The sequence below is a fragment of the Macaca thibetana genome, chromosome 14 (assembly GCF_024542745.1).
Source record: "Macaca thibetana thibetana isolate TM-01 chromosome 14, ASM2454274v1, whole genome shotgun sequence".
In the NCBI taxonomy this organism is placed as follows: Eukaryota; Metazoa; Chordata; class Mammalia; order Primates; family Cercopithecidae; genus Macaca; species Macaca thibetana.
Window position 1 is genome coordinate 61,163,748 of NC_065591.1, and position 65,858 is coordinate 61,229,605.

The following is a 65,858-nucleotide window of genomic DNA, read 5'->3' on the forward strand; positions in this document are numbered from 1 at the left end:
CCACAGTTCAGCCTTTTGGACAAGTTTTACATAGTAACCAGAAGAGAAGAGAGGAAGGCCTGGCCCTGCTCTGGGATGGAATAGATACTTTGAAAAAGACAACAAGGGGAAGTTGGAAAGTTCTTTGAAAGTTAATAGTTAAACTGCTGTCAGTGTAATAATGTGGTGTTTCTTCATGGCTCTCCAGATAAATTTCTTTTCTTTCTTTTTTTTTTTCTTTAGACGGAGTCTTGCTCTGTCACCCAGGCTGTAGGTGCAGGGGCGTGATCTCCAGTCACTGCAAGCTCTGCCTCCCGGGTTCATGCCATTCTCCTGCCTCAGCCTTCCGAGTAGCTGGGACCACAGGTGCCCGCCACCACGCCCGGCTAATTTGTGTGTGTGTGTGTTTTATAAGTAGAGACGGGTTTTCACCGTGTTAGCCAGGATGGTCTCGATCTCCTGATGTCGTGATCCGCCCACCTCGGCCTCCCAAAGTGCGCGTGAGCCACCGCGCCCGGCCCTCTCCAGATACATTTCTAGCATCCTGTCCTCTCTGGGTCTGGGAGTCTTAATAATATGACATCTCTTCTATCTGTAGCTCCTTTTCTGTTCATAGGTCCTGTAAGATTTTTAAGTCCAGACCAGAAATCTACTGCGATTCTCTAAAAATCATTAACTTTATTCTTCCTTCTCTTTGGGCCATATCTGTCACCCAGAAGCAGAACTCAGCTGCGAGATCAGGAGCAAGAGGAGCACTTTGGAAGAATTTCGATAAAGGGCACCTTTTCTAATTTTTAATGCTTGGTTGGGTTAATCTGAAACTATGTCAGAAGTGGCATGATAACAAGATCCTGAGACTCAAGAGAAAAGGGAAATAGAGTGGGGATGCCTCTGTTTCCCTTCACAGGCTCCTCCTGTGAACAGCACAGCTACACAGCAGGCTGACTCATTCAGAGGGCGGGACTCAACCAGGCCCTACGTGGAGAAACGCCATTGGCCTGTAGTTTATCTTTCACTTTCCTGCCCCGATGTGAGCAAGAATTTCCTGCACTTCCTCTAGGAAAATTCCTTTGCGCAGATCAGGCCCCTGGATTGGTGAGTGAATCCTAACCGTGTCTTTCCTGGCCTGCCTTCACTCTTCTCCCCAGACTCACTACTTCTGCACTGGTGTCTGAAGGTGTATTGAGTGACTTTGTGGAGGGCAGAAGTAGGAAGTCTTTGGGACAAAACTGAATTTACCTTGGTGAGTTTAACTTATCTGAAAAGCTGTTCGGGATGGGGAAAAGACACCGTTCACAGACGTCCTGCTGCCAGAGCTGACTGAGGGGAATAGAGCTGCCTGGTGGGCAGGCAGATTTGAAAGAAGGGAGAGCTTTAAAATGAAGCGCTTTGTTTCCTGGAAGGCTGGTTATTTTTCCACGCTGACTCTCTCGCCATCCCCTCTCTATTCTATAATTTTTTATTGAACTTTGCTGTAGAGAGCCAGAATTCTCTTTCAGTGCCTTCTCCCAACAAGGGCAAAGACAGGGGCCTTGGAACCCTAATGATTTAATGCCTATCAGTGTGCTAATGTAGTGTTTCTGCATAACTCTACAGGTCAGCTCTCATCACCTGGGCCTGTCTCTGTGGCATCACCTTGGTGGTGTGACAGCGGTCCAGCTCTGTAGCCCTGTCATTGTCACTGGTAAACGGAGTTATTTCCCTAGTTCATATTGGTTACAAAGATAATGGCAAAAAAAGGCAAGCAGGTTTTATTTCTTGCTGGGAGTGGAGAATAAGAGAACTCCTTCTCTAAAGCCCCCTCCCCCGAAACAGTGGGAAGCATGGGCTTTGAAAGAACTCTGCATGGGAAGAGAAAGGAGTGTTAGCCTGCAGGGTGAAGCTCCAGTTGTGCCACCTCTGTTTATAAACACATGTCTTCATACAACACATGCCACAAAGTGGTGGAGATTTTCTTGTTTGCTGTCGGGGTGGGATAACACTCTAGTGATATGTTAATGATCCAAAGGCAATGAGGGATTGTCTGTTCCAGTTTACGCAGGTTTGGGGGTCTAATTTCCCCCTTGGATCTGGTCGGGGTGAAGATCTGGACCATGCTGGGCAGTCTGGCTTCTTTAAGCAGCTTTGTCTATAAATAAAAGGAATAAAGAAAACCATTAAGAAAAATAACTTTCCCAGTTATTTCATCAGGGCTTCCCTGGTGACAGCATCTGTTTACCCTTACTAGGCACCAAGTCCAGACTCAGGGAACAACTGGATTTCCTTAAAAATCATTAACCTTGCTCCTCCCTCTCCTTGGGCCGTATGTGCCCTGCAAAAGCAGAGCTTAGGTGAGATACAAAGAGCAGCAGAAGCATGTGAAGGAATACCCAGAGATGGCACCGTTTCTAACTTTTAATAAACAAAATGAGTACTTGTGTAAACCAAAAATAAAATTCTGTGGCCCCTAGCCACCTGAATGGACTTTCTCAGCCAGGCTGCTCTTAAAATGTAACCTGAAAGACTGATTCAGGCCATGACAGGAAACGGAAGTGGGACCTGACTCATTATTCCTCTCCAGCATGAACTTCAACATAGACCCTAAGTCTGGTAAGAAACATTTCAGTCTATTCTCTCTGAAGCCTGATACCCTAAGGCTGCATCTGCACAGTAAGAACTTTGGTCTCCACAGTTGCTTATCAGAACTCAGACATTTCCTTTCTATTGATCCCAGGTCTTTAGATAAAGACAGTTGTCAACCAGAGTCTTTCTTAAATGTATTTGATTGAAGTATCTTGTCTCCTTAAAATATATGAAACCAAGCTACACCCCAACCAGCTTGGACACATGTTCTTAGGATCTCCTGAGGGCTGTGTCATGGGGCATCGTCACTCATATTTGGCACAGAATAAATCTCTTCAAAATATTTTACAGAGTTTGACCCTTTTCATCGACACTTGGTTGATGTTAATGATATCAGATGTCAGAAGTGGTGTGATAACAGGATCCTGAGACACATGAGAGAGGGAGTCTCTCTCATGGGGACCCTCTGTATTCAACTCCAAATGTCCTTCCCATGAAAGATATAGCTGCACTTAAGCTAATTCAAGCTTATATGGAAGACTCCAGGCAAAACTGTTTCCTCCTCCCAACTTCCCTTCATCTGACCAAATCTTACTGCCTTAAGGTTGATTTTGGAGAGCTCACCTCTGCTTCATGTTTCTTGTCCCTGCTTCTGGTGATAAATCAGTGTTTGGCACCCATCTTCTGAACTCATACAGAATACCTTTCTGGTGGCATTGTAAACCAAAGAAACTAATGGAAGGGGGCCTCACTCAATTTGGATGTTTATTTTGCCAGGGTTGAGGACATGCCTAGGAAAAAGGAGCATAAAATCACAGGAACATCTGTGATTCATGCTTTTTCCAAAGGGGGTTTGAGGACTTCAGTATTTAAAGGGGAAAGAGAAAAGAAAAAAATGGAGGAGAGTCGATAAAAGAAGCAAAAGGTTACATTCTTTTGAGGCTTTAGCTAGCGTTAGCTGAAGCCATAATTTACATGTTAAAGGAGGGCTTGGAGGAGTAATCAATTATGCACTGTCTCCCACTCAGTGAATCTGCATTTTTACAAAAGATAAACAGGGAGTAGCAGAAACAGTCAAACATGCATTTGTCTCAGGTGAGCTGAGGGATGATTTATCCTCTGTCTTTGTCCCATACTAGTGAAGATAAGCTTGCTAATTGACATTGTCAGGGTGAAATTCAACAGATCTCCGTTTCAGAGTAAAGACCTTGGGGCCCACAAGAAATTTCCTTGTGAGCAAATTGTGAGGGAAGCCACCTGGGAGGTATGTGGCTTTGCAGCTATGGTATCTTTGCAGCTATCTAGGAACAAAATATTATAGAAGGTGGCCCAATTCCCAAGCTTTAGTATTCCCTTTGGCATAGTGAGTTTGGGGCCCCAGATTGTTATTTTCGTTTCAAACCATATATTTCAAGATTTTAGAACTGATTCGATAATCTTCGGCTTCTATTTTTTTATTTTGCTGGTATGGTGGGGAGTATACCATTAAATGGTTTTGCTACTGTGAAATACATTTGGTCTTCATCACTAAACCTAGCATACATCTCCTACAATTCTTGAATCTGCAAAGTGGTAAGTGTCTTTTTGTATGATAATTAATCAATTAATGGCTGGCAGCCCCTCGGTAGCTTCAGGAGTGGGGGTCCTCACCAGAAAGACTAAGGCAGAAAATGAGGGTTGGGACTTTCAGCTCAACCCACCAACCTCTGGGGAGAAGAGAGGGGCTAAAGGTTAAGTTGTACTGATAGCCAGTGATTTAATCTATTATACCAATGTAATGATGCCTCCATGAAAACCTAAAAGGACAGGGTTCAATAAGGTTCCAAATAGCTGAACACTTGGAGGTTTCTGGAGCGTAGTGTGCCTGCTGAGGGCAGGGAAGCTCCATGCCCCTTCTCTCATGTGTCAGCCTATGCCTCTATCTGTATACTTTGTGATGTCCTTCATAATAAACCAGTACATATAAAGGGGAGAACCCTGACTTATAGCCAGTCAGGCAGAAGCACAGGTAAAACAAGCTGAGTCTTGGAGTTGGCATTAGAAGTTGGGGAGCAGTCTGTGGGCCCAAGCCTTCAGCCTGTGGAATCTGATGCTCTCTCCAGGTATAGTGTCAGAATTGAATTAGAAGACACCCCATTGGAGTTTGCTGCTGAAAGAAGGCCTCCTTCTAGTTTTGGGAAAAACTCTCGCAAATTTGATCACAGACGTCTTCTGTGTTGATTGTTTACTGAGAGTATAGGCTATGCTGAGTTTCTTTGTTTCCTACACAGTACTATGGACACAGCTCTGACTGGAGGAACACCAGGTTTTTGGTCTTGGCGCCGATAGGATTAATGACACGGACACACGTGGAGTGATTTTAAGGAGCGAAAAGTTTAATAGGCAAGAAGGAAGGAAGGAAGAAGAAAACAGCTCCCCCAAATAGAGACAGGGGAAGGGGGGATTTGGCAAAGAGAAAAACCTCTCGTGTCGTGGAAAAGTGGCTGCTTATACTAGGAGGCTGGAGGAGGTGGTGTCTGATTTGCATAGAACTCAGGGGATTGGTTTGACCAGGCATGTCATTCGTGTGACTCAGGAAAAAACTGGCCCTCTCAGCCTAGCCTTTCAATATGCAAATGCAGGGCACCACAATGTTTTACACATGGTGGGGATACGTGGTGGCATCTATATTGCCAGGCACTTACTGGGGCAAGGAAGAAGATGGTGGGAATCACCAGGTTTGGATGGACCCAGTTTCTAATGGCCAGCATTTGCATATTACAGCTTGCTGGCCCAGCTCTAAGAGCTGGGGCTTTTCTGCTAGACAAATGTTTCTGGAGCTGCTTTAAAACAAACGAAAACTTCCCAAGGACCCGCTTTTACTCTCTATCTGCCTAAAATAATTTCTTAATAACTCCTATAACAGTATTAGATGATATTGATTAGCAAATGAATCTCAGTACAATTTCATTTTTCCCACCTATGTATGAAAGGTGATGCCTTCCCATATAACATCAGTAATTTGCAGCTATATTATGCTTAGAGAAACAGTTTTACCCTGGTCACAGGAGAAGAAAATTCTGTCTATATGCATATTGCTTGGATTTTACAAAAATTTGTTATTGTCTTGTAATGTCTTTGTTGCTTGTGTTTAGCTGTCACCTCTAGGACATGTTGAATTTACATTTTCATGATCTCAGATGTCAGAAGGTCCATGTGTAAGGTGCAATAACCTGACATGTATGGCAGGTTGCTGACCTGAGAGATACCAGGCAGATAATTGTGTTCCCATCTCAACCTCCCTGACTGCTGTGCAGCCCTTGGCTCACTGCTTAGGTAGTGGCGGGGTTAGCCCCATGTGTAAAAATTCTGGTCCCTCTGCATATTCCTCTTACTATGTCTGTTATGGCAGCAGTTACTTTGACATGGGCTCCTTGTAATATCACATTAAACATAAATTTCACAGCCTCATGGCAGAAGGCAGTCTCCGTTCCTCTCTCCCGTAGGCTCTTGATGCATCTCAGTGCTGATGCAATTTTTCATGGAATAAAAGATAAATGGAGTCCTCACTCTCATGTTTGGATCACAACTTGAGTCATAAACAAGGCTAGACATCATATGATTTAAACCTCTGATCTTGCTATTTATCAGAGCCTGATACAGGCCAATGTCCCTGAAGCATAACAGTATATGCCATTGGCCCATTTTCAGTATCTATACCACTGGATGGATTGTGCCTCCATCCCACCTTCATTCAGCCTTGTTCTTTATGGCCTTCACAGATGATGGGAGGAGTGTACAGTTTTTGTAGGTCTGAATTTATCTCCATATAGCCTTTATAACATTTCTCTCTTTTTCAGAGCAAGGGAAAGACTCATCAGCTGTCTCATAGTGGAGATCTTTGTTTTACCATGAACCCTTGACAGCCAGCAACACATCAGTATCCATTAAGGTCTTCTCTTACCTTGTTTTTAGCTTTACAGCTCCATTTACCTGGAACTCCTGACAGCCCTTGATCCTAGATTGAGGCCACAGGGTCATTACTGAACCCAGGTCTGTCAGTCAACATCTCTGAGCCACCACTCTGTGATATTTCCCTGACTGAACAACAGCAGCAGTTTCCAATCTGATTTGCAGTTCCCCTTGTGGGAGATAATAGCCCTAAACTAGCCAGGTTCGTGTAGTTCAGCCAGGGTATGCAGGACAGAAGAACCATGTGGCACAGCCTCCTCAGATGAGTTCTCAGTGAGAGTCCCTAGGGTAGTACAGGAGGTATTATCTCTATCATGTGAGTTTTTTAAGAAATGAAACTGGCTGGATGTGTGTGAAACTGCTGTAGGTTAGATAAGCTTAGTACCCCAAAGGACTGATTATCTTGTGAAAGCTCAGGAGAACAGTTCTCAGGGACTTAAAAAAGGGACATACCTGGTTCTGTGGTGGAAAATGAGGTCTGTTCCTACCAACTGGAATTTAAGATCTATATACAGCCTTCCTAGTCCAAATCTGCTTTATATATCAGAATATAATTACTATCAATATACTATTGTACTATACTATTACTATATATTTCTATTACAGAATATATTGCTGTCAATAACAGCCTCATGTAGGCTAGCAAGACAGCTGACATTTCACTCTATTGTAACCCAATAAATTTCCCAGAAGAAAACAATACCAAAAGGATAAGCTAGTATCATCTTTATAGGAGAAAAGAGCTCAAGCCTGATATTAACCCTTTGTTCCCACATGTGTAGTCTAGTTCCCAACACTGTTCCTTTTATCTCGATTTATCTCTCACTCTCATTTGCTCTCCATTTCCTCCATCACCTTGTCCTGCAAGCTGTCATCAGCTCTCTCCTATATCCTAACTAATCTTCCCCCTTGCACACTAGATCTGTCTAACCTTTTGCAACCCATGCTCAAAGTTAATGATGTCCCCACTTCTGCTGATTGAGACTGATAACTTTAATGGACAGTTGACACTGATAATTTTTCCTCGCTCTTTTTTTTTCTTTTGAGACGGAGTTTCGCTCTTGTTTCCCAGGCCGGAGTGCAATGGCGCGATCTTGGCTCACCACAACCTCCACCTCCAGGGTTCAAGTGATTCTCCTGCCTCAGCCTCCCGAGTAGCTGGGATTATAGGCATGCGCCACCAGGCCTGGCTAATTTTGTGTTTTTAGTAGAGGCGTGGTTTCTCTGTGTTGGTCAGACTGGTCTTGAACTCCCGATCTCAGGTGATCTGCCCACCTCGGCCTCCCAAAGTGGTGGGATTACAGGTGTGAGCCACCGCGCCCAGCCTAATTTTTCCTCGCTCTTAAGAAAGAGTTCCCAAATGTTATGTCATTTGGGATGTGTCACATTTTCTGATCCCTGTAATACTAAAAGTCTAACAGGTCTGTGCACAATACGCACCATAATAGGTCTGTGCACAAGAGGAAAATGGCAACTTAAAACCCTTAGATGTTGCATTTTCCATGAACAAGTTATTCATATATGTAATTTCTTCTACTAATACATTTGCCCTGCTCTCATCCTACGTTTTCTCATATCACGCTTCAGTTAAACCTTTATGTTTTCAATTAGTAATTCTTGGATAACCCTTGCTTCGCTTCATTATTTGACTTATCAAGAGCACTTACCTCTCTCTAGTAGTATTCATCACATCTGCTATTTTGTATATATATGGCTGATCATTTAGTTTACTATAAAGTTTTAGGTGAATGCCAAGTTTAGAGTAGATTAAACACCACATTAATCTTTGTCTTGATTGAGGTCCAGTTGCTAGCATATAATCAATCTTCAACAATAATTTGTCAAATTTTGGCAGGCCAAGTTTCACTAACGCAGGCCTCCATAACAACTGTTTCAGCACTAACTGAGTGTTAAGTTACTTTTTTTTTTTTCTTCAGACAGAGCCTTGCTCTGTTGCCTAGGCTGGAGTGTAGTGGTATGATCTCAGCTCATTGCAACCCCCACATTCCAGGTTGAAGCAATTCTCCTGCCTCAGCCACCCAAGTAGCTGGGATTACAGGCACCCACCACCAAGCCCAGCTAATTTTTGTATTTTTAGTAGAGACAGAATTTCACCATGTTGGCCAAGCTGGTCTTGAACTCCCTGCCTCAGGTGATCTGCCTGCCTTGGTCTCTCAAAGTGCTAGGATTACAAGCGTGAGCCACCACACCTGGCTGGTTAAGTTAAATATTAAAAGCTGAGGCTGGGCGCAGTGTCTCACGCCTGTAATCCCAGCACTTCAGGTGGCCGAGGCAGGCGGATCACAAGGTCAGGATTTCGAGACCAGCCTGGCCAATATGGTGAAACCCCGTTTCTACCAAAAATACAAAAATTAGCCGGGTGTGGTGGTGCGTGCCTGTGGTCCCAGCTGCTCGGGAGGCTGAGGCAGAGGAGTCGCTTGAACCTGGGAGGTGGATGTTGCAGTGAGCCGAGATTGAGCCATTGCATTCCAGCCTGGGCAAAAGAGCAAGACTCCGTCTCAAAAAAAATAAATAAATAAAAGCTGATAGAGCCAGTGCCCTTATACAAAGGCTGGAATATAACAGAAGCCCACCGAGAGTTTTGCCCAGACCTTTCCTGGGCCTTGAAGCATGACAAGATAACGAAGGAATCGACTAGGACCTGTTTAGGATTTAAAAAGTTGTATGGGGGTCTGAAGGAACTCCCCAAACCTTAATGATTTAGCAGGAGACACAAGATAAGGATAATCACCCCAGCAGCTGGACCCATCTAGATTAAGTAAATTTACTGAGGCTCCAGAGGAAGGTCTTTAAAACTCAGACCTTAGTTACAGATTAGAAGAAGTAGTTATATCACTTATGTTTTTAGATGAATGCACAACTATACCTAGACATATAGCTTAGAAGGTATATAAGCTCTGGAAAACTTTGTAATTTTGAGTCGGTCTGGCAATATTTTCTAGGCCTTCTCTGTGTGTGCAGTTACAGAAATAAAAACTCCCTTCTTTCCCAGTAAATCTGCATCTTGTTATTGGGCCGCGAGAATAAGCAGCCGACCCTTCGTTTGGTCCAGGAACAAAATCATGTCATCTAATATTTTAAGACTTCTCTCTCAAGACTGATATCCATTTCCTCTGTGTTTCTAGTTTTCAAGTCTCTGACATGTGTGATCCACTATTTATCATTACTTTCTACACTATGTCCATACCTTTAGGCTCCCATAAATGTCCTTGGCAAACTTTCAGGACGAGACTCCCCAGAACCTTCCAGCTGTTGTGGATTCCTCTACTTCCACACCCCAATTGCTCTGAGTATTAATTGAATATGTGCCATTATCTCCATTTGTCATCAGTTAACCAAAAGAGTAGCAAAGAGGCCACTGAAAGAGGACCCTGAATACGGGGTCATCTCAGGTCACCATATTGAAGATAAATAATTTTTGTAAATCACTTATTATGTCAATTTATAAATTTGATGAAACAGTCATTCACTCTGCTGATAATAAGAGCAATTATTGCAAATGTACAGTGAGTGGTGAGATTTGTTATACTGCATATAAGGTAGTCAGAGCAGGTATTTTTGATAATACAACATGTAAGGAGAGAATTTAATAAAATCATACTAACATCAGAGAAACATTTCATGCTGAGAGAAAAGCAAATGTGAAAGCCCTGAGGCATAAATGATTTGGTGATTGTAATATTGAGGATGTGTTTTGGCTTGGGAAAGAAAAGCCCTGAGAGATGATGGGTCACACAAAGATCTTGGTAGAAAAGACCTCAGTCTGTTTTCTGTTCATTGAAAATAAAGAAAAATGATAACCAATGCACAGATAAGAACAGAATTTGTCATATGACACGAACTGGGAGTAAAGTATTTAAGGTGATTACGAAAAGCCCTTATTACCAGGTAACCAAACATGTTTTCTTATTTCTCCCCTTTTTTTTTTGTCCTTAACTATTTTCATCTTGCCCATTTTCTAATTGTGTACAATCAATATCCTTTCTATTTCTACCTTTCTTACTTAGTCCCATTTTAACCTTCCCAATCATGCAGGGGTCTGTGAACAAGACGAACCTCAGCAGCCAGGACAGGCAGGAGCAGTGGAGAAGCTGCTATGGCTTCTGGAATCCTGCTTAATGTAAAGGAGGAGGTGACCTGTCCCATCTGCCTGGAACTCCTGACAGAACCCCTGAGTCTGCACTGCGGCCACAGCTTCTGCCAAGCGTGCATCACTGCAAACCACAAGAAGTCCATGCTATACAAAGAAGGAGAGAGAAGCTGCCCTGTGTGCCGGATCAGTTACCAGCCTGAGAACATACAGCCTAATCGGCATGTAGCCAACATAGTGGAGAAGCTCAGGGAGGTCAAGTTGAGCCCAGAAGAGGGGCAGAAGGTTGATCACTGTGCACGCCATGGAGAGAAACTCCTACTCTTCTGTCAGGAGGACAGCAAGGTCATTTGCTGGCTTTGTGAGCGGTCTCAGGAGCACCGTGGTCACCACACTTTCCTCATGGAGGAGGTTGCCCAGGAGTACCATGTAAGAGACTGGGATGGAAGGAAGAGAGGGCAGAAAATGGGACCTGATGGAAAATTTTCACTTTGCCTTTGACATTAATTGCCTTGTCATCATAGACCTGAGGCCTGGGATTATTTTTTTCATGCTATGCTTAACTTCTGAGGCTTGAAGGACGGTTTTTTGCATTTCACCCAGTTACTGGAGAATAATCCTAGAGTATATATTCCTGGCCAGGAGTAAATATTTTGTACCTTGGGTTAGATGGGTAGAGATTTGGTGTCCAAGAAAAGCTCTGATTACCCCTTTCAGCAGGAGAGTAACTGGAGTGGGTTGAGATGTAAGTTCTTTCCTTGCTGCAGGATCAGATTTTTCTTCTAGGACAAAAAGAATCAGTCTACTCATGGTGAGGAGATGGGGAGGTCTATTACCTGAGATGTAGGGAGCATATTCGCCAATGTAAGTTTTCTTCCAAGTCATGGATTCTCATTGCCATTCTCACAGTTTCTGCAAATTTGCTTCTTCTGAGCTCAACCTGATTTCACGTTTATACTCTACCTAGGTGCTGAGAAAGCTCATAGCTTGACTATGGTGTGATTCCTTTCTCACAGGTGAAGCTCCAGACAGCTCTGGAGATGCTGAGGCAGAAGCAGCAGGAAGCTGAAAAGTTGGAAGCTGACATCAGAGAAGAGAAAGCTTCCTGGAAGGCAAGAGGATGTGGTTCCCAAAGGAGTTAGCTAGAAATCTGGGCAGGACCATGGGAAGGAGCTTTTTTCCTCTTTATTCCCTGACACTTGATAAGTCCAGATGTCATTTGATTAGTCCTCTTCATTCTTTCCCTGATGGGGTGTGGTGGCTGGGGAGTAAATATGCCATAATGAACACAGACATCTTTAGGGAGCTGTTTACATGAAGGATCTCTCTGGTAAGGATGGCTAGTGAATCCTGCATTCTATTTTTGTGCTACTTTCTGAGTCCATGACTCTACTTTGGGAAGACATTTGGCAGTGGCTCGTGATTCTGTCCTCAATGTCCAACTTTTGGCAGGGAGTTTGAGCTTGGGCTGATAAAAGTAATATAGGCAGGCATGAGTGTCCTGGACAGCTGCGTGAAAGGCAAGCTACATCCAGGTAACCCATTTTGACTCAGAATGAACCTCAACATACCCATTCAAGGTCATTGTTTTAAAATGTCATGAAGGAAAAGAAATAGGAAAATCAGCTTTCCTAAGACCTACTCTCCTGCTACTGTGTCCCCCCTTGTGAAAACTCCCCAAAAGAAACAGTTCTTTTTCTGACTAACAGCCTCTGCCTGGTAGACTGAGTGCCCCTTTCTCTTCTCATCTCTGAAGATTCAAATAGACTACGACAAAACCAACGTCTCAGCAGATTTTGAGCAACTGAGAGAGATCCTGGACTGGGAGGAGAGCAATGAGCTGCAGAACCTGGAGAAGGAGGAAGAAGACATTCTGAAAAGCCTTACGAAGTCTGAAACGGAGATGGTGCAGCAGACCCAGTACATGAGAGAGCTCATCTCAGATCTGGAGCATCGGTTGCAGGGGTCAATGATGGATCTACTGCAGGTAAAAAGGGGAAAGAAGCCTGAGCATTGAGATTAAAGAAAAGTGAAGGCTATTTCCTTTTCTGTGTTGCTGTGCTCTTTCTAATACTAACAGTGTTCCCTGCAGGACCGCTTTTCTGAATCAGTTGCTGAAGTTATAGGAATAATTGAATGTAGAAGTAACAAGAGATAATCCCATTTTTATTAATTTATCCCAGAGCAGTACACAAATTTGACATAGTAGAGATGATCAATTAGCTCTAGTTATGTTTGATGGGTTCCTATTCTCTGTAATCCAGTGTTGAGCCCTTATCAGTGCAGTTTTCATTGCTTAGCTTAGCCACTGGCAAACAAATACACGTCAAAATACAAGATGCTTTTTATTGTTTCCCTTCATGAAATTAATTGAGACTTTTTCCTCTTTATTTTCCGGAGAAAAAAAATAAATAACTGCTATCACTTCTTCTTTATATGCTGAATAGAATTCACTAGTAAAGGTCGGGCACGGTAGATCACGACGTCAGGAGATCGAGACCATCCTGGCTAACACGGTGAAACCCCGTCTCTACTAAAAATACAAAAAATTAGCCAGGTGTGGTGGCAAGTGCCTGTAGTCCCAGCTACTTGGGAGGCTGAGGCAGGAGAATGGCGTGAAGCCGGGAGACGGAGTTTGCAGTGAGCCAAGATGGCGCCACTGCACTCCAGCCTGGGTGACAGTGCAAGATTCCATCTCAAAAAAAAAAAAAAAAAACAACGAAAACTGCTCTCATCCCCATTTTCATGATGTTAACTATAATTGTTAACTATAATTGCCACATTGTGCAATAGAGCTCTTAAAGATAGTCTTCTTTTCATTCTGAAGTTGGTATCCTTTTACCGACATCGGCCTGAACTCTCCCTACACCCCAGCTCCTGGAAACCCATCTTCCACTCTCTACTTTTATGAGCTCAACTATTTTTTACATCTACATACTAAGTGATATTATACAGTATTTGTCTTTCTGTTCCTGACTTATTTTACTTAAAGTCCTCCATGGTGTGAGATAGTCTTCTGCATATGGCTATCCAGTTGTTCCAATACAGTGTATCGAAGAGACTGTCCTTCCCTCAATGAATGCTGTTACCACTGTCAAAAACTAACTGATCATAAAGGTATGAATTTTTTTCTGGGTTACTATACTGTTCCATTGGTCTATGTGTCTGTTTCTAATGCTAGCACTATACTGTTTAGATTACTATAGCTTTATAATATATTTTGAAGTCAGGTATGATGCTTCCAGCATTATTCTTTTTGTTCAGGATTTCTTTGGTGATTTAGGGTCTTTTCTGGTCTCATACAAACTTGAGGGGTTTTTTTTTTTGTATCTATTTTTGTAAGAAATGTCAGAATTTCAGTAAGGATTGCATGGAATCTGTAGATTACTTTGGGTAACATGTACATTTAAGGATATTACAACTAGACTACCACCATATTACAACTCATCATTACAGCAGCCTTAGAGCAGGCTTATAAGAGGTCCTAAAGGGAGTGCTAAACATGGAATAGAAAGAACAACTGATACAAAAAAAAAACACACACACTAACGCACATACCCTACAGACAATATAAAACAAGTACACAATCAAGTCTACCTAACAGCCAACGAACAGCATAATGTCACATATCAATACTAACCCAGAATGTAAATGAACTCAATCCCCTACTTAAAAGACATAAAGTGGCAAAAGGAATAAAAAGATAAGACTCAACCCAGTCTGCTGTCTTCAAGAGACCCATCTCACATGTAATGACACCCACAGGCTCAAAGCAAGGGAGTGGAGAAAGACCTAATGGAAATGGAAAACAAAACGGAGCAGGAGTAGCTATTCTTATATCAGATAAAACATACTTTTTAAACAATGACAACTAAGGACAAAAAAGAGCAAACATGATAAAGGGTATCATTCAACAGGAAGACTTAACCATCTTAAATATATATGCACCATAGGTGGGAACACTCAGATTCACAAAACAAGCTTTTCTTCACCTGAGAAAAGACTTAGACGACCTCACAATAATACTGGGAGACATCAACATTTCACTGAAAGCATTAGACAGATCATCAAGGCAGAAAACTAACAAAGAAACTCTGGACTTAAACATGACCCCTGACCAACTGGATCTAATACACATCTACAGAATACTTCATGAAACAACCACAGAAAACACATTTTTCTCATCTGGACCAGAACATATTCTATCATCAGTCACATGTTGGGTCATAAAGCAAGTCTCAATATATTAAACAAACAAACAAACAAACAAACACTGGCCAGGCACGGCGGCTCACGCCTGTAATCCCAGCACTTTGGGAGGCCGAGGCGGGCGGATCACGAGGTCAAGAGATCGAGACCATTCTGGCCAACATGGTGAAACCCCGTCTCTACTAAAAATACAAAAATTAGCCAGGCATGGTAGCGGGCGCCTGTAGTCCCAGCTACTCAGGAGGCTGAGGCAGGAGAATGGCGTGAACCCGGGAGGCGGAGGTTGCAGTGAGCCAAGATTGCGCCACTGCACTCCAGCCTGGGCGACAGAGCGAGACTCCGTCTCAAAAAAAAAAAAAAAAAAAAGAAATCAATATCAAGGAGACCTCTCAAAACTACACAAATACATGCAAATTAAACAACTTGCTCCTTAACAACTCCTGAGTGAATACTGACATTAAGGCAGGAATCAAAAAATTATTTGAAAACTATAAAAATAAGAACAAAACTTACAAAAATCTCTGGCATGCAGCTAAAACAATTAAGAGGAAAGCACCTTCATTAAAGAGTTAGAAAGATTTCAAATTAACAATCTAACTTTCCATCTAGAAGAATGAGAAAGAAAAGAATGAACCATTCCTCCAAGGTAGCGGAAGAAAATAAATAAGTAAAACTGGAGAAGAACTGAATAAAACTGAGGCACAAAAACCCATGCAAAAGATTACTGAAGCTAACAGTTTGTTCTTCAAAAGAATAAACAAAACTGGGTTTTCAAATTTGTTGTTTCCTTATGTTTATGTCTATACATTTGCAGAAGGACATAATTTAGTTTCTGTGCACTGGCTTTGTTTGTTTTCCGAGATTCTAGGCATACTGTCTGCTATGGTTCAAGGGCAAGCTTGCTGCTTCAGCGTTCAGGCAGGGTGGCCCAGAGTCAGGAGGTGGCCAGGCCTGGCAGCTGACTCTACGGAGTTGGACCTATAGCCTGGGTCCATGACAGTGAGCCTAGAGCCTGTATCTCTGGGGGCTATCCTGAATCCTCAATTCACAGGTCTTGATCTGATACTGCAGCGGGCCTTGAGCTAAAGTTAGCAGAATCTGGCCAGTTCATGGCCTCTGATCTGGCACTAGGGTCCACTGGGAGTGGACCTGGATCCTAAGTATACTGGAGCCCAGTCTAGACTTTAGGTCCTCTGGAGCCTGGGTCAACAGTGACCCTCCTGGTGCTGGAGCCAGTGTTTAGTCTGGGTTTGCTAAGGCAAGTCCGGAGCCCAAGATCACAGGCACTGACCTGGTGCCTGGAGCCTCTGTCCCTTGGTGCTAGAATAGAAGCTGATTGTGCAGGTGCTATCCTAGAGCTTAGGTCCACAAGTGCAGACCTGGGTCCTGAGGCCTCAGGGGCTGGCCTGGAACAAGGATACACAGTAGCAGAGCTGGAGCTGGATGCAGTCCAGCAATGTGTTCTATTTGGACAGGCTTTACGTTCGGTGTGCTGGAGCAGGCCTGGATTCTGAGTCTGCTGGCTCATGGACTCACAGGATCAAGCCTGGAGGGTAAGGCCATGGGGGACTGGCCTGGCACTGAACAGGCCTGGAGCCTGTGTTCTCAAATACCTACCTGGTGTTTGTGGCCAAGGGTGCTGAGCTGGCACTGTAGTGGGACTGAAGCCTGGAGCCATAGGGGATGCTGTGGTGTTGGGTGGGCCTGTGTCATATGTCTGCAGGAGCTAAGCTGAAGGATGTGTCTGCAGGTACCCATGATGACTAATACTGTGGAAGTCAGTGTGATGCTGTGGCAGACTTAAAGCCTGGGGCCATGGAGACCAGTTGGATACTGGAGGCAGTTTGGAGCCTGGGGCCACTGGGGAAAGCCTGAACCTAGGCCGTGCTACAAGGCTGATTCTGTGGGGGCTGACCTGGCACCAGGGCCAGTATGCACCCTGGGGTAAACCTGGCTCTGGGGCAGGATTATAGACCGAGTCCATTGGGCAGGACTTGAGCCTGAGGCTGCGGGATACTGTGTGGCATAGGGTTGGGCTTGGAGATTTGGTCCGTGGGTACTGGCCTATAGCCTGTATATGCAGGGACTGAACTGAAGGCTAGGTTCAGAATTGTCAGCCTGATAACTAGGGATACAGGGCTAGATCTGGTGCTGGTATGGGCCAGAAGCCTGTGGCCATCAGGGCCTGAGGTCAGCCTGGCTGTGGGGCCAATCTGGAGCCTGAGGCTATTGGACTGTCCTAAAACTGAGATTGGTCCTACCACTGAGGGCAACCTGGCATTTAGATGGCCCATAGACTGAGTCCACTGCACAGATCTGGAGCCTAGGGCTGTGAGATACAGCCTGGAGGCTTATCCGTAGGTACCAGTCTGGAGTCTGATGCCTTCAGACCTGCCAGACAGGGTTTTACTAGATTGAACCCAGTGTTAGGGCCTGAGGTAAATTTTGGTGCTGATTTTCCCCTCTTTCTCCTTGTGGGGGTTACCTCTTACATGCTGTGCTGCCTAGAGTTGTAAGAGGGGTGAAATGGAAAATGTAAAACTGTCCTTCCTACATTCTTCCATGAGTGTTTTTCTTATTTCTGTGCTATACCCAGATGCTGTAAGCTCCTACTCTATTTCTTAGTTCTGGTGAGGTGTTTTAGTTCTTGGATGGTGGTTTAAATTGTTTTTGCGAGGAGACAACTGCTAGAGACTCCTATGATACTATTTTGCTGACACCCATCTGCAATTCCTTTCATTTCTATCTACAGCACACACACTTATGTCTCCTCTTTTATTCCTGATTTTGGTGATTTTGTTTTCTCTCCCTTTTTTGTCCTTTCAGTTATAATTGGGTTAATTTTATTAACTTTTACGAGATTAAAAAGGCTTTTTGCTACATTGATTTTTATCTTTTTTTAAGCTTTCTGTATCGTTTCTGCTCTGATCTTTATTATTTCATCTTTTTCATTGAGTTTTTTGTTGTTGTTCCTTTCCTAATGTCCTAAGGTGAAATCTTAGATACTGTGAAATCTTTTTTTTCTGATATAGTGTTTATTCAGTGAATTGCTTTAACTGTATCTCATACATTTTAATTTTTGAGTTTTCATTCAGCTCAATGTATTTTCTAATTTTCTTTGTGATTTTTTGGTTTTCTCTTGGGTTATTCAGAAAAGTAGTGTTTAATTTTAAAGCATTTAAGAATTTTTTAAATGTTTCTTCTGCTGTGGATTTCAAATCCCATTCCTTGGTAATCAGATAACTTGTATCATTTGTTAATGTATTAAAACTTAATGGTATGGAACATTACATGAGCAGGAAAATGTTTTATATGCATTTGAAAAGAATATGTATTTTGCACTCATTTGGTGAAATAATCTAAAGATGTCCATTAAGTCAAGCTAACTGATAGTGTTGTCTTCTATATCCTTTATGGTTTTTATACTAGCTTTTCAATTAATTACTGAAAGTAAATTATTGAAATCTTCACCAGTTGTTACTGAGTTGTCTGTTTCCCATTTTTTAATTCTTTATATATTGTTTTTAGTATTTTGAAGCTCTGTTGTTAAGTGAAGATACACTAATATTGTTATTTCCTCTTGACATATTGAAACTTTCTTTCATTATGAAATATTCCTGTTATTCTCACTTAGCAGTTCTTGCCTTAAAGTATCTTTGGTCTAATATTAATATATCTACTTGAGTTGTCTTATGGTTAAAGCTTTCATAGTATATATATTTTATTTCTACTTTGGGTTTATTTATGCCTTTGAATCTAATATGTGCTCTTCTATAGGTAGTGATAACTGAATCTTCTTCTTTGCCCAGTCTGTCTGACAGTCTCTGACTTTCCATTTGGGTTTTCATTATAACATTTAATGCAATTATTGATACAGTTTTACTTAAATTTACTATTTTGCTATTTGTTTTCTGTATTTCTGCTGTCTTTTTTGATGTTGTTATCTTCTGCATCCTTAACTGGCTTCGTTTGTGTTAAATAAATATTCTCCAATGTCTATTTTTAGTTTTTCTCTTTTTCAGCTGTATGACATTAGTATTCTTCCTAGTGGTTGCTTTAATGATTACAATATGCATCTTGTCCTATCACAGCCAGCTTCTGATTAATGGTAACTTAATTCCGGTAAAATACAGAAACTTTCTTTCAGTATTGCTTCATTTTCTTCATCTTTGGTTATCATTTTGTCATATATCTCACATGCATATATGTTATAACCTATTAATATAGTATTGAGTTACTTTGTAATAAACTTAATGTCTTTTGAAGTTATTAAGAAAATACTTTGGGAAATAAACTATAGATTCTTTTATCTTAACTCACATTTTATAGTATTACCATTTTGTTTAGGTTGAGTAAATCTTTGGAGGAAATTAATTTCAACTGAAGAAAATTTAAAAAATATTTTTGGGAAGAAATATTTATGGGAAGAAATATTTTGCAGGAGCTCACACCTGTAATCCCAGCAATTTGGGAGGCTGGGGCAGGTGGATCATCTGAGGTCAGGAGTTCAAGATCAGCTGGCCAACATGCAGAAACTCCATCTCTACTAAAAATGCAAAAATTAGCTGGGCATAGTGGCACGTGCCTGTAATCCCACCTACTAAAAAACTGAGGCAGGAGAATCACTTGAACCTGGGAGGCAGAGGTTACAGTGAGTTGAGATGGTGCCACTGCACTCCAGCCTGAACAGAGCCAGACTCCGTCTCAAAAAAAAAAAAAAGAAAAAAAAGGAAAAAACATTTTTTCTTCCATCTTCCAGCAACAAATTCTCTCAGTCTTCATCTGAGAATATTTTTTCTTCATATTTGAAGAAAATTTTTGCTTTATATGGAGTTTGGAGTTGACAGCTTCTTTTAGTGCTTTCAATAAGTCAATCTAGTCTTTTCTGTCATCTATTATTATTTAGATGAGAAGTCAGCTATTAACCATATTGAAAGCATTCCTTATATAATGATTAATTTTTCTCTTGCTCCTTTAATTTTTTCTTTGCTTTGATTGTAGCCTTTGGAAATTTTTCTATGATATATGGATCTCATTAGTTATTTAACTTGGGGTTCATTGAACACAGATGAATATATTAACATAGATGAAATATTAAATTTTATAGAATTTAAACTATTTTTCCCCAATTATTCTTTTCTACTTGAAAATGTAGCAACATACATGTAATAGGTCTTAAAACAGGTTTTAGAAATCTTTTCCTCTCTTCTTTCCTTCTGGAAGACCTATTACATGTACATTGCTACATTGCTACATTGTGACATCTGACATGTCTTTGAGGCTATTTTTATTTTTTAAGTCTTTTTTCTCTCTGTTTTTTAAATGAGAAAATTTTTATTGATGCAGCTTTTCAGGTTCAACGATCTTTTTGTGTGCTGTGGAGCACTTTTAGCAAATATTTCATTATTGTTATTTTACTTAAAATTTACAGAATTTTTATTTCCTTATCATTTCTCTCTCTCAAGCGTATCTATTTTTTTGAGTCATTGTTTTTATACTTCAATCCTTTAAGCATAGTTCTCCTTAGTTTTTTAACCTATTTGCAATAGTTGCTTTGAAGTCTTTATCTTCTAGTTCCAACATCTGGGGTCACTTGAGGATATTTTCAATTTATTGTTTTGGGGGTTTTTTGTGTGTGTGTGTGTTTTTTTTTTTTTTTTTTTAAATCCCCCGAGCTGTGGTATTCTATCTTGTTCCTTTGTATGTGTATACATTTCTTTTGTAAATATAAAAAATATATATATATATTTTAGACAGAGTCTCACTCTGTCGCCCATGCTCGTATGTAGTAGTGCGATCTTGACTCACTATAGCCTTGACCTCCTGAACTCAAGCAATCCCCTCACCTCAGTCCCCAGAGTAGCTGCGACCACAGCTCCACACTACCATGCTCACCTAATTTTTGTATTTTTTGTAGAGATGGGATTTCACCATGTTGCCCAGGTTGGTTTCAATCCACTTGCCTCAGCCTCCCAAAGTCCTGGGATTACAGGAATAAGCCACTGCAGCTGGTCAAAATGTACATATTTGTTACTTTGTAGTTTTTGAGATTTCCCATCCTCTAGTCTCTACCCAGCAATAATTTTTTCTGTATCTTCATTTAGTTACTTCCTTATGGTTGCTACTGTCTCTGCTGTGTTTAAAGAAAACTCAAATATAATTTTTAAGTTTGGCATCCTAGCTCGAATAGAAGTTATGTTCAATCCCCTCAAGGCAATAAGGCTTCTGTCCTCTCCTGATGAATCTGTGCTTGGGTTAGTGAGATTGTCCAAATTAATTCAAAGTTAAGGCTGTTTTGAAATCTGCTACAATTTACTCACTGATATGTTGTTTCACTTATCCTTTCCATATGTGTGTGTCTTTAGCATGGCCAGGGTTGCATATAACTTACTTCTAGTTAAGTTAATATATGTAATTCCTGTTGTTTCCAGCCACAATGCAGTAGTGCTTTTAAGATGGGCATCTGGGCTGGGCGCAGTGGCTCGTGCCTGTAATCTTAGCACTTTGGGAGGCGGAGTCGGGCCGATCACGTCAGGAGATCGAGATCATCCTGGCTAACACGGTGAAACTTTGTCTCTACTTAAAAAAAAAAAAAAAATTAGCTGGGCGTGGTGGCGGGAGCCTGTAGTCCCAGCTACTGGGGAGGCTGAGACAGGAGAATGGCGCGAACCTAGGAGGCAGAGTTTGCAGTGAGCCGAGATCGCGCCACTACACTCCAGCCTGGGCGACAGAGTGAGACTCCGTCTCAAAAAAAAAAAAGAAAAAAAAAAAAAGATGGGCACCTAATCCAACACAGACAAATGCCACGCAAGCCTAAAAGTTTTTTATGTTAAAACTTAGAAGTTCTCCTTTCTGCTGGGGTTTGTATCAGGAGAGTTACATTTCCTTCATGTACAGAGAATAAACTCAATGTAGAGGAATAAGTAGAATTTGGAGAAGGACACTGATCACATTTTTGGTTTTTGTTTTCAGATGGAGTCTCACTCTGTCGCCCAGGCTGGAGTGCAGTGGCATGATCTTGGATAACTGCAACCTCCGCCTCCTGGGTTCAAACAATTCTTGTGCTGCAGCCTCCCGAGTAGCTGGGATTATATAGGCATGCATATTTTTTGAAGAGACAGGATTTCACCAGATTGGCCAGGCTGGTCTCGATCTCCTGACCTCAACTAATCTGCTCGCCTTAGCCTCCCAAAGTTCTGGGATCACAGGTGGGAGTCACTGTGCTCGGCCCATAGACCAGATCTTGATGACAAGGTTTGAGTTTCAAAATTCAGCTATGACTGAAGTTGTAATTGCCCTTTCCAAAATCCTTTTCACCATTTAATCCAGTTTTATTTGGTTTATGTTACATACAACATAAAAGTACCAATACAAAAAAGCAAAACTATTTGATTGTATGTGTAGATCCAGCTATTGGCTTTGTTCTTGAAAAAAAAACCTATGTGGAAAAGTTATGTCTGGCATAAAGGAGACCAAAGACATTTCATTCGTCCATATCTGCTAAAACAAAACAATATTTGTGATAAAGAGCAGTAGATGACCTAAAACCATTAAGAATGTAGACTAGCCAGGTGCAGTGGCTCACACCTGTAATCCCAGCACTTTGGGAGGCTGAGGCAGGCGGATTGCCTGAGGTTGGGAGTTCGGCACCAGCCCGACCAACATGGAGAAACCCGTCTCTACTAAAAATACAAAAATTAGCCGGGCCTGGTGGCACACACCTGTAATCCCAGCTACTCAGGAGGCTGAGGCAGGAGAATCGCTTGAACCGAGGAGGTAGAGGTTGCGGTGAGCCGAGATTGCACCATTGCACTCCAGCCTGGGAAACAAGAGTGAAACCCTGTCTCAAAAAAAAAAAAAAAAAAAAAAAAAAAAAAAAAAAAAAAAAAAAAAAAAAAAGAAAAGAAAAGAAAAAATAGAACGTACGCCAAACTGACCTGGTAGAGACTAGAGTTCAGAGTAAATGTAGTTTTTGGGACAATGACTGAGTAGATATTAGTAATATTATGGACAATGTGGTATAAGAGAGAAGACAGTATGGTTCGTGTTATATAATAAAAATTCTTAGTTGTTGATCCTTCACTACTGAATACATTAAACTGCATTTAAGTGACAAACCTGGGTAAAAGTAGAGAAATCAATTGCATATATGTGTGTCAAACTTAAGGAAGTAAATGAAGTCAGTTACAGTTCATGTCTAAAATGAAGAGAGCAACCTTAAAAAGTACGTAGGCCGGGTATCACGGCTCATGCCTGTAATCTCAGCACTTTGGGAGGCCGAGGCAGGTGGATCACTTGAGGTCAGGAGTTCAAGACCAGCCTGACCAACATGGTGAAACCCCGTTTCTACTAAAAACACAAAAAATATCCAGGCATTGTGGTGGGCGCCAGTAATCACAGTTACTCGGGAGGCTGAGGCAGGAGAATGGCTTGAACCCAGGAGGCGGAAGTTGCAGTGAGCTGAGATCACGCCACTGCTCTCCAGCATGGGCAACAAAGTGAGACTCCTTCGGCCGGGCGCGGTGGCTCAAGCCTGTAATCCCAGCACTTTGGGAGGCCGAGACGGGCGGATCACGAGGTCAGGAGATCGAGACCATCCTGACTAACACGGTGAAACCCCGTCTCTACTAAAAAATACAAAAAACTAGCTGGGCGAGGTGGTGGGCGCCTGTAGTCCCAGCTACTCGGGAGGCTGAGGCAGGAGAATGGCGTAAACCCGGGAGGCGGAGCTTGCAGTGAGCCGAGATCCGGCCACTGCACTCCAGCCTGGGCGACAGAGCAAGACTCCGTCTCAAAAAAAAAAAAAAAAAAAAAAAAAAAGAACAAGAAGGAAGAAGGAAGGAAAGAAAAGAAAAGAGAAGAGAAGAAAAGATCTACACTTGTTTCGTACACTTGTTTGCTTATAACCTCAGCAAAAGCCACATAAACATCTTGAGCACTATTATTCATTCATCTTTGATTCTTCAAAACGTGACATAATGCCTGCAGAATAAGTTTATATATAAGCTTTGTTGTTTATTTTTGTGATTTTGTTTTTGTTTAGAAATGGGGTCTTACTTTGCAACCCAGACTGGAGTGCAGTAGTGTGATCCTAGCTCAATGCAGCCTCAATCAAACTTCTGGGCTAAAGAAATTCTCCCACCTGGGCTTCCCAAGTAGTTGGGACTACAGGTTCATGCCACTATGCTTGGCTAATTTTTTTTTTTTTATTTTTTGTAGAGATGGGGTCATGCCATGTTGCATAGGCTGTATATCTGTTTAAGAAATCAAAGAAGCACTAATTATTTAAATCATTTCATGGAGAGCCATATACGTTTGGAGAAAAAACCAATTGGCAGTCACTTCTTTCCCTTCTAAACATGTCCCATCTGCAGAAACCAGAAGCCCCTTCCACAAGGATGAAAGCTATTTCTGCTTTTAAGGGAACTTGAAAACCTCACATGAATCTTCTGGGATGATTGCCCTGAGTCTTATCTGTGCTTTTTTGTCTTTCACACTGTCACCATCTCCATTCTCAGCACATTAGGGACTGGGGGAAATATGATGAAGCTTTCTAAGTGAGGAGAGACTATTTATTTCTTAATTGATGTTTTCTCTCTTCTTCCCAGGGTGTGGATGGCATCATTAAAAGGTATGTGTGGGAGGACAGAGATGGTCCTTTTGTGCAGTGAGGAGAGATTTATAGCCATTAGAATTGTCCTGGGTTTAATTAGAATAAAACATCTCCCAGGGCAGAAAAATTTTGATATTGTTGTATCATAAATTTCTGGTCACAAATCAGCATTTGAATGTTCTGTAACTATTAAGAATAGCCCAGATTTGGCCAGGTGTGGTGACTCAAGCCTATAATCCCAGCACTTTGGGACGCCGAGGCAGGCAGATCAGGAGTTTGAGACCAGCCTGGCCAACATGGCAAAACCCTGTCTGTATCAAAAAAAAAAAAAAAAAATACAAAAATTAGGGGGATGTGATGGCACACGTCTGTAATCCCAGCTATTTGGGAGGCTGAGGCATGAGAATTGCTTGAATCTGGGAGGCAGAGGTTGCAGTGAGCCAAGACCGTGCCACTGCACTCCAGTCTGGGTGACAAAGTGAGAGTCTGTCTTAGAAAAATCAATAAAATTAAAGAAAATTAAAGAAAAAAAAAAGGAATAGACCAGATTCTATGGCAGAAAATTTGAGTGGTGGAGACTCAGTGTGGGTCAGTAGTGGTTTCAGGGATAAGGTGTTGCAGTATCAGACCCCTGTGCCATCACTATTTTACTACCTACATCTAGTTCTGTTTCTGTATTTAATAGGTACTTGACTTATTTTGGAAGGGCCATATCTTCTTTTTCTGCCATATACCCCTAATTGTACATTGGGACAATTCCCACGTTTATATTTTCCTCCTGGAAAAAGACCAGTTCCTTCTTCATTTATATTTAGATTTCCAAAATCAGATGTTTATTTGTGGAATAATATTTCAAAATAATATTCTGGATAATATGTGGTCATGGTACAAAGAATTGATCCATCTCAGTTGCACTCTTTAGAAGAGCATAAAAAGCTGCTATTCTTGTGTCTAAAATCGCATACCTCGGGGGTATCAAGTTCTTTCTAACCACATGAAATTCAGGCTAGTACGTTTGGTGCACATAATATCTCATTTGCCAAGTGTTTGTAATGTTTCCCAGAAATCTGAAACCCTAGCTGTTATCTGAGTACCTCCCTGCTGAGAATAGCTTTGAAAGTCTTAGGCCTCTCCAAACAGGACTCCTCTCTTGATATGTCTCAGACACCCAGGAGCCAGGTTCGCCAGGTTCTGCAACCTCCCTTTCTAACCATCTCCCTGGGAACTCACATACATAGCGATGATGTTTCCACACATTAAATGTTAGGGTTTCTTCTGTAAGGCACCAAAGTTTTGTTTTGTTTTAAAATCCTCCTTTTTTTTTTTTTTTTATGTTATATGAGTTTAAAAATGTAGACAGGGAGAGGTTAATTATTTCATTTTAGAAGGAAGACACTGTGCTTCTGAGAGGTTAAACTCTTCCCACGTTCTCACAGAAAGTAAGTGGGAAGGTAAACAGGAGAATATTTTGTTTGCCATCAGGGTCAAGAGTGTGCACTCTCCCTTCTCAGGATCCCCAAGAAGAGAGTTCACTGCATCAATGGGCTGAAATGATAGGGAATCAGGGGTGTTCCAGGGACACAAGGTCAGAGGTTTGGAAGCATTTTTTTTTCTTTTTTAACTCTTAGGATTGAGAACATGACCTTGAAGAAGCCAAAAACTTTTCACAAAAATCAAAGGAGAGTGTTTCGAGCTCCTGATCTGAAAGGAATGCTAGACATGTTTAGAGGTGAGGAGAGCTGGATCAACAACAGGGTTGTGGAATTCATGTGGTGTCAGGGTGCTAAATGGGGAAGAGGGTGCAGTTTCCAAATACGGATAGAGGGTATAGGGGAGGATGGATATTGTCTGCTGCTGATGGGATTATATTTAATGGGAAATGGCTAGGTGGCTGCTTCATCCCATCATTCAGCAATTTACTGCCCTAATATAGGGCATACTTTTCCAAATCTGGAGACAAAGTGAATTTCAGTGCTGACTCCTTTGCTTGTATTCAATATTATGTATTTTTATAATTTCAGAGCTAACAGATGCCCGACGCTACTGGGGTAAGGAGAAATCACATTATCATCAGCCACCCTGTGGCTTATCATTATTATTATCTTTATCTTTTAGAATTTTATATTCTCTGTTAGGTCTCGTGTTTTAAGATTTATGATTCTCCTTCCAACACATACATAACTTACCCCTCCTTATAACTTCTGAACAAGTTTCCTCCCAGTTTTCTCTCAAGTCTTTATCAAGATTTCTCTCATATCACAAAGAAAGTCACATTATATCCCCTAACTGACCTGTTAATTTTTCTACAGTTGATGTGACACTGGCTCCAAACAACATTTCACATGCTGTCATTGCTGAAGATAAGAGACAAGTGAGCTCTCGGAACCCACAGATAATGTATCAGGCACCAGGGACATTATTTCAGTCACTCACGAATTTCAATTATTGTACTGGCGTCCTGGGCTCCCAAAGTATCACATCAGGGAAGCATTACTGGGAGGTAGATGTGTCCAAGAAAAGTGCTTGGATCCTGGGGGTATGTGCTGGCTTCCAATCCGATGCAATGTATAATATTGAACAAAATGAAAATTATCAACCTAAATATGGCTACTGGGTTATAGGGTTACAGGAAGGAGTTAAATATAGTGTTTTCCAGGATGGTTCCTCACATACTCCTTTTGCTCCTTTCATTGTGCCCCTCTCTGTGATTATTTGTCCTGATCGTGTTGGAGTTTTCGTAGACTATGAGGCTTGCACTGTCTCATTCTTCAATATCACAAACCATGGATTTCTCATCTATAAGTTTTCTCAGTGTTCTTTTTCTAAGCCTGTATTTCCATATTTAAATCCCAGAAAATGTACAGTCCCCATGACTCTGTGCTCACCAAGCTCTTGAACCTTCTTACACACTCAGCCCCTTCTGTACAGCACCTCTTGTCCATGTGCATCTCATACACCTGAACTCAGTTGCATCATTTTAACCATCTTTTCCTTGCTGTCTCTATTCTTTCTATTTGAACGTCCTGCACTCATCAGTGAAATGTGATAATTATCTTGTGCCATATTCTCCCCAATATTTTACTGACATTTGATAGCAATTGTTTTCATCATTTTCCATACTCCCAAGGAAAACTGACCTATACCTCATAAAATGAGACCACTATTTAGGTATTACTTCTGCCAAATATTTATCATCCAGTTGCCTCTGACACTGACTAAGAAGATGAAAAAAAGCTTTTCAACAGCCTTTCTATATCATCGTGTGATAGTTGTTCACCAATGAATGAGTCCTTAGTCCTGTGTCAGTTTACCCTTGATGCCCTTATTTGTGAAAGAGTTAAAGAGAAAATATCATAAATGGTATACTCTAAGTGTAGAGGTTTTGTATCTAGAGGATCTGAGTTCAACTCCTGTCTCTCCATATACTAGCAGTATAACTGTGAATAGCATACTTAAATGGCTGTACTTCTTTTCTTTTCTTTCTTTTTTTTTTTTTTGAGATGGAGTTTTGCTCTCATTCCTCAGGCTGGAGTGAAATGGTGCGATCTCGGCTCACTGCAACCTCCGCTTCCCAGATTCAAGCAATTCCCCTACCTCAGCCTCCCAAGTTGCTGGGATTAGAGGCGCCCACCACCACCCCCGGCTAAATTTGTATTTTTACTAGAGACGGGGTTTCCCCATGTTGTGTTGGTTAGGCTCGTCTAAAACTCCTGACCTCAGGTGATCCACCCGCCTCGGCCTGCCAAAGTGCTGGGATTACAGGCATGAGCTACCGCGCCCAGCCTGTGCTTATTTTCTTAAAATAATTTTTGTATTAAAAACTTCACATTAAATAAGTCCTAATGTTTTATTGCATAGTAGGGTGACTAGAGTTAACAATAACATTTTGCATATATTTTGAAGTAGCTAGAAGAGAGGATTTTGAAAGTTCTCAACACGAAGAAATGACACATATTTGAGGTGATGGATATGCTAATTACCCTGGTTTGATTATTACACAATGTATACATGTGTCAAAACATCACACTATACCACATAAATATGTACATTTATTATTTGTCAATTAAAAGCAAAATAAAACAAAAAACCTTCATCTAATACTTTGGATCATTGTGAAAAAATAAATTCCTGAAGTATAAAGCATCTATCTAAGTGTCTTGATCTAATAAGTATTTGTTCTACAAATTACTGAAAAACATAAACTCTGTTAATGTCTCATGGCACAGGTTGTGCCTTCAGGGAAACTAGGATTGGGTTTACTAAATTCTCATTTTGTAGATCTCAGATACCACTGTCAAAATGACTTCAATTCTGCCTTCTATATATAATACACACATATATTTAGTATTTTATTGTAATTCTAGTGTTGCTACATATTAGTCTTTATCAAACAAACTGAATTATGTGGGAATCAGTTTATTAATGGTAAAAAAATAATTATAATAAAATTAGTGGATATAGTTTTTAGAAAATTAAAGTTTTTTAAATACCTTCACTCATTTCTAGCACATAGTGGTAATCCATTATGGTGTTGAGTTTTGTTCGTTTGTTTGTTTGGAGACAGGGTCTGTCTCTGTCACCCAACCTGGAGTGCAATGGCACGATCTCGGCTCACTGCAACCTCCATCTCCAGGGTTCATCCTCCCACCTCAGCCTTCCAAGTAGCTGGGACTACAGGCACACACCACCACGCCCTGGTAATTTTTTGTATGTTCGGTAGAGACGGGGTTTGACTGTTGCCCACGCTGGTCCCAAACCCCTGGGCTCAAGTGGTCTGCCCACTTTACCTCCCAGAGTGCTAGGATTACAGGTGTGAGCCACTATGCCCAGCCTCATTATGGTGCCTGTCAATTTTTGGTTCCCTTTCACTGTGACTGAAATTAATGATTTTTAACAATATGTAAGTTTATTTTCAAAATTGTCTCTCTCACTTTGTTTTAAGAAATAATTAAATTAAAAATCACAGATTTTTCTTGTAGAAAGTTTTAAAATAAGTGTTTGTAAGTGGAAAAAAAATATTTGTTTTTAGCTTCATAGCTGCTTAGTCTTAAATTAAGTATTTCTGAGTACTCTGATTTCATTGTAAATTTTTCCTGTTTGCCAGGTTGTAAAAATGTATTTTGCACAGTGATGCAGATAAAGCCAGAAGTGCATGTGGCATTTCTCAACAATGGTATTGATAAGTGAATTGTGAGCCCAGGTTAGCCTCACTCTTTTCATTAAGGTAAAAGGGCATGGTAATTTTCATAAATGACAAGAAAATACTTGTTCTCCTTGTTCAGTGAGGAGAATTATTTTTGCAGCAGATGTTTATGAAGGGCATGGTAGGATCCCTATGTCTATCGGCATTTTTATTTCCAACTCTTTCCCAAGTTTTGAGCTGAAGTGTTTTGTTTTGTTTTAATGGGCTGCCTCATCAAATAGTCTCTGCTCTTGACCCTGCTTGGTCACAGAAATTTTAAGGTCTCTATCTTTATGGTAACTTTAGTCAGAGAAGGGATTCCAAGGTGAATATTTTCAGTAACTGTGTGTGTGTGCGCACACCTCTACCTCAGCACCATCCAGGGAAACTGAGGAGGTTGACGCTATAAATTTTCCCTTTGACCTCTGCCTTCCTGTCACCCAATGCTATGAAGATTGAGGCTTTCACTCACTGAGAACAGTCTGAACTACCTTGAATTGTTGACAAGTGACTCTCCAGGGACATTAATGCCTTTTCATTTCCTGAAAAGCCAAGTCCCACAGCTCAGGATGAAGTACCCAGTTACACAACAATAACGACCTGAATTTGTATACACAACAGAAAAGATCTGCACACCGAAGGATTTTTTTTTAAAACAGATGTTCCTGGCCCTAGTAATGAATCTCTCAGCTGAAAAGAATGTGAAGCTTATGAATTGCTCTGAGCTACACTCCGTCTTCTCAGTAAAAGACTGGAGAAGGCAACCTGTGCTCAAAAAGGCTAATGGACATCAACTGTGGATTTTCTCTCTGCCTATGTATCAGTTCTAGGATGTTCCTTCCCCATCACTTCTGAACCTCTGAGTAACAATTATGTCATCTTCTATTCTGAGACCTCAGCTATGCTGGGCCATTAATTAGGCATATCTGGTTGGAATTTTGGTACAATTTGGGGAGAAGCGAAAGAAAAGAAGAGGTTGTTAAAAAACAGGGATTGCTTGAAGTCTGTTCTGCAGGACACTGAGTAAAGAATGGGAGCAGGCCTCAAGCAGAAACCAGTGGGAGGACAAATACGAAGAAGCAGAAAGAATGAGAGTTCTTAGGGGCTAAAGAGAAGGTGTCCTGATGAAGAGCCAGCTCTAAGATTAAAAGAGAGAGAAAAGTAAAATAATGTTTATAGGATGTGTTGGAGGGATGGAATGGAATAAGGGTTGGGCAGAGGTATCAGGAGAACCCGCTCCCGATGTTTAACGTGGGTTCTCTTCTATGTCCCAAGTGTCTCAGCTGGTTTGAGAAATAAAGGGAAAGAGCACAAGAGAGAGAAATTTAAAGCTGGGTGTCTGGGGGAGACATCACATGTCGGCAGGATCCATGATGTTCTCCGAGCGGTAAAACCAGCAAGTTTTTATTAGCGATTTACAAAAGGGGAGGGAGTGCACGAATAGAGTGTGGGTCACAGAGATCACATACTTCACAAGGTAATAAAATATCACAAAGCAAGTGGAGTCAGGGTGAGATCACAGGACCACCAGATGAGGCGAAGTTAAAATTGCTAGTGAAGTTTTGGGCACGCATTGTTGTTGATAACATCTTATCAGGAAACAGAGTTTGAGAGCAGACAACCTGTCTGACCAAAATTTATTAGGCGGGAATTTCCTTATCCTAATAAGCCTGGAAGTGCTACAGGAGACCGGGTCTTGGAGACCGGGTCTTATTTCATGGCTTCGACCATAAAAGACAGCACGCTTTGAGGGGGCCATTCATAGGCCTACCCTATGGGCGCATTCTCTCTCTCAGGGATGTTCCTTGCTGAGAAAAAGAATTCAGCGATGTTTCTCCTATTTGCTTTTGAAAAAGGAGAACTATGGCTCTGTTCCGTCTGGCTCACTGGCGGCCAGTTCAAAGTTACCTCCCTTGTTCCCCTGAACATCGCTGTTATCCTGTTCTTTTCTCAAGATGCCCAGATTTCATATTGTTCAAACGCGCATGCTCTACAAACAATTTGTGCAGTTGACACAATCATCACAGGGTCCTGAAGCGACATTCATCCTCCTCAGCTTCCGAAGAAGATGACGGGATTAAGAGATTAAAGTAAAGACAGGCATAGGAAATCACAAGGGTATTGATTGGGGAAGTGATAAGTGTCCATGAAATCTTCACAATTTATGTTTAGAGATTGCCATAAAGACAGGCATGAGAAATTATAAAAGTATTAATTTGGGGAACTAATCAATGTCCATGAAATCTTCACAATTTGTGTTCTTCTGCCATGGCTTCAGCCGGTCCCTCCGTTCGGGGTCCCTGACTTCCAGCAACACTTAGGGGCTAAAGAGAAGATGTCCTGTTGAAGAGCCAGTTCTAAGATTAAAAGAGAGAGAAAAGTAAAATAATGTTTATAGGATGTGTTGGAAGGATGGGATGAAATAAGCATTGGGCAGAGGAGAGCTCTTTGGAAAAGAGATCTCTTTGATTTTTTTCTTTGGACATTGCAACCAATCCTCCTACTTGATGCTATACTTGTCACAAGGTAATCATTATGTTCTGAGCTCCTTGATCCTCTTCAGTATCAATAAGATACATAAATTACATCTCATAATATGCCTAAACATATATCTAATCTTAATAATATCTTTGTATTAACCACCAGACTCCAACATCACCATTATTTTCTTTCTGAATTATGTGGCAGTGCAAAATGTTACAACCACAACTGAAAAAAAAAAAAACTCCGGCAGTTTGGTAGAGAAAGAAAGCCTAAAATCAAGCAATTTAACATACAGTTAAAGATTGTCTAGAGTGAGCAAAACTGAGGTTCTATCTCCGTTAATGAAGGTATATATTCTAATAAAACTGCATACCCTCACCCACAGATCCAACGTTAGAAACCTTGAACGAAATGTAAAAATCAAGTAAACCTGAAGGCACTCGAAAGTGACAAGCAATCAGAATATTCAGGGTAATAGACATTTAGAAAAAGGCAACAGTACTGGGGGAGTTTCCTGTTTCTGTGACTTTTCACGTGAAGGCAGACCTCAGTTGTTACTGGGTAGAATACTAAAAACTCAGTTAACAATATACATACTTGTTGCTTTGAAAAACAAAAATGAACCAGACGCAGTGGCTCACGCTTCTAATCCCAGCGCTTTGGGAGGCTGAGGTGGGCAGATCACAAGGTCAGGATTTCAAGACCAACCAGGCCAATATGGTGAAACCCCATCTCTAATGAAAACACAGAAATTAACCGGGCATGGTGGTGGGCTCTTGTAGTCCCAGCTAGTCAGGAGGCTGAGACAGGAGAATCGCTTGAACCCAGAAGCCGGAGGTTGCAGTGAGCTGAGATCGTGCCGCTGCACTTCAGCCTGGGCGACAGAGCGAGACTCCGTTTCAAAAAAAAAGAAAAGCAAGAATGATTTGTGCCTGCCATAGCAACTAGAAAATGATGGTAAAGTACCCGTAAAGAAGAGATGTAGAGGAATAAATACCAAATTGTATGTATAAACTCTGATCAAGTCTCTAAAGTACACATGTTTGGGACAGATGTGAAGCAGCCCAGAATAGGCTATAGGAACTACAAAAAGATTTCAGCTGCTGTATGTAGCAGGGAAAAATTAAGAATTTAATTTCAATCAAATTAACTATCTGGAAAAAAAAAAAAAAAAAAAAACCTTCAGAGGATTATACAGAATCCAGAACAGTAGTGTACAAAACAATAAACCCTGGGGATGATAATGTTTCAGTATGTTCTGGGGTCTGTACCAGCTAGGCACTCAGTCACTACAGTTTTATTCTTAGTGCAGTTTACTACAGCAAGAATATTTGAATTAAAAGAATATGAATTACAGTTATACATTCTACAGCTTAGAATATACAGTACTCTACCTGAGTACTTAGAATTTCCATGCAATTCTATAATTATTAGTTAAAGTTATCTTATACCTAAGCTCTAATCATGTAGAATAATGATTCAGAAAAACTTGGCACCTAGCATCTTGAAATGCAATCTGATGGGGAAAACACTCAGTTATAAAGCTCTACAAATTTGGGCTGACAAAATGAGTTATTAGTGAAATGAGAAAAGTTCCCTTGTCCCCCTCACAGGGCACGTGATGGGGAGTGGCTCACTTCAGTGCCCCGCTGCTCAAACTTCTAGGGGAGAATATAGATGGGCAGGTTGTGGGGCTCCAACCCCAAAGCAGCCTCTAGGGGTGAGTGTTTACAGCTCGTGTGGGTCCCCCCCGTCGATGTGTGTTACACTGTACTCTTTTTTTTTAAATATACTTTAAGTTCTAGGATACATGTGCACAACGTGCAGGTTTGTTACATACATATACATGTGCCTTGTTGGTTTGCTGCACCCATTAACTCGTCATTTACATTAGGTATATCTCCTAATGCTATCCCTCCTCCAGCTCCCCACCCCACCACAGACCTCAGAATGTGATGTTCCCTGCCCTGTGTCCAAGTGTTCTCTTGTTCAATTCCCACCTATGAGTGAGAACATGCGGTGTTTGGTTTTCTGTCCTTGTGATAGTTTGCTGAGAATGATAGTTTCCAGCTTCATCCATGTCCCTGCAAAGGACATGAACTCATCCTTTTTTATGGCTGCATAGTATTCCATGGTGTATATGTGCCACATTTGGCCCAGCGATCCCATTACTGGGTATGTGCCCAAAGGATTATAAATCATGCTACTATAAAGGCACATGCACACACTGTCCTCTTTCTAACAAAACTGCATGTCCTCACCCATAGATCAACATTAGAAACCTTGGACAAAATGTGAAAATCAAGTAAACCTGAAGGCACTAGAAAGTGACAAAAGCAGTCAGAATATTCAGGGTAATAGACACTTAGAAAAATATAACAGTATTGGAGGAGTTTTCCTCTTTGCTGTCTGCAGGTGGCTTGTGTTTATCTGATCAGACCCTCTGCCTTATCGCAAGGACAGAGGGCTTTCTGTATCCCAGGTTCTTGCCTTAATGTATCAGAAAAATTGGATCACATATGGGCTTGGAGAACGAGTGCAAGGATTTTTATTGAGTGGTAGTAGCTCTCAGCGAGGTGGATGAAGAGGCCAGAAGGGAGATGGAATAGGAAGGTGGATTTCCCCTGAAGTTGGGCCGCCCAGCAGCCAGGCTGTCCTCTGACAGCCCCGACCAATCTCTGCATCCTTCCGTCGGTCGCTGGCCTTCCACCATGTGCTGGTGCCTGTTGGTGAGTTCTTCTAGCAATATGCTACTGTTGACGTCCAGTTGCTTGTGTTTGTTCCCACTACAGGCACAGGATGGGGGTGCGACAGGCCAGGGTGGTCTTGGAAAATGCAACACGTGGACACAAAAACAGAAATTCCTGTCCTCGCCTAGGTCTGTGGGCCCAGGCCCCAGGGGTGAAGCCTTTGTCAGGGACCATGCCTTTCTCTTTTCAGTACTTCCCTGCACCCCTCTTGTATAATTAGCAGCTGTCATTCTGAATGGGAAAAATAAAATTATTTTTATAAATAAAAGGATTTTGCCAGGCGTGGTAACTCAGGCCTGTAATCCCAGCACTTTGGGAGGCTGAGGCAGTCAGATCACTTGAGGTCAGGAGTTAGAGACCAGCCTGGCCAACATGGTGAAACCCTATCTCTACTAAAAACACAAAAATTTGCTGGGCATGGTGGCGCAGGCCTGTAGTCCCAGCTATTCCGGAGGCTGAGGCAGCAGAGTCACTTGAACCTGGGAGGCAGAGATTGAAGTGAGCCTAGATCACACTACTGCACTGGGCAACAGTGTGAGACACCACAGCCTGGGCAACAGAGTGAGACTCCGTCTCAAATAAATAAATAAATGGATTTTTAGTATGAGCCTACTGAAAAATTTTCTCAATATGTCATTGAATCTTAAGAGTTCATCAATTAATTACCACATTTTGCTCCTAATCTAGACTGTTCAGGTGAAGAAGAATCCCAGAGCCTAATAGAGGTAAAACCAAATTTACCTAATAGAGATAAAATTGTTGGTATCATGTTACCCAGCAATTAGGAGGCAGGTGAGAACACAGAAGTTAAAAGATTGTGCTGTTCAACTCCCTTTTGCTAAGTTATACTCAAGCCTCCATAATTTATCCAGCTTTCCTTACTTATTTGAAGGAAAGTATGTGCATACACACACACACACACACACACACACACACACACTTTAAATTCTGGGATGCATGTGCAGAACATGCAGGTTTGTTACATAGGTATACACGTGCCATGGTGGTTTGCTACACCCATTAACCTGTCATCTACATTAGATATTTCTCCTAATGCTATCCCTTCCCTAGTCCCCCACCCCCCGAAGGCCCCGGTGTGTGATGTTCCCCTCCCTGTGTCCATGTGTTCTCATTGTTCAACTCCCACTTATGAGTGAGAACATGCAGTATTTGGTTTTTTGTTCCTGTGTTAGTTTGCTGAGAATGATGGTTTCCAGCTTTATCCATGTCCCTGCAAAGGACATGAATTCATCCTTTTTGTAGCTGCATAGTATTCCATGGTGTATATGTGCCACATTTTATTTATCCAGTCTATCATTGATGGACATTTGGGTTGGTTCCAAGTCTTTGCTATTGTGAATAATGCTGCAATAAACATACATGTTCATGTGTCTTTATAGTAGAATGATTTATAATCCTTTGAGTATATACCCAGTAGTGGGATTGCTGGGCCAAATGGTATTTCTAGTTCTAGATACTTGAGGAATCGCCACACTATCTTCCACAATGGCCAAACCAATTTACACTCCCACCAACAGTGTAAAAGTGTTCCTATTTCTCCACATTATCTCCAGGATCTGTTGTTTCCTGACTTTTTAATGATCGCCATTCTAACTGGAGTGAGATATCATTGTGGTTTTGATTTGCATTTCTCCAGTGACCAGTGATGATGAGCTTTTTTTTTCAAGTATTTGTTGGCCACATAAATATCTTCTTTTAAGAAGTGTCTGTTCATGGCCGGGTGTGGTAGCTCATGCCTATAACCCAGTACTTTGGGAGGCCCAGGTGGGTGGATCACCTGAGGTTGGGAGTTCAAAACCAGCCTGACCAACATGGAGAAACGCCATCTCTACAAAAAATACAAAACTAGTCAGGCATGATGGCGCATGCCTGTAATCCCAGCTACTTGGGAGGCTGAGACAGGAGAATTGCTTGAACCCGGGAGGCAGAGGTTGCAGTGAGCCAAGATCGCGCCACTGCACTCCAGCCTGGGCAACAAGAACAAAACTCTGTCTCAAAACAAAAAACAAAAAACAAAAAGTGTCCATATCCTTCACTCACTTCTTGATGGGGTTGTTTTTTTCTTGTAAATTTGTTTAAGTTTCTTGTAGATTCTGGATATTAGTCTTTTGTCAGATGAATAAATTGCAAAAATGTTCTCTCATTCTGTAGGTTGCCTGTTCACTCTGATGTTAGTTTCTTTTGCTGTGCAGAAGCTTTTTTGTTTAATTAGATCCCATTTGTCAGTTATGGATTTTGTTGCCGTTGCTTTTGGTGTTTTAGTCATGAAATCTTTGCTCATGCCTATGTCCTGAATGGTATTAGGTTTTCTTCTAGGATTTTAATGGTTTTAGGTCTTCTGTTTAAGTCTTTAATTCATCTTGAGTTAAGTTTTGTATAAGGTATAAGGAAGGGGTCCAGTTTCAGTTTTCTGCATATGGCTAGCGAGTTTTCCCGACACCATGTATTAAACAGAGAATCCTTTCCCCATTGCTTTTGTCAGGTTTGTCAAATATCAGGTGGTTGTAGATGTGTGACATTACTTCTGAGGTCTCTGTTCTGTAGATATATAGACCAATGGAAATTTGTTCATTTTTACACAATTAATTAAAATGTAGCACTGAATGATTTTATATGTCCTGCACATACTTTTGTGCCCTGTTATCTATCTTATTCTTTTTTTGATGGCATATGCCAGATGACGCCACTAAAAACTGATGAAGTCTCCATAACATGGGTCTCTTACTGATGCTGAGGAGCATGGCAATCGCACCTTAACCAGTGCTATTCATGTAGAATGACCAAGAAATGAATGTTTCTTACTGAAAGAGTGCATATATTGGCATCTTTCATTACCCACAGACTAATAAACTAATCCTGGCTCATAAAATCCTTTTTGCCTACTTATTTCTATTTGGAGGAACTTAAAATCATATTGGTATAATGATTCGTATAACAATTTCAGTTTCTTTTTTTTTTTTTTTTTTAACAATTTCAGTTTCTTGGTTGAGTGAAGTTTGCTTTAACAAACAATAAATTCATCATGTTTCTCAAATTAAATGATGATTATTTAAATTTTAGATAAATATTATTCTGGGAGGCAGGAAGTCTTTTTCTTTATTTATCACATACTACTATCACTGAATATTGTTCCCACCCAGCTCTACAACTAATGGTAAGTTTCCTAAAGGCAAAAAAAAAAAAAAAAAAAAAAGCCATTTCTTTGTTTTTTCTTTTAGCCGGAGTTTCACTCTTGTCGCCCAAGCTGGAGTGCAATAGCGCAATCTCGGCCCACTGCAACCTCTACCACCCAGGTTCAAGTGATTCTCCTGCCTCAGCCTACCGAAGTAGCTGGATTGCAGGTGCCCGCCAACATGCTCAGATAATTTTTTTTGTATTTTTAGTTGAGACCAGGTTTCACCATGTTAGCCTGGCTGATCTTGAACTCCTGACCTCAGGTGATCCACCAGCCTCAGCCTTCCAAAATGCTGGGATTACAGGTATAAGCTACTGCGCCCAGCCAGAAAAAGGCCATTTCTTATATTGCAGTCAACATAAATGCTGTGGTACATAATGAAATTCTGCTACTTTTGTGGTATTATTAACATTTAGGTAATCCTTTTTGATAAATCTTAACCTACAATTTTTCACATCTCCATTTTGTTCCTGAAATTTATCTGGATACTTACTTCAATGCATGTGGTTGATCTATCCACAACACAACACAACGCTCTAAGCACATTTTTCCTGTGCCGCATAGTGTTTGAAACTAGAAATAGTCAACAGTCATTGGTACAAACCCACACTCACCCCCATCTGTCACCATCAGCTCCCATGTATGCTGCCCAGGGGTTTGAAGACTAGCATGCCTGGCCCCTGGCACCACGACTGGTACTCACACGTGCTACCCAGGGTCACAAGGAACATCCTGCCTGACATCCCCAGCAATGCCTTACCACAACCTCCACTAACAACCACAGCCTACGCAGTTGAGAAATGTCCAGACTCTACTGATGTTGAATACAGCCAAATAAATTATATGAACATTATACCACTGTGCCTACCCAGTCAAAGCCTAAGCACCCTACTCAATCAAAACTATAGAGTTATCTAAAGGAAAAAGTATTTTTCTATGAAAATTAATCTGTAAAACTGGAAGAAATGACTGCTAACCAAATGTCTAGATATCAATGTAAGAACAAAATAAACAAAAAAAGTAAGAAAACATAACACTTCCAAAGGAACACAATTCTTCAATAAAAGGTTTCAAGGGAAAAATATCTATGAAATGCCTGAAAACTTATTCAAAATAATGATTTTATGGAAACTCAGTGAGATGCAAGACAATACAGGTAAGCAATAAAAAGAAATCAGAAAAACAATTCATGATCTGAATGAGAAATTCAAAAAGAGATAGACACCATAAAAAGAGCCAAACAGAAATCCTGGAACTGAAGAACTCAAGGAATGAAATTTAAAAAATATACAATCTAGAGCATTAACAATAGACTAAATCAAGCAGAAGAAATAATTTCTGAATTGACACAGGTCTTTTAAAGTAATTTACTCAGATAACAAAAACACAAAACAATACTAAAAATAAAGAAAGACTACAGGACATGTGGAACTGTACTAAATAAAACAGTTTCAGCCGGGTGTGGTGGCTCACGCCTGTAATCCCAGGGCTTTGGGAGGCCAAGGCAGGTGGATCAAAATGTCAGGACTTCGAGGCCAGCCTGACCAACATGGTAAAACCCTGTCTCTACTAAAAATACAAAAATTAGTTGGGCGTGGTGGTGAACACCTGTAATCCCAGCTACTCAGGAGGCTGAGGCTAGAGAATCACTTGAACACGGGAGGCAGAGCTTGCAGTGAGTCAAGATCACTCCACTGCACTCCAGCCTGGGCAACAGAGCAAGACTCCATCTCCAAAAACAAACAAACAAACAAACAGTTTGCCATTTTGGAAATTTCAGAAGGAGGATAGATGAGAGAAAGCAAGGAAAATCTATTTAATGAAATAATTGCTGAAAAATTCCCAAGTCTTGCAACAGATATAGACATCCAGATACAGGATGCCCAAGGACTAATACATATGTTCAACCCAAAAAGTCTTCTTCAAGGCACATTAGATTCAAACTATCAAAAGTGAAAGAGGAAATTCTAAAAACACCAAGAGAAAAGTTTCTAGTCACATATAAGGGAATCCTCATCAGAATGACAACAGATTTCTCTGTAGAAATCTTACAGGGCAGGCAAGAATGGGATGATATATTCATTGGACCACACACACACACACACACACACACACACACACACACACTCTATATATATATTGAATGGACTAAAAAAACTATAACAATAACAAAAAATGTGCTATACCCAGCAAATCTATCCTTCAAAAATGAAGGAGAAATAAAATATTTTCTGGATAAGCAAAAACTGAGAGAATTTATTACCACTAAATCAGCACTATAAGAAATGCTTGGCCGGGCCCGGTGGCTCACGTCTGTAATCCCAGCACTTTGGGAGGCTGAGGCTAGTGGATCACCTGAGGCCAAGAGTTCGAGACCAGCCTGGCCAAAGTGGTGAAATCCTATCTCTACTAAAAATACAAAAATTAGCCAGGCGTGGTGGTGTGCACCTGTAATCCCAGCTACTCAGGGGGCTGAGACAGAAGAACTACTTGAATCCAGGAGGCAGAGGTTGCAGTAAGCTGAGATCATGCCACTGCACTCCAGCCTAGGTGACAGAATGAGACTCCACCTCAAAAAAAAAAAAAAAAAAAAAAAAAAAAAAATGCTTAAGGAGTCCTACATGTGGAAGTAGAACAATATCTACTGTCATAAAAGAAAGTGTAAAACTCACTGGTAGTGCTGACACAAATCAGGAAACAAAAAGAATACAAAATTGTCACTGCAAAAACCACAAAGTCATAAAAGTTAACAATAAAAAGGGAAGAAAATTACAAAAGTATACAAATTGATCACAAAACGATTTAAAAAATGGCAGGAGTAAGTCCTCACCTATCAAAAGCACTTAAGGATAAATGGTTTAAATTCCTTAATTAACAGATACAGATTGCCTTTTTTACAGACGCCGCCGCCACCGGGAGCCCTGTACAATCAGCCATGGTCAACCCCACCGTGTTCTTCAACATCGCCGTTGACAGTGAGCTCTTGGGCCGAGTCTCCTTTGAGCTGTTTACAGACAAAGTTCCAAAGACAGTAGAAAACTTTCGTGCTCTGAGCACTAGAGAGAAAGGATTTGGTTATAAGGGCTCCTGCTTTCACAGAATTATTCCAGGGTGTATGTGTCAGGGTGGTGACTTCACACACCATAATGGCACTGGCAGCAAATCCACCTACGGGGAGAAATTTGATGATAAGAATTTCATCTGAAAGCATACAGGTCCTAGCATCTTGTCCATGACAAATGCTGGACCCAACACAAATGGTTCCCAGTTTTTCATCTGCACTGCCAAGACTGAGTGGTTGGATGGCAAGCATGTGGTCTTTGGCAAGGCAAAAGAAGGCATGAATATTGTGGAGGCCATAGAGCCCTCTGAGTCCAGAAGTGGCAAGACCAGAAAGAAGATCACCACTGCTGACTGTGGACAACTCGAATAAGTTTGACTTGTGTTTTATCTTAGCCACCAGACCATTCCTTCTGTAGCTCAGGAGAGCACCCCTGCACCCCATTTGCTTGTGTATCCTAGAATCTTTGTGCTCTCCCTGCAGTTCCCTTTGGGTTCCATATTTTCCTTGTTCCTTTCCATGCCTAGCTGGATTGCAAAGTTGAGTTAAGTTTATGATTATGAAATAAAAACGAAATAACAACAACAACAACAACAAAAGATATAGATTGACTGAATGAACCAAAAAAGAAAACAATCCCAACTATATGTTGCCTACAAGAAACTCAATTCACCCATAAAGACACAAATAAATGTAAAGTGAAGAGATGGAAAGAAACATTTTATGCAAATGGAAACCAAAAGCATGTAAGAGTACTTATATCAAGCAAAAAAGACTTTACATCAGTAAACATAAAAAAGAAGCTTATTATATAATGACAAAGGAATTGATTCAAAAAGAGGATATAACAACTATAAATATATATATGACAAACACCAGATATATAAAGCAATTATTAGAGCTACAGAGTGAGATAGAATCCAATATAGTGGTAGTTGAGGACTTCAACACCTCGTCTTCAATATCAGATAAATTATGTAGACAGAAAATTAACACAGAAACTTTCTACTTAGTCTGCACTATAGAAAAAATGGAACTAACAGATATTCAAAGAACATTCCATCCATTAGTCAGAGAATACACATTTTCTCATCAGTACGTGAAACATTCTCCAAGACAGACCACATGTTAGCCCACAAAAGAAGTCTCAATAAATTTTTTTAAATTGAAATAATATCAAACATCTTTTCAGGTCACAATGGAATAAGATGAGAAATCAATAACCATAGAACTTTGGAAAGCGTGCAAGTACATAAAAATTAAACAACATGGCTCCTGAACACCCCAATGAGTCAATGAAGAAATAAAAACACTTTTTGAAACAAATGAGAATGGAAACAAACACCCAGAGAACTAGAGATACACCAAAAGCAGTGCTTAGATAGAAATTTATAGCAATAAATGCTTACCTCAGAAACATAGAATTACTTTATATAAAAAGACTAATAAATGATGCTCCTCAAAGAATTAGAAAAGTAAAAAAAAATCCCAAAATTAGGAGAAAAAAAGAATAAAAATCAGGCCATAACTAAACAAAATATAGACAAAAAGTAGAAAGGATTGATGGTACAAAAAGTTCTTGAAAAGATCAATTTCACATGGCACTAAACAAAAAATACTGGCAAACCGAATCAAACAATACATCAAAAAGATAATGCAATAATAACCATTGGGATTTATCTTGGCTAGCTACACTAACCAAGAATAAAAAAGAGATGACTCTTTACATAAATACAAATAGAAATGAAAAAAGAAACATCACAGCTGATACTACAGAAATACAAAAGATCGTTACTGCTTTGAGCAACTATAAACCACCAAATTGGAAAATTTAAAGAATACAACTAAATTCCTGGACATATATAAAAATCAAGATTGAACATGGAAGAAATAGAAATCCTGAATAGGCCAATAACAAGTAATGTGATTGAGTCAATAATAAAAAGTCTTTTGACAAAGAATATCTCAGCACTGTATAGCCTTCCTGATGAATTCTACCAAACTTTAAAGAAAAACTAACATCAATTCATCTCTAAATAATATAAAAAACAAAACAAAAGGAAAATCCTGATTTATTCTACAAGGCAAAAATTACACTGATACCCACATCAGATAAAGACAAAACAAAAAACAAAAGGAAACTGTAGGCCAATATATCTGATGAACATGGATGTAAACATTCTCAACAAAATACCAGCCAACCAAATCAAATGATACATCAAAAAGATAAGACAACAATATTAATTGGGATTTACCTCAGGGATGCAAAGATGGTTCAACATAAGCAAATCAATAAATGTGATACGTCACCACAAATTAATGAAAGACAAAAACCATATGATCATTTCACTAGATGCAGAAAAAGCACTTGATAAAATTTAACATAAATTAATGATTTTAAAAAGTACTCTCAACAAATTAGAAATAGATTAACCATACCTCAACACAATAAAGGCTGTGTATAACAAACTCACAGCTAACACTATACTGAATACAGAAAAACTCAAAGTCTTCTATCTATGAACTAAAATAAGGCAAGATTGTCCACTTACTACTCTTATTCAACATAGTACTGGAATTCCTACCCAGAGCAATTGGCAAGAGAAAGGATTAAAAGGAATTCAGATTGGGAAAGAGGAAGCCAAATTGTTCCTCTTTGCAGATGACATGATCTCATGTACAGAAAATCATGAAAATTTCAATCCAAACCTTTTAGCACTGGTAAATAAATTTAGTAAGGTTGCAGAATGCAAAATAAACGTATAAAAATCAGTAGTATTTTTATACACCATTAGTGAACTGGCTGAAAAAGAAATAAAGCAAATTCATTAAGAATAGCTACAAAAATATAAATAAAATAAAATATCTAGGAATAAATTTAACCAAGGAGGTGAAAGAGCTCTACAAAGCAGACTATAAAACACTGATGAAATAAATTGAAGAAAACACAAATGTAATGGTATCACATGCTCATGAATTGGAACAATTAATACTGTTGAAATGACCATACTGCACATAGCAATCTACAAATTCAATGCAATTCTTATCAAAATACCGATAACATTTTCCGCATAAATAGAAAAAACAATCTTAAAATTTGTTTGGAGCCACAAAATTCCCTGAATAGCCAAAGTAATACTGAACAAAAAGAAAAAGAAGGAGGCATTATACTGCCTGATTTCAAAGTATAATACAAGGCTAGAGTAACCAAAAACAGCAAAGTACTGGCATCAAATCAGATACATTTACCAATGGAGCAAAATATAGAACTCAGAAGTAAATCCACATATTTACAGCCAACTGATTTTCCTCAAAGGCATTAATAACATACATTGGGAAAAGGACATTCTCTTTAATAAATGGTGTGGGGAAAATTGAATATCCACATGCAAAAGAATAAAAGAGCCATATCTCTCACTATACAAAAAAAAAAACAACCCAAAGTGAATTAAAGACTTAACACAAGACCTGAAACTATAAAACAACTAGAAGAAAATATAAGTGGAAACTTTTTAGGACATTGGACTAGGTAAAGCTTTTATGGCTGAGACTTTAAAAACACAGGCAACATAACCACTCCCCCCCAAAAAAAAATATATATATACACACACACACACATATATATGAGACTATATTAAATTAGAAAGTTTCTGTACAGGGGCCGGGTGCGGTGACTCATGCCTGCAATCCCAGCACTTTGGGAGTCCAAGGTGGGCGGATCACAAGGTCAGGATATCGAGACCATCCTGGCTAACACAGTGAAACCCCATCTCTACTAAAAATACAAAAAATTAGCCGGGCTTGGTGGCGGGTGCCTGTAGTCCCAGCTACTCTGGAGGCCGAGGCAGGAGAATGGCGTGAACCCGGGAGGCGGAGCTTGCAGCGAGCCGAGATTGCGCTACTGCGCTCTAGCCTGGGTGACAGAGCCAGACTCTGTCTCAAAAAAAAAAAAAAAAAAAAAAAAAAAAAAAAAAAAAAAAAAAAAAGAAAAAAAGAAAAAGAAAGCTTCTGTACAGGAAAAGAAATAATCAACAGTGAGAAGATAATGTGTAGAATGGGAGAGAATATTTGCCAACTCTTCATTCAACAAGGAACTAATACCTCAAATAGAAAAGAAACTAAAACAATTCTACAGCAAAAAATAATAATAATCTGCAAGGAATCAGAGTAAGCATTTTTCAAAAAAAGACATAGAAATGGCCAACAAATATATGAAAAATGCTAAACATCACTAATCATCAGGAAAATGCCAAATTAAAACTGTGAGAGTTGAAGAAAGAGGAAAGAAACACAAAACATGGCTGGCAGTTAAACACAGGTTTTCTTTACATAAAACCCCACAGGTGCTCTTGGCCAATTTCCGTCATGAGCGCTTTCTTACAGACTAAGAGTATATATTGGTTTTAGGGTGAGGGGGCTTATGAGAAGCTTGGAATGTTTATGTGTGTGGAGAAGTTTATGGGGAGGTTGTTTTGGGGCAGAAATCTTTCCAGCCTGGAGGGGGGTTATATTGGGTCTAGCATCTTCCCTGGCCGGAGCAGGGCTTTATCTCAGGGCTAGCATATCTCTGGTCGGGGAGGAGTTTGGACTGTTTCTGGCTGGAGATGTTATTTGTTGTTTATGGTTATGCTGACCTTAGCTATTAGGCTAATGCCCTTTGGATTTAGGTGGTTTTTAAATTAAGGTGAACTCTAGAATGAGGGGCTTGTCCAAGATGGTGATGCTCCTGCTCTGTCAAAAACCACAATGAAATATTATCTCACCCTAGTTAGATTAGATATTATCACAATACAAAATACAAATGCTGGTGAGGATATGGAAGAAAGGAAACACCACACTGTTGATGGGAATATAAATTATTACAGTCATTATAGAAAACAGTGTGGATGTTTCTCAGAAAACTAAAAATAGAACTACTATATAATCCAACAATCTCACTACTGGGTAATTTTCCAAAGTAAAGAAAGATCAGTATATTAAAGGATTACTTGGACCACCATGTTTATTGTTGCACAAGTCACAATAGCTAAGATATGGAATCAATCTAAATGTTCATCAACAAATATATATATACATACACAAAATTGATTACTCTTCTGCCATAAAAGAGTATAAAATCCTGTCATTTCTGGCAACATTGCTGCAAAAGCAAGTAGGGCTTTAGTTCTTCCCCTTCCTGTGGAGTCTGCACTACAGATTCATGCCCTTCCCCGAGTTTTGGCCAGATTTCTCATATGGGTTCAAATTGATACAAAGTTCAGCTGGAGGTTTCCTTCTCCCTGTGGCCTTTTCCCAGTGCCTCTGGCAGCCCTCCTAAAGGATCCCTGTGAGGCAAGGCGGAAATTGCTTACTGGGGGGCCCAGCAAGCCCGCAGGGCTTTTCCCACTACTTCCTCTACCTCTGTATTTAGCTTGGCTCTCTAAATTGATTCAGCTCCAAGTAAGGTCAGAATCTTCTCCGTAGTCTCCCTTTGCCACTTCCACACTTTGGGCCTCACGGTATTTGGGGTGTCCCCAGGGTTTTGCAGGAGCAATCCGCTTCCTTCAAAGGATCTATGAGTTCTCTTGGCTTTCCTTGTGTATTCCTGCAGTCACTCTGGAGCAAAAGTTCATGACCTGAGACTCCATACCTTGCTCCGTCCATCCAAGTGGGAGCTGCAATCTAGTCCTGTTTCCTGTCAGCCATGATCTCCATTTCTGGCAACACTGATGAGCCTGGGGTATGTTATGTTAAGTGAAATAAGTCAGGCTTTGAAAGATAAATATTACATATTCTCACTCATATGTGGAAGTTAAAAAAATTTTGATCCTATAGAAGTAGAGAGTAGAATTGAGGATATTAGAGGGTAGGAAATGTAGGGCGAGGGAAGGATGGGGAGAGGCAGGTAGACGAAGAACAAATTACAGCTAGATAGGAGGAATGAGTTCTGGTGTTCTGCATCCCTGTAGGGTGAATACAGTTAACTATAATTTGTTACATATTTTCAAAAAGCTAAAAGAAAGGATTTTTGTGGGTGTTTTTTTTCTTTTTGTTTGAGACGAAGTCTTGCTCTGTCGCCCAGGCTGAAGTGCAGTGGCACGATCTCAGTTCACTGCAACCTCTGACTCCTGGTTTCAAGCAGTTCTCCTGCCTCAGCCTCCCAAGTAGCTGGGACAACAGGCACCTACCACCATGCCAGGCTAATTTTTGTATTTTCAGTAGAAATGAGATGTCACCACATTGGCCAGGCTGTTCTCAAACTCCTGACCTTGTGATCCGCCTGCCTTGGCCTCCCAAAGTGCTGGGATTACAGGTGAGAGCCACGGGGCCCAGACAAAGAAAGGATTTTTAATGTTCTTAATGCAAGGAAAAGACACATATTTGAGGTGATGAATATGATAATTACCCTGATTTTATCATTATACATTGTAGACATGTATTAAAATATCACTGTATCTCTTGAATATGCAAAACTTTTTGTCAAGTAAAAAGAAAAGAAAAAGTTAAAGAAATAAAAACGAACTGGTGGGGCGTGGTGGCTCACGCCTGTAATCCCAGTGAGAAGTGACAATGTGCTAGTAGCCCTCACTCTTGGCGCCTCCTCGGCCTCCGTGTCCACTCTGGGGCACTTGAGGAGCCCTTCAGCCAGCCACTGAACTGTGGGAGCCCCTCTCTGGCCTGGCCAGGCCCGAGCGGGCTCCCTCTGCTTGCAGGGAGGTGTGGAGGGAGAGGAGGGGGCAGGAACCGGGGCTGTGCACGGTGCTCACAGGCCAGTGCCAGTTCCAGTGGGCGCCCGCAGGCTGCACTTGGAGCAGCTGGCCGGCCCAGGAGAGTGAGGGGCTCAGCACCCGGGCCAGCAGCTGCAGAGATTGCGCTGGGTTCCCCAGCACTGCCAGCCGGCATGCACCATGATCGAATTCTCTCCCCGGTCTCAGCTGCCTCCCCCAGGGGCAGGACTCGGGACCTGCAGCCCGCCATGTCTGAACCTCCCGGCTCCTACGCAGCCCAGGCCTCCTGATGGGTGCTGCCCCCTGCTCTGTGGCGCCCGGTCCCATCCACCGTCCAAGGGCTGAGGAGTGGGGGCACAGGGCACGGGACTGGCAGGCAGCTCTGCCTGCAGCCCCAGGGCGGGATCCACTAGGTGAAACCAGCTGGGCTCCTGAGTCTATTGGGGACTTGGGGAACTTTTATGTCTAGCTAAGGGATTGTAAACGCACCAATCAGTACTCTGTATCTAGCTCAAGGTTTGTAAATACACCAACCAGTACTCTTTAGCTAACCTTGTGGGGACTTGGAGAACTTTTCTGTCTAGCACTCTGTGTCTAGCTAAAGGATTGTAAAGGTACCTATCAGCACTCTGCGTCTCGCTCTGGGGTTGTAAATACACCAATCAGTACTCTGTGTCTAGCTCAAGGTTTGTAAATACACCAATCTGTATCTAGCTAACCTAGTGGGAACTTGGAGAACTTTTCTATCTAGCACTCTGTGCCTAGCTAAAGGATTGTAAACAAACCAATCAGCACTCTGTCAAAATTGACCAATCAGCTGTCTGTAAAACAGACCAATCAGTTCTCCATAAAATGGACCAATCAGCAAGATGTGGGAGGGGTCAGATAAGGGAATAAAAGCAGGCTGCCCCAATCAGCAGTGAAAACACGTGTGGGTGTGCTTCCACAGTGTGGAGGCTTTGTTCTTTCACTCTTTGCAATAAATCTTGCTGTTGCTCACTCTGGGTCCACGTGGCCTTTGAGAGCTGTAACATTCACCCCAAAGGTTTGCAGCTGAAGTCAGTGAGACCACGAATCCACCAGAAGGAAGAAACTGCAGACACATCTGGACATTTGAAGGAACAAACTCTGGACACACCATCTTTAAGAACTGTAGCACTCACTGTGGGGGTTCGCGGCTTCATTTTTGAAGTCAGTGAGACCAAGAACCCACCATTTCCAGATACACTTTCATTGTTACGGTACCACAAAGTTTTCAGCTTCTTCCTGATTGTGAGACATTTTTATATTTGCAAAATTATCTATTATATTGAGATTCTAAAGATATTAGCATAGAATGGTATAACTTTAATAATTTCTTTCGTTGATTACTAATGAACCAGATTTCACTCATAATTTTATTAGTTGCTTGTGCTTTTACTAAAATTTGTGTAAAATTATCACATTTATGTTAAATTATCCTTCTATAATTTATTTTAGTATATTTTATTTCCTTTTAAATTGTATTAAAGAGCAAGTGTTCCATATGTGAAAGGGGGCAACAATTTGGAGAAAGGAAGGGGCTGGGATAACTATCCAAATCTGAAATATTTGGCCTGGTTTTATAGAAGACCACATGCTGCTCCCTTTGCCTCCACTTGTGACCCTAACTAGTGGTAATTTAAGAGTGAAAGACTCACAGAAAAAGGGGCAAGCTCAGGGAAGGGAAGAAAGTGCTATTAGAGCCAGTTAAACCAACATAGTCTTGAGAATTTTCCATTCCAAGTCCCATAGCCGCAGCACCACTCTGTCAGTGAAGACAACTAATGTATTTTTGTTCTAAGTAAGACCAATGTAACGAGTTGTTTGATAAACAGGAAGACTTGAGGCTTCTTAGAACACCTATGTAACAGACACTACTTTTAACACATCATCAGTTTACTTCAGCTTTCCTACAACATATTTAATACCCAAAATGTACTCAGATCTCATATTCAATAAGAATACTATAAGAGTATAACTTTGATAAAGATGATTACTCAGCATAACTGCATGCTTGAGAACAATACAATTAGCATTCATTTAACTACTACTATGAAGGGATTTTACCCCATTACATGAAAATAATAGGAGCTTTTTAATTAAGTTTCCAATATTCTCAGAAAGAACCGATAACACTTAGCATCTGTGATGGTGAATTCTATGTGTCAAATTGACTAGGCCACAGTGCTCAGATATTTGGTCAGAATGTCTAAATATTGCTGTAAAAGTGATTTTTTAAGATGAGATCAACATTTAAACCAGTACACTTTGAGTGAAGCAGATCACTCTCCGTACTGTAGTTGGGCTTCATCCAATCAGCTGAAGGCCTTAAAGGGAAAAAAGACACAGGCCCTTTGAGAAAGAGATTTCTGCTTCCAGAGTGCCTTTAAACTTCAGCTGCAACATCAATTCTTCCCTCGATCTTCAGCCTCCTGGCTGCAGATTTACTTTTTACTTTTTTTTTTTTTTGCCAGTCTCAACAGTTGTGTGAGCCAATTTCTTTTTTTTTTTTTTTTTTTTTTTTTTTTTTTTTTTTTTTGAGACGGAGTCTCGCTCTGTCGCCCAGGCTGGAGTGCAGTGGCGCTATCTCGGCTCACTGCAAGCTCCGCCTCCCGGGTTCCCGCCATTCTCCTGCCTCAGCCTCCCGAGTAGCTGGGACTACAGGCGCCCGCCACCTCGCCCGGCTAATTTTTTTGTATTTTTAGTAGAGACGGGGTTTCACTGTGTTAGCCAGGATGGTCTCGATCTCCTGACCTCGTGATCCGCCCGTCTCGGCCTCCCAAAGTGCTGGGATTACAGGCTTGAGCCACCGCGCCCGGCCTGTGAGCCAATTTCTTAAAATAAATCTCTCTCTCTCTCTCCCTCTCTCTCTCTTTCTCTCTCTTTCTCTCTCTCTCTCACACACACACACACACACACACACACACACACACACACACACACACCCCCCATTGGCTCTGTTTCTCCGGAGAATGCTGACTAATTTAGATTTTGGTACCAAGAGTGGCTCTAGATAAACAGAATCTTAAGGATGAGTTTTCTGAATTGGTTCGGGGATTTCTTAAATTTTTTTAAAAAATATGATCAAATTTAATGACATTAATAATTCTAATTCCAGTATTAAAGACAGCACTGACTATACTGCATACCTAACAATTTGCTAAGAGGGTACACCTTATGTTAAGTATTCCTATAAGTAGCTGGGCGCGGTGGCTTACACCTGTAATCCCAGCACTTTGGGAGGCCAAGGCGGGGGGATCACCTGAGGTCGGGAGTTCAAGACCAGCCTGACCAACATGGAGAAACCGCGTCTCTACTAAAAATACAAAATTAGCTGTTCGTGATGGCGTATCCCTGTAATCCCAGCTACCCAAGAGGATGAGACAGGAGAATTGCTTGAACCCGGGAGGCGGAGGTTGCGGTCAGCTGAGATCGTGCCATTGCACTCCAGCCTGGGCAATGAGCGAAACTCCATCTCAAAAATAATAATAATAATAAAATAAATAAAAGTGTTCCTATAAGAAAAGAGAGAGAAGGGGGGTGGGTGGAGAGAGAGAGTAGGAGAAAACTTTTGGTGGTGATAGATATGTTTATGGCATTAGTTGTGGTGACAGTTTCATAAGTATATGCTTATGTTCAAACTCATCAGGTTGTATATATTGGATATATGTAAGCTTTTCTATATCAGTCATACCTTAATATTTTCTTTTTTTTTTCTCCCTGTAAAGAAAGCACTGATAGTTCTTGGCATAATGTAGCAGTAGACATATGCAAAATATCACCACTAGGTACTGTAAATAAAATATTTATAGGGCAACCATGTATCATACCGTTGGACATCTTGTCAAACTAGCAAGTATAATGGCATTGGATGGTTGTTGCTAATGTTACTGGGCAATGTGGAGAAAAAAAAGGAAGCACTCAGGGATTCCAATAGCCTGTTCAGGGGCTACATAAATAAAGCAAAAATTACTATATCGGCCTTGAAGAGATCCTTATCTACTGTAGATGAGATTGCTAAAAGCAAAACTCTCTTATTCTGTGAGTAGCTAAATTACAACACAAATGGAATTTCCATCCTTGCAGGGTATCTGCTGTTTAATGAAGGCACTGATTGGAAAGGAATAAGAATATGCAACTCAGAATGGTGACATATGAAAAGGTCCTACTGAAGCTAGGAACATTGAATCCCTAAACTATGGTGTCTTCCTTGCCGGTATAAGAAACCGCTCCACTGCCACCCCGTCTCAGAAGATTAAGCTTGCCTTTCCTGAGGTAACTCTAATGGCCTTCCCTGAGGTAGTTGCCTTGTAAGACATAGCCAATTCTCCTAAGAATTGATGCTCAACACCCCTCTTTGCTTTTATATCTGTAACTAGAAAAGTCACAGAGAGTGCCAAAGATGAGGTACAAAGTGTGATCTATGAGGAGGTATGTTACACTCCATTATAATCACATGCTTTTTCCAACTTACATAAACAGAAATCTAGGGAATATGTGTAGAAACAGATATTAAGGTTGTGAGATAATGGTTGAAAGAACAGATTTAGTATGTCAGCTCAGGGGTTTAAAAAAGACTTAAACAGTTTGGTTGATTGGCTGAAACATAGACCAGAGGATGTTCTCTACTAAATAAAAATGAAATGCCAGTCCAGTCCATTTGCCTAGAGACTTGAAAAGCTGGTATACTGTAAAGAAAAGTATTCAAAATCTTAGGGATATTGAATATTAGAGTGGATTTATTATTCAAGACCTGGCCACATACCCTGGGTAGATTAAGAGGACACATCTTTTACCAGTACTGTGAAGGGAGCCCCAGCTCTGTGATTGCTCTTCACTGTAGGTCAGAAATTACAGTGGAAACTTGCTGACACTGAACTGGGAAACCTAGATGCAATAGAGGTAATTGGATCCTGAGGTTCAGGGGCTAAATGGCGGCAATTAAACATTAAGGCAAGCTGGGCATGGTAACCATAATGGACAGTAGAGTCAAAGCAGCAATCAAAATAGTTGGGAAACTCTGCCAATTTGGGAACTCTATCCAAATCTATTACATCATCTGGAAAAGTGGAAGAGTTCCAAGTCATTTGAACAAAAATTCAGCTGGAATTATAAAAATGGAGTATCATAGGCTCCCAATCAATTTCCAAATTTGAGCCAGTTTCCAGACTCAGAACTTCACTAATGAAGAAAAGTTTCAGTCATCCTGAGGAAAAACCCCACTACATTGCCAAAAAATTTACACTGTTGATCTTTCTCTCAACCTTCCCCAAAGGGAACTATGTATTTTCACTAGAGTCACTGTGCATTGGGAAAATTAAATAAACTCTTTGGGGTTTATCAGAACTCTCTGGTTCTGAACTGATACTAATTCCAGGAGACACAAAATGTCACTGTGGCCCACCAAACAGACTAGGAACTTATGGTGGTCAAGTAAACAATAAAGTTTTCGCACAGTTTCACCTCAACCAGGGGTCCAGTGAGTCCCAAACTCATTCTACGATAATATCCCCAGTCTCCAGAATGCAAAATTGGAATAGATGTACTCAGCAAATGGCAGAATTTTCATATTAGTTCTCTGACCTATGGAGTGAGAACCATTGTAGTAGAAGAGGTAGAAGCCACTAGAACTGCCTCTACCTAGAAAAATAGTAAGCAAAAAGCCATACCATATTTCAGAAGAGATTGCAGAGATTAGTGCCACAATCAAGGACTTAGAGCAACCAGAGGTGGTGACTCCCACCATATCCCCATTTAACTTGGCTTTTTGTTCTCTGCAAAAGACCAATGCATTTTGGATAATAATGGGAATATTGTAAGCTTAGTCAGGTGATGAATTTAATTGCAGCTTTTATACCAGATGGGCTATGATTGCTTGAGCAAATTAACACATCCCCTGGTACTTGATAGACACTGTTAAACTGGCAAATGCTTATTTTCTACATATCTGATAGTAAAGATCACCATAAGCAGTTTGCTTTCAGATGGTCAGGGCCAGATATAGGATGTCTTAAGAGGTATATTAATTCATCAGGACTATGACATAATTTAGTGCACAGGGATCTTGATTTTTTTTTTTTTTTTTGAGACAGAGTCTGGCTCTGTAGCCCAGGCTAGAGTACAATGGCATGATCTTGGCTCACAGCAATCTCCACCTCCCAGGTTCAAGCGATTCTCCTGCCTCAGTCTCCTGAATAGCTGGGATTACAGGCGCCCACCACCATACCTGGCTAATTTTTTTGTATTTTTAGTAGAGACAGGGTTTCACTCTATTGGCTAGGCTGGTCTTGAACTCCTGACCTCATGACCTGCCCACCTCAGCTTCCCAAAGTGCTGGGATTACAGGCGTGAGCCACCACCCCAGGCCATTGATCATATTTTCCTTCCATCACATAACACACTGACCCATTACATTAATGACATTATGCTGACTGGATCTAGTAAGCAATAAGTAGCAGCTACTCTAAACTTATTGAAAAGACACTTGTGTCTCAGATGGTGAAAAGTAAGTTAAATAAAACTACATGGGCCAGCAGCCCCACTTCTGTATAAACGCAACTAGAGGGCACAGCTTCCCCGTGTCCTGGAAAACATGATCCCACTCAACCCTACCCCTACCCCAATGCTACAGGTAGCCAAGTGGGCAATGTTTGCTAGAGCTTCCAACCCAGTGGTCCCGCATCCATGTGAACTCAGCCAGGGATAGAGTCCATTGTTGTCCCAGGAAGCACCTGACAGCAGGTGGGCAACCCCATCCATGCCTGCTGCTGACAGCCAGGCAAGCAACACCTGATAGAGCTTCTGGCCTAGTGGTCTTGCTTCTGTGGGAACTCTGTTAGTGAGCACAGCCTACTATTGTTGCAGGAGGCACCCAGATGGCAGAGCAGGTGACCACACCCACCCCCACCATTGGTAGCCAGGCAAGACATGCCTGCTAGAGCTTCTAGCCCACTGGTCCTACTTCTGCCTGAATTTGCTGAGGAGTACAACCTCCTCCTGCTGCCCTGGAAGCACCCAGATGTCAGGGATGGCAACTCCACCCACCTTCACCTCTCATAGCCAGATGGGCCACACCCACTATCACTTCTAGCCCAGTGGTCCCACTTCTGCCTGAACTCTGCAGTCAGACACATTTCCATGTTTCCCTGGGAAGCACATGAACAGCAGATTAGGACTGACAAAACAAGGATGCAGCTTCTCTGCCAACTATAGGACCTGCATGAGGGAGCCCCATGGAACAGAACATCCAACAAAAGAGGCCGCATGCAGTGGCTCATGCCTATAATCCCAGTACTTTGGGAGGCCAAAGCAGGTGGATCATAAAGTCAGGATTCAAGACCAGCCTGGCCAAGATGATGAAACCCTGTCTATACTAAAAATACAAAAATTAGCCAGGCGTGATGGTGGACACCTGTAATCCCAGCTACTTGGGAGACTAAGGCAGAGAATTGCTTGAACCCAGGAAGCGGAGGTTGCAGTGAGCCAAGATTGCACCACTGCACTCCAGCCTAGGCAACGGAGCCAGACTCTGTCTCAAAAAAAAAAAAAAAAAAAAAAAAAAAAAAAAAAAAAAAAAAAAAAAAATCTGGATGAAAACAGTAATCAGAGGGAATTCCTCCAAGACCCAGGAGTGGACTAGAATTGAAGCCAGTCAAACACACCTAACTTATACCATAATCAAATCTTCAAGGGCATCAAAGAAGATAAAAGCAAAACAAAACAACAACAATAATAAAAACAGGACAGCAACTTCAAAGACTGAAGGAGCATCCTCCCTGCAAGATGAGAAAGAACTAGCACAAGAACTCTGGAAACTCAGTGCGGGTGTCTATCTTCTTACCTTCAAATGACCACACTAATTTCTAGCGATGGTTCTTAACCAGTTTGAAATGGCTGAAATCACAGAAATAGAATTCAGAATGTGGACAGAAATGAAGATCATTGACATTAAGGAGATAGATGAAACCCAATCCAAGGATTCTAAGCAATGCAATAAAGTGATACAGAAGATGAAAGATAAAAGGCCATTTTAGGAAAGAACGAAACTGAGCAGATTAAGGTGAAAAACTCACTTCAAGAATTTCAGAATACAATTGCAAGTATTAACAGCAGAGTAAACCAAGCTGAGAAAAGAAGCTCAGAGCTCAAAGACCTACTCTCCGAAATAACTCAGTCAGACAAAATGAAGAAAAACAATACAGAATGAACAAAAACCTCTGAAAAATATGGGATCATGTAAAGAGACAAAAATCTTGACTCTGGCATCCTCAAAAGATAGGGAGAGAAAGCAAGCAAGTTGAAAAAAATATGTTTCAATATGTTCAAGAAAATTTCCCCAACCTCATTAGACAGGTCAACACTCAAATTGACGAAATACAGAGAACTCCTGTGGAATACTACTCAAGACAGTCTCCAAGACACATAGTCATCAGATTTTCCAAGGTTGAGATGAAAGAAAAAATGTTAAAGGCAGCTAGAGAGAAGGTTCACTTACAAAGGGAGTCCAGTCAGGGTAACAGTTAACCCATCAGCAGAAACTCTATAAGCCAAAAGAGAATAGGGGCCTATATTCAGCATTCATAAATAAAAGAATTTCCAACCAAGAATTTCATATCCAGTCAAACTAAGTTTCATAAGTGAAGTAGAAATATGATCTTTTTTAGACGAGCAAATGCTAAATGATTTCATTACCACCAGACCTGTCTTACAAGAGATCCTAAAGGGAGTGCTAAACATGGAAAAGAAAGACTATTACCAGCCAATACAAAAACATACTTAAGTACACAGACCAATGACACTGTAAAGCAACTACACAAACAAAGTCCACATAATAAGCCGCTAACAACATGTTGAAAGGATCAAATCCAAACATAGCAATGCTAACCTTGAATGTAAATAGGCTAAATGTCCAATTAAAAGGCACAAAGTGACAAGTTGAATAAAGAAGCAAGAGCCAATGGTATGCTGTCTTTAAGAGACCCATCTCACACACAACAATACTTATAGGCTCAAAGTAAAGGGACAGAGAAAAATCTACCAAGCAAGCAAACAAACAAATCACCACCACCACCACCAGCAACACACACACACACACACACACACACACACACACAATCCAGAAGAAAGCAGGGTTTGCTATTCTAATTTCAGATGAAACAGACTTTAAACAACAAATACCAAAAAAGACAAGGGCATTACATAATAGTAAAAAGCTCAATACAACAAGAAGACCTAACTGTCCTAAATATATACCCACCCAACACAGGGGCACCCAGATTAATAAAGAAAATTCTTAGAGACCTACAAAGAACTTAGATAACCAAATAGTAATAGTGGGAGACTTCAACATCTCACTGACATATTAGATGGATCACGAAGACAGAAAACTAGCAAAGATATCCAGGACCTGAACTCAACATGTGACCGAATGAACCTAATAGACATCTACAACACACTCCTCGCAAAGACAATAGAAAATACTTTATTTTCATCTGCACATGGCATATACTCTAAAATTGACCATATAATCTGACATAAAACAGTCCTTAGCAAATTAAAAAAAAAATGAAATCATACCAACCGTACTCTAAGACTGCAGCACAATAAAAATAGAGACCAATACTAAGAAATTCACTCAAAACTATATAATTACATAAAAATTAAACAATCTGCTCCTGAGTAACTTTTGGGTAAATAATGAAATTAAGGCAGAAATCAAGAAATTCTTTGAAACTAATGAGAACAGTGATATACCATAATGGAATCTCTGGGACACAGCAAAGGTATTGTTAAAACGGTAGTTTATAACACTCGATGCCCACATCAAAGAGTTAGAAAGATCTCAAATTAATAGCCTAATCTCACAACTAGAGGAATTAGAGAAACAAGAGCAAACTAACCCAAAGGTAGCAGAAGACAAGAAATAACCAAAATCAGAGCTGAACTAAAGGAAATTGAGATGTGAAAAACTGTACAAAAGATCAACAAATCCAGGAGTTGGGTTTTTGAAATAATTAGTAAGATAGATAAACCACTAGCTAGAATAATAAATGAGAACAAAAGAGAAAATCTGAATAAATACAATCAGAAATGACAAAGGGGATATTACCACGGACTATCACAGAAAAATTTAAAAATACTCAGGGACTACTATGAACACTTCTATGCACGCAAGCTAGAAAACTCAGAAGAAATGGATAAACTCATTGAAACACGCAACCCCCCAAGATTGGACCAGGATGAAATTGAATCTCTGAGCAGACCAACAATGAGTTCTGACATTGAATTAATAATAAAAAGCCTATAAACCAGAAAAATCCCAGGACAAGATGGATTCACAGCAGAATTCTACCTGATATATAAGGAAGAGCTGGTACCATTCCTACTGCAACCAACGTGAAAAATTGAAGAAGCACTCCTCTGTTACTCATTCTGTGAGGTAAACATCATCCTGATACTTGAACTTGGCAGACACACACACACACACAAACTTCAGGCCAATATCCCTGATGAACATAAATGCAAAAATCCTCAACAAAATACTGCAAACTGAATCCAGCAGCACCTCCAAAAGCTAATCCACCATGATCAAGTAGGCTTTATCCCTTGGATGCGAAGTTGGTTCAATACATGCAAATCAATAAATGTGATTCACCGCACAAAACCAAAGACAAAATCCACATAATAATCTCAATAGATGCAGAAAAGGCTCTTAATAAAATTCAACGTCCCTTCATGTAAAAAGCCCTCAACAAGCTAGGCATTGAAGGAACACACTTTAAAATAATAAAAGCCAGTCATGACAAACGCACAGCCAACATCATACTGAATGGGCAAAAGGTGGAAGCATTTCTCTTGAAAATGAGTATGAGACATAGATGCTGTCTCTCACCATTCCTTTTCAAGTTCAACATAGTACTGGAAGTCTTAGCCAGACAAATCAGGTAAGAGAAAGAAATAAAAGGCATCCAAATAGAAGAGAGGAAGTCAATCGATTTATTCCTTTTCACAGATGATAGGATTCCATATCTAGAAAACCACATAGTCTCTGTCCAAAGCTCTTTAATTTGACAAACAACTAAGGAAAGTCTCAGGATACAGAATCAATGTACAAAAATCATTCCTATACACCAACAACATCCAAGCTGAAAGCCAAATCGGGAATGCAATCCCATTCACAATAGCCACAAAAAGAAGAAAATACCTAGGAATACAGTTACACAGGGAGATGAAGGATCTCTACAATGAGAATTTAAAAACACTGCTCATAGAAATCAGAGATTAACACAAACAAATGGAAAAACATTCCATGCTCATGGATTGGAAGAATCAATATTGCTAAAATGGCCATACTACCCAAAGCACTTTACAAATTCAGTGCTACTCCTATCAAACTTCACAGGACCAGAAAAAAACTATTCTAAAATTCATATGAAATCAAAAAAGAACCCAAATAGCCAAGGAATTAGAATGCAAAAAGAACAAAGCTGGAAGCATCACATTACTTGTCTTCAAACCACACTACAAGGTTACAGTAACCAAAACAGCATGGTACTGGTTTAAAAGCAGACATATAGACTGATGGAACAGAATACAGATCCCAGAAATAATGCTGCAAGCCTGCAACCATTTGATCTTAAACCAAGTTGACAAAAGCAAGAAATAGAGAAAGGATCCCCTATTCAATAAATGGAGCTGAGAGACCTAGCTTGCCATATGCAGAAGATTGAAACTGGACCCCTTCCTTATATCATATACAAAATTCAACTCAAGATGGATTAAAGAATTAAATATAAAACCTAAAACTTATAAAAACTCTGGAAGATTACCTAGATAATACCATCCTGGACACAGGCGCTGGCAAAGATTTCATGACAAAGACGCCAAAACTAATTGCAGCAAAAACAAATGTTGACAAATGGGATCTAATTAAACTAAAGAGCCTCTGTACAGAAAAACAAAACAAAAAACAACCAAAAACAACAACAGCAACAGCTAGACAACCTACAACATGGGAGAAAATATTTGTAAATGATGATGCCCCTGACAAACAGTTAATATATAGGTTCTATAAGTAACTTCAATAAATTTACAAGCAGAAAACAAACAACCCTATTAAAATGTGGGCACAGAACGTGAACAGACACTTCTCAAAAGAAGACATACATGTGGCCAACAAGCATGTGAAAAAATGCTCAACATCACTCCTCATTAGAGAAATGAAAATCAAAACCACAATGAGATACCATCTCCCACCAGTCTAAATGGCTATTATTAAAAAGTCAAAAAATAATAGATGCTGGTGAGGTTGCAGAGAAAAGACAATGCTTACACACTACTGGTGGGCATGTAAATTAGTTCAGCCACTGTGGAAAGCAGTTTGGCAATTTCTCAAAGCACCCAAAGCAGAATTACCATTAGACCCAGCAATCCCATTATTGGGTATATACACAAAGGAATATAAATCATTCTACCATAAAGACACATGCACATGTACATTCATCACAGCACCATTCAAAATAGCAAATACATGGAAACAACCTAAATGGTCATCAGTGATAGACTAGATAAAGGAAATGTGGTACCTGTATACCATGGAATGCTGGATATTCTTACTTATAAGAGGAAGCAAAACATTGAGTAGATGTAGATACAAAGAAGGGAACAACAGACATCAGGGCCTACTTGAGGGTGGAGGTTTGGAGGAGGGTAAGAATTGAAAAACTACCTACTGGGTGCTATGCTTATTACCCAGGTGATGAAACAGTCTGTACACCAAATCCCAAAAACACACAGTTTACTTATATAACAAATCTGCACATGTACCCCTGAACCTAAAATAAAATTTTTAAAAACCTGCAGGGATCTTCTCAGTGAAATTTCCAGGGATCCAGTGGTGTGAGGTGTATGGAAATATCCCTTTTAAAGTGAAAAGGAAATTGTTGCATCTGGCCATGCCTACAACCAAAAGGGAGACACAATACCTAGTGAGCCTCTTTGGATTCTGGAGGCAACATGTTCCTCGTTTTGAGGTGTCACTCTCATCCATTTACTAAGTTACTTGAAAAGAGTAAGATTTGAGTGAGAGCCGGAATAAGATAATGCTGTGCAGTGGATACAGGCTGTTGCCAAATCTGCTCTGCCACTGGGACCATATGATCAAGCCAATACAATGGTGCTTGAAATGTCAGTGGCAGATAAGGAAGATTCTGGAGTATTTGGCAGGACCCTATAGGTGCTATCTTCTGTAGATACTTACTATCTTTTTCAAAAACAGCTTTTGACTTTCTATTGAGCCTTGGGGGAGACTGAACACTGAACTATGGGCCACGAAGTTACTATGTGACCCTACCTGGCTGTTCCATGAAACAACAAATTTGGATGTGCGCAGCAGCACTCCAACAAAAAACAGAAGTGTTATCTATGTGATTGGCCATGAGCAAGCCCTAAAACAAAACACAAATCACACAAAGAAGTGGCTCAAATGTCCATGGTCTTCACTTCTGCTACACTATCTACTCTCACTCAACCTGCAGATATGGCCTTATGGAAAGTTATCTACAATCAGCTGATGAAGAAAGAAAAAACTCAGGTCCAGTTTACAGATGGTTCTGTATGATATTAAGGCATCACCTGGAGGAGACAGCTACAATACTAAAGCTTTTTTCTGGGATATCCCTGAAGTACCATGGTGAAGGAAAGCCCTCCCAATGGGCAGAACTTTAAAAAGTAGTGCAACAAATTGTTCATATTGCTTAGAAAGAGAAGTAGCCAGATGTATGATTATATACTGAATCATGGGCAATGGCCAATGGTTTGAATAGATGGTGAAGGAATTGGAAAGCTACCTAGTTGCACACTGACTACAAACTGCTTCCATCATGGAAAAGTCAGCATTTTTTCCTCACTGGAATAGACAATTACTCTGGATACAGATTTGCCTTCCATACACACAATGTTTCTCCAAGAACTACCATCCTCAGACTTATAGAATGCCTTATTTACCAGCATAGTATTCCACACAGCATTGATTCCAATCAAGGAACTCACTTCATAGGAAATAGAGTGTAGCAAAGGGCCCATGTTTATGGAAGTTACTGAACTTGCTATGCTGCCCATCATCCTGAGCAACTGACTTGATAGAAAAATGGCCCTTACAAGACAAATTAAAAGCACCAGTTAAGTGGCAATATCTTCCAGGATTGGAGCAAAGTTCCTTAGGAGGCCGTATATCCTCTAAATCAGTGTCCAACATATGGTGTTATTTTTCTCATAACTAGGATTCATGGGTCTATAAATCAAGGGGTGAGTAGGAGTGAGATACCACTCGCTACTATTCCTACTGCTCCACTAGCAAATTTTGCCTTTTACTTCTACAACATTATGCTCTGCTGGCTTAGCGATCTTAGTTCCAAAAGGAAGAATGCTTTCACCAGCAGACATGACAATGATTTCATTGAACTAGAAGTTAAGACAGCTGCCCAGCCACTTTGAGTGCTCATGCCTCTGAACCAACAGGCAAAGACAGGAATTACTGTGCTTGCTAGGATGTAACCCTGACTATCAAGGATACTTAGAACAACTACTCCACAATGTAGGCTAAGAAAATGTATGTCTGGAGATCCCTTAGGGTATCTCTTAGTATTATTGTGCCCTGTGATTACAGTCAATAAAAAGAGACAACAACTCAGCTCAGGCAAGATGACAAATGCCCAAGCCCTTCAGAAATGAAAGTTTGGGTCACTCCATCAGGTAAAAATCGTTATCACTCGAGGTGCTTGCTGAGAGCAAAGAGAATATGCAATGGTTAGTGGAAGAAGGTGTACTCTGAATAGATATTGGTAACATTTTAAAGATAATCTGGTATAAGAAAACAGTGTGGTTGGTGTTACATAATAGACATCCTGAATTGCTGGTCCTCGTGGCTCCTTCGCTACTGAATATATTAAATTGCATTTCAGTGAAAACTGAGTAAAAATAGAGAGTTGGAAATCAAGTACAGATATGTATATGTTGATCTTAAGGAAAGGAATGAGGTCAGTTACAGTTTATATCTAAAATGAAGAGAGGGGCTTCAGAAACAAACACCTATACTTGTTTAGTACACTTGCTTGCTTATACTCTCAGCAAAAGCCACGTAAACTTCTTGAGGACAACTTTTTATTTATTTTTGATTCTTTGAATCCTGGCATAATACCTGACAAATAATTTTGCAAATTTGTTGAATAAATCAAAGAAACACTAATTATTTAAAAATTTAAATCACTTCATGGGGAGTCATATACGTTTGGAGAAAAGTAATCGTAGGTATATTCTTTTCCTTATAAGCATGTCCCATCTGCAGATACCAAAAGCCTCTTCCACAAGGATGAAAGCTGTTTCTACTTTTTAGAGAACTTGACAGCCTCACATGACTCTACTGGAATGATTGCTCTGGGTCTTATGCTGATTTTTTTTGGCTTTCACACTGGGCCTATCTCCATTCTCAGCACCTCAGGGACTGGGGGAAATGTGATGAAGCCTTGTATGTGAGGAGAAGCTGTTATTTCTTAATTTATGTTTTCTTTCTTCTTCCTAGAATGTGGATGGCATCATAAAGTGGTAAATGTGGGAGAACAGAGATTGTTCTTTTGTGTTGTGAGAAAAGATGTGTAGCCATTAGAATTGCCTGAGGTTCAATCAGAATAAAACATCTCCCAGGACAGGAAATTTAGATATAATATTATTGTAAATTTCTGGTCACAATTCAGGGTTTGAGTGTTCTAAAACTATTGAGAATAAATCGCATTCTATGGTATAAAATTTGGGTGGTGGAGAGTCACAGTGTGTGTGGATCAATAGTGGTATTAGGGATAAGGTGTTGCAGTATCAGACCCCTGTGACATCACCATTTCATTACCTCCATCTAGCTCTGATTTTGTATTTAATAGGTGTCTTGGCCAGGCGCGGTGGCTCACACCTGTAATCCCAGCACTTTGGGAGGCCGAGGCAGGTGGATCACGAGGTCAGGAGTTCAAAACCAGCCTGTCCAGCATAGTGAAATCCCCTCTCTACTAAAAATACAAAAATTAGCCGGGCATCATGGTGTGTACCTGTAATCCTAGCTACTCAGGAGGCTGAGGCAGGAGAATTGTTGGAACCCGGGAGGTGGAGGTTGCAGTGAGCCAAGCTCGCACCACTGAACTCCAGCTTGGGTAACAGAGTGAGACTTTGTCTCAAAAAAAAAAAAAAAAAAAGATATCTCATTTGCTATAAGAGAATTACATCTTTGTCTGCCAAGCACCCCAAATTGTTCATTTGGACAACTCCTATATATTTATATTTTTCTTGTGGGTATAGAAGAGAACAGATCCTTCCTTGTCGTTCTATTTAGATTTCAAAAAAGACATATGCATTTCTGGAATAATATTTTTTTTCTTGGTGTAAACAATTGATTCATCTCAGTCAGATACTTTACAAGAGTATGAAAAGGTGACATCTTTGTGTCTAAAATTGTATACCTACCTGACAATATAGAGCTTTTCTAAACACAGGAAATTCAGACCACTATTAGTTTGGTATTCATAAAATCTCCTTTGCCAAATATTGGTCATTTTTCCCAAAAGCTTGGAACCTCAGAGCACTTCTCTGGTGGAAATAGGCTTTGAAGGTCCTAGGCCTCTCCAGGCAGGATTCCTCTCTTGGTATGTCTCAAACACCCAGGAGCCAGGTTCTGCAACCTCACTTTCTAACCATCTTTCTGGTAACCCACATTCATAGCAATGATGTTTCCACACATTAAATCTTTTTTGAAGGCATCAAATTCTTTTTGTTTTATAATCCATTATTTTTTCATGTCCTATGAGCTCAAGAAGGCAGAGAGGGAGAGATTAATTATTTCATTTTGGAAGAAATAAACAGTGCTTCTGAGAGTTTAAAACTGTCCCATTGTCATACAGAGAGTAAGGGAGAAAGTGGACATGAGTACATTTTGTCTGGCTCTAGGGTCAAGAGTCTGCCCTCTCCCTTCTCAGGGAACAGAGTTCAAGTACATCAATGGGATGAAATGATAAGAAATCAGTGGTGTCCGAGGGTTACAAAGTCAGAGGTTTGGGAGTCAATTTTATTTTCATTCATGGGAGTGAGAATTTGACTTAAGCTAAAAAACGTTTCCCAAAGAATAAAGGGAAGTGTGTTGAGCTTCTCGTCTAAGAGGAATGCTTCAACTGTGAAAGGTGAGAAGAGCTAGAACAACTAGGTCTGCAGTAGTCTAGTGGTGGCAGGTGCTAGATAGGGAAGAGAGCAGTTTCTAGGTGTAGATGGAAGAGATAAGGAAGGAAGGACATTGTGTGCTGATGATGTGGTCATATTTGATGGGGAATAGCCAAGAGACTGTTTCATGCTATTATTCACAAATTCATTGCCCTACCATAGTGCCCTCCTCTTCCTCTATTCTGGAGAAAAAAATTGACATCAGTGCGGACTCCTTTGCATATAGTCAATGTTATGAATTTTTATCATTTCTGAGTGGACATCCAGTGCTACTGTGGTAAGATGATATTTCCAGATAAGCTGTGCCTCTGGTTGGAATTCTGGGAAGAAACATGAGGGTGGTTGGTGTATTTGTGGATATGTGTGTGTGTGTGTATATGTATATTTATATAATATACATGTATATTAAAATGTATACATTTATATGTATTATACATATATGATCTATATGTATTATACATATGTATTTATATGCATTATATATTTATATAATTATAAATTACACATATATTATAAATACATACACATATTAACATACATATGTTTTTTAATATATATACACATACATATTTTTTTTTTTACCAGAAGACTAGGTTTGATGAAGAGAGCAGTTGTCAGATCTGGGTAAAAGTCCCATCATCAGGGCAAAGAACAGGTGGGAATGTATCTAGAGAATCAACATACAATGAGTAAAAGTGAAGTTTTTCCTAGACTTGACCCTCATCAAGTCTCCTCTGTCCCCACTCTCTTCTGAAGAAGGGAAGGTAGGGCTGTCTTTTTTT

The 65,858-nt window shown here is 40.5% G+C and overlaps 1 protein-coding gene and 1 pseudogene across 3 annotated transcripts; both read left to right on the top strand.

Annotated features, from left to right (window-relative positions):
• Positions 1-981: 981 nt before the first annotated feature.
• Positions 982-28,568, top strand: TRIM5 (tripartite motif containing 5). 3 transcript variants are annotated; one of them, XM_050756212.1, is made up of 9 exons: positions 1,001-1,074; positions 10,549-11,032; positions 11,620-11,715; positions 12,360-12,590; positions 24,421-24,443; positions 26,054-26,154; positions 26,447-26,473; positions 26,735-26,961; positions 27,951-28,568. In XM_050756212.1, the coding sequence occupies exons 2-9, from the start codon at positions 10,610-10,612 to the stop codon at positions 28,044-28,046; spliced, it is 1,224 nt and encodes a 407-aa protein (XP_050612169.1). In that variant the 5' UTR covers positions 1,001-1,074; positions 10,549-10,609; the 3' UTR covers positions 28,047-28,568. The 3 variants fall into 3 exon arrangements, with proteins under 3 accessions (XP_050612167.1, XP_050612168.1, XP_050612169.1); XM_050756210.1 differs by having other exon boundaries at positions 982-1,074; positions 26,735-28,568; XM_050756211.1 differs by having other exon boundaries at positions 994-1,222; positions 26,735-28,568.
• Positions 28,569-33,130: 4,562 nt separating this feature from the next.
• On the top strand, positions 33,131-43,895 carry LOC126936473 (peptidyl-prolyl cis-trans isomerase A-like; annotated as a pseudogene).
• The last annotated feature ends 21,963 nt before the right edge of the window (positions 43,896-65,858 follow it).

What these genes read in the sequence shown, in the direction of transcription:
- TRIM5 (XM_050756210.1), top strand. Translation starts at nt 10,610, where the DNA reads ATGGCTTCTGGAATCCTGCTTAATGTAAAGGAGGAGGTGACCTGTCCC. An exon ending in AAGAGAAAGCTTCCTGGAAG is followed by an intron (nt 11,716 to 12,359) that starts GCAAGAGGATGT and finishes TCATCTCTGAAG; the next exon opens with ATTCAAATAGACTACGACAA. An exon ending in GTGGATGGCATCATTAAAAG is followed by an intron (nt 24,444 to 26,053) that starts GTATGTGTGGGA and finishes TTTAACTCTTAG; the next exon opens with GATTGAGAACATGACCTTGA.